Source organism: Rosa chinensis, chromosome 4 (assembly GCF_002994745.2).
Source record: "Rosa chinensis cultivar Old Blush chromosome 4, RchiOBHm-V2, whole genome shotgun sequence".
Lineage (NCBI taxonomy): Eukaryota > Viridiplantae > Streptophyta > Magnoliopsida > Rosales > Rosaceae > Rosa > Rosa chinensis.
The window spans coordinates 56,365,268-56,422,964 of record NC_037091.1 but is presented as its reverse complement, the minus strand read 5'-3'; the positions used below and the strand labels follow the sequence as shown (position 1 = coordinate 56,422,964).

General features: G+C 37.0%; 2 protein-coding genes, 2 long non-coding RNA genes and 1 pseudogene across 6 annotated transcripts; 1 reads left to right on the top strand and 4 right to left on the bottom strand.

Annotated features, from left to right (window-relative positions):
• Window positions 1-8,349: 8,349 nt before the first annotated feature.
• LOC112195775 lies at window positions 8,350-10,729 on the bottom strand. 2 transcript variants are annotated; one of them, XR_005810470.1, is made up of 4 exons: window positions 10,483-10,729; window positions 10,330-10,354; window positions 10,208-10,258; window positions 8,350-8,594 (listed from the first exon to the last, which is right to left on the bottom strand). It is a non-coding gene; the product is annotated as an uncharacterized LOC112195775 (long non-coding RNA). The 2 variants fall into 2 exon arrangements; XR_002934759.2 differs by lacking the exon at window positions 8,350-8,594 and adding an exon at window positions 9,144-9,351.
• Window positions 10,730-31,074: 20,345 nt separating this feature from the next.
• Window positions 31,075-32,911, bottom strand: LOC112195714 (very-long-chain 3-oxoacyl-CoA reductase 1). Its single transcript, XM_024335907.2, has 3 exons — window positions 32,138-32,911; window positions 31,775-31,844; window positions 31,075-31,645 (listed from the first exon to the last, which is right to left on the bottom strand). Exons 1-3 carry the CDS (start codon window positions 32,755-32,757, stop codon window positions 31,364-31,366), a joined length of 972 nt encoding a protein of 323 aa, XP_024191675.1. The 5' UTR covers window positions 32,758-32,911; the 3' UTR covers window positions 31,075-31,363.
• Window positions 32,912-42,553: 9,642 nt separating this feature from the next.
• LOC112199614 lies at window positions 42,554-44,718 on the top strand (annotated as a pseudogene).
• A 4,192-nt stretch (window positions 44,719-48,910) lies between these two features.
• LOC112195920 lies at window positions 48,911-51,574 on the bottom strand. 2 transcript variants are annotated; one of them, XR_002934848.2, is made up of 4 exons: window positions 51,153-51,574; window positions 51,018-51,060; window positions 49,693-49,925; window positions 48,911-49,621 (listed from the first exon to the last, which is right to left on the bottom strand). It is a non-coding gene; the product is annotated as an uncharacterized LOC112195920 (long non-coding RNA). The 2 variants fall into 2 exon arrangements; XR_002934847.2 differs by having other exon boundaries at window positions 48,911-49,925; window positions 51,153-51,564.
• A 2,782-nt stretch (window positions 51,575-54,356) lies between these two features.
• LOC112200459 (very-long-chain 3-oxoacyl-CoA reductase 1) lies at window positions 54,357-56,314 on the bottom strand. The gene is made up of 3 exons (XM_024341490.2): window positions 55,540-56,314; window positions 55,037-55,106; window positions 54,357-54,908 (listed from the first exon to the last, which is right to left on the bottom strand). The coding sequence occupies exons 1-3, from the start codon at window positions 56,157-56,159 to the stop codon at window positions 54,636-54,638; spliced, it is 963 nt and encodes a 320-aa protein (XP_024197258.1). The 5' UTR covers window positions 56,160-56,314; the 3' UTR covers window positions 54,357-54,635.
• Between the last annotated feature and the right edge of the window lie 1,383 nt (window positions 56,315-57,697).

Sequence of the window (57,697 nt, the reverse complement as noted above, 5' to 3'; positions counted from 1 at the left end):
CCTGTAAATTTGTATTTATTGTCAAGAACTTAATTTAGTGATTATCGGACGATTTCGGGGCTCGTGGATAGAGCGGAAGTGTTTCGGGCGAATAATTATTCACGAAGTGTCATTTTTAGGGGGGGGGGACGCAAGGGTTGACTTTTTATTCGTTGGGTATATCTGAAAACTTTCTTCACGAAAGTCGTAGAGCGTGTCGATACGAGTTCGTGGGGCGCAAGAGTTGACTTTTTATTCGTTGGGTATATCTAAAAACTTTCTTCACGAAAGTCGTAGAGCGTGTCGATACGAGTTCGTGGACATGTGGAACGCTAAAATCGGAGTTCGTATGAAGAAGTTATGAAGGAATGAAAATTTGGGGATTTTCTATAAATATGAGAAAAATCTGGATTATTTCATAAATCCCAAATTTTCCCTTTTTAATGTTTTCCTCCCCATAACTCTCTCTGTTCTCTCTCCTCCGCACGACCCGACCCGAGGCGATACCCGGGTCCCGACCCGACTTAATCTTCTCCGTCCGACGCCCACCGGCGACTCCACCACAGGTGTTGGACTCAGACTAGCGTCGCTGTTCACTGTCTGATGCTCGCCGTCTACAACAATTGCCGGAAGTAGCAGATCGGAGTGCCCAAAGTTGGAGCTTTCGGGATCCGACCAGTTCTTCCATATTCTGGCGTCATCTGGGCCGATCTATCTCGGCTTTGGAATCTACTCTTCCTCCTAATCATCCTCATATAAGCCTTGCATCACGATTTGGGGTGTAGAGAGCTAGATCAAGGTTTGACTTTTTTTGACGGTCCACAACGAGTCTTGAATCTGATCAAAGGGCCGAGATTAATCCAATTTCCAAGTTTGATCTAGGACGATCTAGACCGAATCTCGCTTAGCTCCAAGTATGAAAGTTGATCACCTCTTCATTTTGAACAAGTTTGTGGTTGACGACGTTTGCATCGGAGGTGGTTATCCCGTCGTTGACCGCCGTCATTGACCATCCGCTGACCCGCCGCTTGTGGTGGAGCGTGGCAGCGCGTCTGGCCTTATTTTTGTATTCTGTTTTCATATTATTCATATACGCATCAATACGGTAGTTTTGATATATTATAAGGTTATTTTGGAGAAAGTTTATGCATGCTAGGGTTTCGGTTTTATGCGTTCTCTTCAGTTTGCAATCCACGAGGATCCCACCGTTAGATCTTTGTATAATTTTGATAGGATGATCCCAAGGGTGATCCGTGAGAATCCGACCATTGGATCGTTGTTTAAGTGTGTTATGAATCAATTGCTAAGTTAGAATCGTATTTTGTTTAGGTGATTGACGGTTTTGGTTGGGTAGACGGTTGTGATTGTGATTTTGGGCTGTATTGAAGACGCAGCTGGATTTGAGGTGAGTAAACCTCACGGTGTTTCGGTCGATAAATTAGTTATGTTTTAATTTTAGTATATTTAATTGTTAGCATGAAAAATCGTATTTATCGAAACAAATAATTTGTTTTAAAATATATGAACTTGATCGACAACGGTTCATGAGTAAGTTAAAACAATGTTTTGATATAAAATGATTTTCGAGAAGTACAATTTATAAAACTATAGTTGATATTAATGGTCATTCCTTCGTGAATGACTACGTATATATATATTTACGTGAAATCTATATATTATATGGCGTGACATTGTGATATGAGTGAATTTTGATTTATTTAGAATATCGTTTTGAATTGTTGCTTATTGTGTTGAATGAGTAGTTGAGTTCAGTGAGGTGTTGAGTCACAAAGTGACAGGTTACGATTTAGTTAGAGCTCTAGTCTGTCTGCCAATCTACTTCTTGGGGAATAAATTTGAGTTATTGTGTGCCCTTGAGTACAATATACTTCTTGGGGAATAACTTTAAGTTATTGTGTGCCCTTGGGTATATTTGTTTAAAAGAGAGTGTTGGTGTCCTTTCTTTTGTCGTCCATGTGGGACTTGATTTCGAATGAATTGTGGAGGTGACATTGGTTGCTTTAATTTGATTTTGGGTTGAAAAATGATTAAACTGAGATTGTTTGTTTTAATGTAATCTCCTGAACTAAGTTACATGCAGGGATTACTGCCTTTTGAATTATTGTTTGTTTTAATGTAATCTCCTGAACTAAGTTACATGCAGAGATTACTGCCTTTTGAATTATTATTTGTTTTAATGTAATCTCCTGAACTAAGTTACATGCAGGGATTACTGCCTTTTGAATTGTTGTTTGTTTTAATGTAATTTCCTGAACTAAACTTTACGCAGGAATTGCTACGATTTGAATTGTGTGATTGTATGTTTGGTTGTGTTTTGTGGAGTTAAATGTTGTTGCTTTAATTTATCTCACGAATTGAGAAATTATAAGCATGAATGACGTGAGTCATTTTAATTGAGTTTACTCATACGAGCTTAAAAAGCTTACCAGGTTTGTTGTTTGCAATCCATGTGCACTATTCTATGATGTAGCGGTTATTCCTGCAGGTGAGGACCACCAGGGTTGAGTACGAGGGTATGGAGCACAGCAGTGTTAGGTTCATAACCTATTTTGTTAGCGTACTGCTGTTTTTGGTATGCTCCTTGTGAGCGTGTACATTTGTATATTAGATCTCTCGAGTTTTGTATACACTTGTTGATGTGATATTCGACTTAAGTGATCAAATCTTTATTAACTTGTAGTTATTACTCTGAATTATCTGAAAAAGTTTCCTGTAACTTTAAGAGTTGGTTTAATTATTGCGTTTCGGATTCGAATATCTTTATTCGAAATTCGGGGCGTGACAGCGGTAGCCGGTGACCGGAATCCGGTGACCAATGCTGGAATCCTGCTACCGGTGATCGGAATCCGGCGAGCTTTTGCCGGATTCCGGTGGCCGGTGATCGGAATCCGGCGAAGTCTCCCATGGTTTCTCTCTCTCCCTCTCTCTAAGTAACAAAGGGGTGAGGGTAAAATGGTATTAAAAAATAAATAAAAAACAAAAAAAAAGTCGTAATGGGGTATTAGGGAAGACCGCCTTAGAGTGTTTTGGGTAAAACTCAAAAAAACTTAATGGGGTAAGTGGGAAAAAAATCTCTAAAAATGGTGTAAATGAACAAAAACCCTATCTTTTATTGATACTAGTTAAAGATCTCACGCTTTGCTGCGGGTAGTACTTTGCTGCGGGTAGTATAAACTTATACTATAAATGCATTTAAATCGTATAACAATTGTCAATTGTTTTTTTTTTTTCCTTTCTAACTAAACTAACAACTAACAAAATCAAAGGGAAAGAATTCAAGTAGGCAAAACCAATTCAAAACAAAATAGAAAAGAAACCCAACCAAAATCAGAAAGAAACAACATGTTAAATAATTTCCTTCACTTCTAGATTACTGACTCTATCACATTCCCACTTCACATTCAGTGAAGATGGCAATTCTTTTTAACCGATCCAATCGTTCATACCTGAAAATTTTCAAGTAAGGCGCCATCTTTTCTAAGCTCTTTAAAACCTCTGATAGTGTTTTGCAATCTAGTAGCTCTTCTTAATTGTGTGTAGTCCATGATGGGGAAGCACACGGTTTCTTTGAAATTGTTTCATCACACTGATTGTCCAATCCAACACCAAGGTGAGGAAAAAAAATCTTCTTTTCTGATCAGTGAAGGCAGAGGAAATATTCATCATGGCATTGTTTATGGAATTAGAAAATCATGGATAATTATGAACTTTGTAGTGTTAACTATACATACCAAACTCCAACAATTTTCCGGCCTCCAGACCAAAGATTTGAAAAAGTCTATCAAAGTTTCCTCTTAAAAAAAAAAAAAAAGGTCTATTAAAGTTTTTCTCTCTACGCACGAAGAAGTTGGTCATTTATCATCTCTCTTTCTTTATTTTTTGTTTTTTCTCTAATCTGTTATGATATCAACTTTTTTTGATACCCAACATGTTCATTTTAGTTGTTGAATGTGATTTTTTTTTTTTTTTTCAATTGTGATACTTCGAACCCTAATAGCAATAAAAATGATTTATGAAACCCTAAAACCCAAATATTGTGGTCTATCTCTAAGACCTTGAATAGTGTTGCTATGGCATACTACATTTTATCTTATTAATTAATTATTCTCATTAATTTGAATTTATATTATGGTTAAAAGAAATGTTGAAAAATTGAATTTCAATTTATTGATTATAGATCAAGACATTGACCAATATTGCTACAATATATGTTAATCGGCGAAAACAAAATTGATGAGAATAATTAACCATAAAAATCAAGTGATCTAGGAACTGTGCTACAATGCACAGTTGGAGCATTTCACATGCGCCGAAGGGGTTTATCTTAGGCCTAGGAAGCATTTGGGTTCCCCTTGACAAAGTCAAAAAACCATAAACATCAAGTGATCTATATTGCATATTTATGTTGTTGGGAGATTAGGAATGAGAACAAACTCGCTAGACAGACTAACGATCATTCATTTGAGTCAATTTCTATTAGAAGATACTTGAGCATTGAAGAGACAATGAGTTATTATCTTGTTTTGTGTTAGGGCAGTATTTGTTTTATTTTTTTGTTTTTTGTTTTTATATTTTGCACATGCTAGGAAATCTGTAGAAGTCATTCATAATAAAGTATATAGATTTTTATGAATCAATAAAAGTCTGTTGCTAAAATCAATGGTTTTAAGAAATCCATAATAGTCTATCAACTTTTTAAAGAATCTGTGGACTTTTCAAAAAGTCTGTCATTTAAAAAAAGTCTGCACAAATCCAAATACAATACACCCCCCTTATTTTCTTGATCTTCTACTGTTATCAGTATCATTAGTACAATTAAGAGTGGTACCTCAATGTGTGTTGGGGTTGGGTATTCAATCATTGATTCAAGTAGTTGAGAAGCTACAAAACATTGTTTAGAGCATCTCCAATGGAGTATTCAAAATGCTTATGTCAAATTCAAATTTGAAGGTTGATGTGGCAGTGTTATTTTTGCTACACTCATTCTCCAATGGATTGGTCAAATAATAAGAATATTTTATTTTTTTTAATTGTTTTGATTACTTGTTCAAGAAAAAATAAAAACAATTTGTATTATTTATAAACACATAACATCCTTTCTCTCTCCTCAAGCTCTCCTTCTTCTCGACTTCTCTTCTAGTTTTTCTGTTTTTGTTTTTTTTTTCTGTCTTTTTTACAAGAACAACATCAGATGCCCAAACTTGTAATCAATAGATTCCAAGATTCAAAACCCATGAAAACTAAAACACAACAAGAGTAGATCCAAGCAGCATCGCTGATCAAGCTTTCTGTTTCAATCTCTCTCTCCAAATCAAGCTTCGCCGTTGATATCAATCTGATACTCTGCCACCGTAATTGACCATCATCTTGCTCTCTTTTCGAATTAAAATTGATTTGATACTTTTCCATGAATGAATGATTGTGGTCTGGGATGAATGGTTATGGTCTGGGTAGGAAGAAACAGAGAGAAAAGAAGGAAGGAGGGAGAAGTAAAGAAGATGAAAGAAAGAAATTGACAGTTTCGGGAGATCTGTCAAATTTGACAGAGAGAACTGGAATGTCAAATCCACGTCGGATTTGACAGATCGGTTGAAGCGTTTTTCTTTTTCATTTCTTACTGTTAAAGCTCCACCCTGTCAAATGACAAATCCATTGGAGATGGTCTTAGCTACCCACATACCTGACTTATTTCCACTTGGACAATTGGAACATGATCGAGTGGGATTTCAACTCCAAGATCAACCCAAGCAATCATGGCACTATGCCAAAAAGGCCTTCAGACGACATAAGAAGAATTTTTTGTCGTCTGAGTTTTTCAGACGACATAATTTTTTTTTTCTGTTGTCTGAATATAGACTAAAACCATACTAGTTTAATTTGAAAAAATGGTCAGCATTCAGACAACACATTTATGTAGTTGTAGAAGATAGTGATTTCCTATCTCAAATTTGGAGGGATATCCAAAAGTTGATTAAGTACTTTTCCCTCCTAAATAGCCAAGCCCTAGTTGAGTAGAAAATGTTGTGACATTCAGACAACATTTAAATGTTGACTAAGTGTGGAGCTTGTTTTAAAATTTTCTATTTCTAAGTTATTTTGACTCATGCTCTTTGACATAGAGACCTCGACACTAAAGTCATTCTCTCTCCTTCTCACTCAGTTCGACCACGACTAAACACCACCCCGCACGCTCTCTCCTTCTCACTCAGCCTGACCTAGAACCCGCGAAACTGGAAAACTCAAACACCAGCCTCTCTCCTTCTCACTGTGCTCTCTCAGATCTCGATTCTCACTCTCTCCTTCATCTTCTCACTCTCTCGATTCTTCTTCGTAGTCTCTCCTTCTTCTTTTTAGTCACTACTTCATCTTTCATGTACGGATTAATGGAGCTCTCCAGCAAAAGTTGTTTTCAAATCCGATATTGGTAAGCAATTTAGGGTTTCAATTGTTTTTTAATTTAGGGTTTCGACTAGGTTCAATCTTCGATCGATTTTAGGGTTTTTTCTGCAAATGATTTTTGTTTTGGGGTTTTTTCGACTGGGTTCTTCCATGTTGTCAAACAAGAACTCTTTCTTCTTTCAATTAAAGTTGATTTGTGTTTTGGGGTTTTGAGTTTGGGTATAGTTCTTCCATTTTGTAACACGTTTCTTCTGTTTTGTTGGTGTTGTTAGGGAAACTTGATGCTACAAAAGGATTTGTTGGGAAGGCTCACTGCTCGTAGTGTAGTGCAGAAAAACAGAAGGCTTGTTTGTCTAAATTTCTGGGGAGTCTTTTTCCCCAATCAATTTATGGGTCTTGTTTAATCGAGTTTTGGGATTTGCCCAATCGAAGTATGTGACCTTAATTCCTATACCACTCAGTCATTTGAACAAATTTAAAAGTTCAACCGCTGTACCGAGTCAGGGCCTCCATCATTCGCAAACACATAAATAGAAGAACCTTACTCTTCAAAGCTCACAATCAAGATTGGTCAGAGGAACAACAAAAGCCCTAGAATCATAGTCCTCCACTTTATTGAATAGTAAGTTTCTCTCTATCCCTCTCTCTCAAAACTCTATACCTTCTGATTTGGGAACGATGAATCGCAATTCATTTGGGGTTATCTGATTCAATCTTCTTATTTCTAGGTACAAAGATTCAAGATTTGATTTTGATAATGCCAATCGCCTTTTAAATGATTTTTGGTAATTGGGTCTAAATCTGAGTGAGTTAATTGATTCATTGATTGCAAATTCGTAGGCATTGTTCCAATGGAGAAGGATCAGAAGGTAGCATCTGAAGACCCCAAGGTGGATATGTTCGAGGATGATGACGAGTTTGAAGAGTTCAACATCAATCTAGGTAATTTGGGGACATGTTATTATTAATCATCAATTAAGTGTTGTGGACTTTATTCTGCTTCTTTTGAATTGAATGTAATGTTATACACGATTGGAATTTAGGAGCTGTACCGATATATTGTAGTAAACACTAAATTTAGTCCAGATATCTTCCACCTGAGCTCCCAGTTTAAATATGCATTTTATATCCCTCTGTACATATTGTTTCTAATCAGATTAAGCTCTAATATTGTCGTGTTGCTCTTATCAAAATTAGATTGTTGGTCTAAAATCAATTGTGATAATATAGGTTGCTTGATTTATGCTATACTTCCCCATGAAACTAGCAAGTTTATGACTGAGCCCGTAAGTGTTAAATGTGATGATTTGACTTTGGAGGTATGCAATCCTTATGTTTTTTTTTTCCTCTCTCTATGATGTCTATAATTCTCACCTTTTGAATGGATTATGTGATCAGTTTATTTTTTTAGATTGATTTGCCAAACGACCATGGTCACTCAATTCAACTTGGAACTATGATTTTTTTTTTGGGAGCTTCTGTATAATGAATTTGATTGTAGTGACACCTTCTAACTATGCTTTGTTTTTTGTTGCGAGGATGGTGTGTGTTCTGTGAGACGTTGTGAGAAATTCTAAAACTTTGATGGGCGATCTTAGACCTTCGTCGCTTGAGCCAAACGGTGCTGTTTTGGAGGAGAGGCTGACCTCATCTTCTTCGTCCGTCTTTTCAATTTCAACAAATCAGAGGGACGTTTCCGCCGAGTACTGGCGAAGAGCGGAGGAGGCGATGCAATGTGGCGACCCGGATGGGTATACCACAGTGCTGTAATAGTAAGCCAATAGGAGCTCAATACATCGTAGACCTACCAACTTAATATTACAAGGCCTTTTTGAAAATACAATTTTTAGAAAATAGGAGACCAAGAAAACTTTTAAGAAAGGACTTTAAATCAACAATCCAATACTCAAATTAACAAGTCTGGAAATGCTTAAAAATAAAGTGGGCAAGTGCATTGTGGCGCCTTGGGGCTTACATCATAACTGAAATGAAAGGAGTTCAACAATAACAATAAAACAAGGGGGTGAGGCGCGCTCCCAGGTAGGCGGACCTCACAGGGTTCAACATGGAATGAAAAACGAGTAAATCGATGGAATACCAAAAGGGAAGAACTTCAAGCAACAGGAACGGCAACACACGAACTCGGCCAACGACCAACTTCTAATCCAAATCATCCGGAATGACCTCGTTGTAACCTGAAATGTAGGGGTGAGCATTTCGTCCTCGCTAGCCCAATAGGGGCCGACCCAACCTTAGTTAGGTTTGAAAACTATAAGTAAAACATAGCTACTACAATATAGGTTGCGCGCATTTGTAAAATCAAGTAAACAAATGCAAGCAAAAACAATCATAGTTGTTTCGTTTCAGGAAATCATATGCAGCATGCTTCACACAACTTGGAGCTCCGAGATACTTACCTGCCGGCTAAACTAAATAAATCGGTGACTGACCTGGTTCGTCATCCTTCGAGAACCGGCCAACTACTCTATAGTCTTTAGGGCTACAAGTAGCGAAAGTGTCCATTTCCCGGCTCTGAGTCTCCTATGATTGGTTCACTGTCTGTACTCACCTTTCCTCGACAAACATAGGAGCACAGTCCCCTCCGGAGGTTCACGGTTATCGACACCGTGGGATCCCTAGGAATCTACGCGTCTAGGTCCCATTCACTTTCAGGTCACAAACACAAACATACAAAGGGTACAGTATCTCAACATGCAAGTCTAGCCTCAGTTTTCGCAATCAACAATTATCAGTTCTGAAAACACATGTATCACGAGGCATCGACTAATGAACAACCAAAAATACTTGCAGGCAACATAATATTATACTAGAGCATTTCACATATACCGAAAAACCTCTAATAAGGAAGGGACAGCTCACTCTACCTGGAAAATGCTGGCGTACTCCACACTCTGATGCTTTCCGCTTAAGCTTCCTTAACGATCGTGTTTCCTGAACCATTACTTAATTTGTAAGTAATTATCCAGGTAAACATCATGATCAACCTTAAGTAACCGCGTACACTAAATCCTTTTTATTTCAATGAGACCATTAATTATTTCTTTCAACCTGTACCAATTTGGGAAACTAACTTCTTTCCTAATAAGGAAAACGTCCTTATCGCTCCGCTAAACTTTCGCCAATCCGAGCGACCAAAGTCGAGTCGATCCTCATGTTTTACATGGTCGGTCAACCATGGTCAACTCTCAAAGTTGACTTTTGACTTTGACTTCTGACTTTTGACCAAGTATTCCTTTATTTACCATTATTTATTATTTATTAAAAATAAATAAGTAAATAATTCTTATTTATTAAAAACAAATAAGTAAATAATTATAAATAAAGTTTTACTTTTATTTTTACCCATCTACTTCTCCTTTTTCACCTTTTCACTTTTACCATGACTTTTACCTCCACACTTTCACTTTTACCTTTTACCTCCTTTTTACCGAATTTACCTTTACTTTCACCTTCTTCACTTTTTACCACTTTACCACAGTAAAACCTCATTTAATCCAACTTTTACAATTTTCTTTATTTTCCTTTTCTTCCAAAAACAAATCCATTTCTTTTCTTCTTCCTTTTCTTTTTCTTTTGGCCAAAACTACACAACAATAATCACCAAATCTTCACCCACAAAATTCCAACACTATGAAAATTATGCTAATAAAATCCTACTAATTAAACCATCCTCAAATCTCTATTTTTCACAATTTTTCCAACAACAACAACAACAACAACATCTATTTCCAAAATCAACCAAATAAATTCCAAAAATTCTAGGGTTTGTCCAAAACCCATTCCTTACCCTTTCTTCTTCAAAAATCACGTCCTATTCCTTCTCCTTGGCCTTCTTCACCTACAAATCCGTCCAACATCAACATCTCAACCAAAAAACTCGAAAACAAGGTTGCATGGATAGATCCTTACCAAAAATCCTTGCCAAACCCATAGCCTAGCTTCATGGTTTAAGGAGAAACCGGATTCATGCAAACAAAATCACAAATCCAAATCAAAAACTTAGATTTAGGAAGAAATAGATGTAGATCGGATGAATAGAGGCTAGATTAGGAGGGGTATTACCTTGATTTAAGCTTGGAAAGAAGAAATCACAAAAAGCCCCAATTTAGCTTCGGGTTCTAGGGTTTTTGGAGGGTTGGATGGCCAAATTTCTTGGTTTTGGTTGGAGAAATGGAAAGAGGGAAGGAAGAGAAGAAAATCTGGAAATTTTGGTGAGGATTGGGATTCCGGCGACGGCGGAGACCGGCTGCGGCGGCGATTTCCGGCGACTTCCGGAGAGAGAAGGAAACGGATGAGAGAGAGGGAGAAGTGAGAAAATGAGGAAGAGGCTAGGATTTTTGAGGGAATGTGTTCCTTAAATACCTCTCCCAAATTTAATTGTGAAAAGTCAAATCTGCCCCTCTTTTTGGGCCAATGGGCTTGGGCTGCTCCTATTTCACTTTCCTCTTGATTTTCCTTGAGCCCACTCCGAAAATTACCTCTTCAAACATCCTTATTTCTCCGATACTTCACCGAATCCTTTCGGAAAAATTTTCCAGGCTTGTCCTAAGCCTCAATATTTTAAAAATACTTTTCTAGACCCAAATTGGATTTCTCCAAATTTCTTAATCCTTTAAATGGCTTCAAAGTCTTAACCTAAGCACAAATACTTTTGTACCTCACAAATACGTAATTTCATACGTTAAACGACAAATTAAAATAAACAATAATAAAAAAAAAAATACGGGGGTCTACATGCAAGGGGTTATAGCTCAAATCCAGCCTACTCACGTCTCCGAGCGGAGAAGGAAAGCCGTCATTGATTGCGTCCAGAGGATCATTGGAGCTTATATTGGTTGTGAGGTCAGCATTCATGCCTATACATACCATTCCCCTATATCTGAATTTAAACTTGAATTTAGTGAAAAGCCCTATGTTTTTATGTGAATTGAAGAACTCAGTTTTTGTGTGATGATGAAAATGTGCTTGAATTTTGGCTATAAGTATAGCTTTTTCGCTCCAGAAAGCTTGGACTTTGATTTTGAGTATGTAGCTATCCAGTTGTATGAATTGCAATCAGTTTGCAGCTCATGAGTACATGTAGTTACGTTTTACTTTGAATTGATAGAGTAACTGTGTGATTACTCAACCAACTTAGGGAGTAATCTGTTTAAGAGATTAGTGTGCTTGTAGGTTTGTTCTTGTTCCACATTATGGTTTTTGATTGCAAATTCTGAGATGTCAGAGTTAAGAAAGCAAAGGGGTGGTAACTAGGTGGGGGATATTGATTTCATGTTGGGCTTTGTTTTAGGTGTTCCCGTTTGGATCAGTACCTCTGAAGACGTATCTGCCAAATGGAGATATTGATCTGACTGCTTTTGGTGGTCTAAATATTGAGGAGTCATTGGCCAATGATGTCTGTGCTATTCTTGAAAGGGAAGATCACAATATGGCTGTTGAGTTTATGGTGAAGGACGTGTAGTTAATTCGGGCAAAGGTTTGTAGGTTTTACCCTGTATCATATGAGATATGATTGGTTGAACCTTTATATTCATTACCTAGACCCTCTTACAACCAAACACTCAGTTGACAAAACAAGCTACTTCTCTTCTCTTTCCATTCCGCTCCTACTCTTCTCTTAAGCTCAGAAACACTTCAATATGCTTACTTCACTTTCATCTAAGGTCGAAAATCAGTAGCTACTTTATCTCTATGCCTTGCTTCTCATCATGTTAGGAGGTATGAAGCTATGCATTGTTAAAATCACCTTCTGCACTTTTCCAATTTTTGAATCTCCAGGTGTCATATAAACCTCTTCTAATTTACGTATTACACTATGATAGAAAAAATGGGGGACTCTGAGATTTCAAACCAGTAACCTCTCTATTTTGATCAGTATCAGAAACTTTCTTTTGGTAAGAACACCTACTTTCTGTTAAATCTCTATTCTTAAATCTATTCAAGGTTGTTGTGGAATGCACTTTTGATTATTATCTAGCTATGGTGACTCCATTAGGATGATTAGGACTGGAAAGGGTCAAGTTCAATTACTGCACACCATGTGTTTGAAGTTATGCCTCAAAGACTACTCCCAAGCTGAACCAGTGGGCTATTCCATGATTTTCAAAAAACCTATACTCCTTATTTCACTCTTAGTATTTGACAGCTTAAAATAGACTCTTCAATGATCATTTTAAACTTGGTTTCATGAAAAACAGAGTTAAAATGAGATACTTATGCTATTTTGAAGTTACTGTACTGTTTCAGGATTTCTGTAGAATTTCTGAACCAGTGGGCTATTCCATGATTTTCAAAAAACCTATACTCCTTATTTCACTCTTAGTATTTGACAGCTTAAAATAGACTCTTCAATGATCATTTTGAACTTGGTTTCATGAAAAATGGAGTTAAAATAAGATACTTATGCTATTTTGAACTTACTGCACTGTTTTAGGATTTCTGCAAAATTCAGCAATATTCCTGTCATTTCAGACTCTTATTTGACCATTCATTTGAACTGCGAATAACATGAAATTTTGTAAAATAGTAGCTTTGCATGTCTACTTTAAATCTGGAGAGTTGTGATTAAAATCATTGAAAGAATGATTGTTGGTGAATTTTTCTTTCTTGTTACCAGTTTTCTGAGAAATTTTCAACTTGCAGCATTTGGTACAAGATTAATGATTTGAGAAACTTTTACTCTCTTGTCAGTCCTCAATCTTTAGTATGTTGGACTAAACATGCAAAGCATTCCTTGAGTCTTAAATTTCAGTTCAAAAGGTTTCATCCATGTTCAAAAGTAACTATAAAGCTCTGTTTTCTGTGTATTCTAATCAGTGTCTTCTTTTTAAAATAAGTCTATAAAAGTGTGGCTTCATCTTAATGGAGAAACAACATTGAGACCGATGATGGTTTACATGTTCATAATAGGGTCAAGGGCTTAAGTAGACTGAAGATTGGTCTTTTGGTACTTACTAGGAGTTACACATCAAGGATTCCAGGTAGGGGGTCTTCACTAGTTAGAGCTTTTCTAAAAAATATTTCTATGTTTTTATGCATACACATTGCATTGTTGTTAAGTGGTGACCGGAGAGTGAAGGGAGCAAAACGACTACCTTGGGTTTCGATCCCCTAAACCTCCGGAGGGGCTATACGGACTGGAGGACGTCTAACATCCTTTGAGGTGTGGCGTCACTCCTAGGTGATATGGCATAAACGGCCACTCTCGCTACTTCTTGCTGGCTATTTGTGTACTCACATTCGCAAGTAAGTGATTGGCATTAAGAACGGTCATCGGTTTTTAGGAAAGTGGGTACCCCATTATGCATATGTATCCTTCTATTTCCTATTTTTAAGTTTCTGTCTACTCTTCCTGAGCTTATTACTTCAGTTGGATAAATCCTAATTGCTGTTATCATTGCTTGAATTTTTTTCACCAATTGTAGTCTGAAGCCTCAGATTTCAAACCTCTTTGTAGTCTATTTAGTTTGACTATCTCGAGTTTATTTAACATCAAATTTCACTTGAGTTTATGTAGTTTTTTCATCACCAAAGGTTGAGATACATTGATTCCAAATATCGGGTTTTGCAGCTGCCCAAAAGAAAAAAAGAAAAAAAAACTTAGTTAGTCATCAAACTTCACTTGATTAGTTTTGTTATCTTTAGCCTTGCTCATCTTAAGAAGTTTGAGTATTACTTTGTCAACACTTAAGCTTCGTAAGATTCGCGGCGATGTGACGTCAACCCTTTCGGGGCGTTACAGTAGCACAATCATGTCCATTAAAAATTTCTGTTTCACCGCTAATATGTCCTTTAATTTGCTTTTCCTAAAACCTTTAGGAAATGCACGTGTGTTTATGAGAACATTCTTTGTTTCTATTCAGATTCACTCAATTTTAGTTGTCCTCAGTAAAGTTTGTTGTGTTTTCTGGTGGCAGGTTAAGCTTTTAAAGTGCCTTGTGCAAAATATTGTGGTTGATATATCCTTCAATCAGTTAGGAGGGCTATGTACATTATGCTTTCTTGAGCAGGTAGTCTTCCACTAAAGCTGAGTTTTATTAGTCCAGTTTTGCTACATATGATTGAATGAGTCACCAGAATTGGTTCATGTAAAGGATGCTTTCCTAGGAAGCTCTGGTTTATCAGATGCAACTATTATTATTATTATTATTATTATTATTATTATTATTTTTTTTTTTTTTTTTTTTTCAAGTCTATTATAGCAAGTATAAATATAGACTTTGGTGCTCTTTGCTCGTTTGTGATTTTGGATTTTTTTTTTCTTGATCATCTTCCTGGTACTGTTACCATATAGCTTGATCGCCTCATAGGCAAAGATCATCTCTTTAAACGTAGTATCATACTGATTAAGGCTTGGTGATATAAAATTACCTATTTTTGAGCATTTTTCATGCTCTCCAATGTCTCAATTTTTATGAAAATGATCCAAACTCTTTTGCTCTACAATCCAAATTAAATAGCCTAAGTTTGTCAGATCCTTAAATCTATCAAAATGTGATCTTTTGCTCTCTCTGTTGAATCATGACTTCTTTCTTTTGGGGTCTTATTCTGATAAATATTCTTGGTTCTGCTTCTTTTGCTACTTAGTTATTGGTTGCCACTATTATCATCAATTTTGTCAAGGAACAAGAAGGTGCGTAGTTGTAGACCTGACTTGCATTCTAAGTTCTAATGTAACCTTCTATTTATTTAAATGAATGGTTACATAATGGGAAAATTGGCACATCTCTCTTTACTTTTGCAATTTTAGTTATATTGTGATATTTTGGGACTTCTGGTTTTACTGCTTCCTTTATCAAGTGTTGAAAAAATCGAATATACTTGACATGATTGGCTTCGTAGACCCTGCTCAGATTGGTGTCATTGGCTGTGGAAATCCAACTAAATGAGCTTGTTCTTTGTCAGCTTCTTATTAAAGAGCGAAGCCTAGTTAGATTTTTTGGGTGCCCTATAACTCAGGGTATGAAAGCTTGATTCATGCATATATTTTGTTGGCTGCCTAGATTAATAGATATGGGCCATTTTGAACTGATGCTCATGAATAGGTTTGTGTACATGAGACAATGGTGGATTCATGAAAATTGCAATGAATGATTTTGGATGTGGATATTATGGTTTCATCAATGGGAAATTTTAATTTCTAAAATGCATGCACACCAATTGTAACAGGGGACTAGTAATATGTGTTATCTCAAATTGCAAGCTACAACAAAAGCACACCAAAATGTGTGGTTGCAGCTGCACAAAAACAACACAAAAATCAATTAGAAGTCTATTGTCTTTTTGGCATTGGGACAACATAAAATTGTAGTATAAAAGGCAAAACAACAACATATATAAGTTAGATGAAAGTGTTGGCTAAAGCGTATAACAACAACAAATAAGTGTGATTGGATTTGATCACAGACAAAATAAAACACGTACTATTAGTGGTCCTTTTTTATATTCAGACCACAAATATTTGCCGTCCTAATAACCTCAAACGACAGTAAATTGTCCTTGTAATGAGACTGACATAACAGAAAGAATATGATATCTATTGTCTAAACCATTTCCCAACATCACATACGTATAATTTCAAAACCTTTCACACAACACTTAAATGTCATATAAACCTACCCTAGAATGACACTAAATTATTCTCTGATGTGCTTCACGACCACAGATAATTGTCGTTTAAAGTCAATTAGCACAACATTTAATTGTTGTTGTATGACAGAAGACACTTCATACGAGTCTTCATATTTCTTACTTAAGGACATTTAGACCACACAATTAACCAGAAATATGTCTTGCAAATACGCTTCACACAATAATATTTAAAAAAGACTGTGGTTGTTTTGTTTATCAGACAATACAAAATTGTTGTTTGAATGCTTTTAAAGATACAGATCACAATTTTTCCAAAATGAAAAACTCATCAGACAACACCCCTTTTGAACACTTCTGTCATCTGATACCCCTAAGACACGACACCGTACTAGACGACACATTTTGGTTCGTTCACACGACAGAACTGTTTTGTCGTCTGAAGGCCTTTTTGGCATAGTGTGGCTCCATAGGAAGCTTCAATGATTTTTTCCTGCTTCTGAATGGCTTCGAAGATCTCAATTTTCACCAAAACTTTAATGGATCTGCAAACAAACACGTTGATATTATATTTTTCTTTCCTTGCAAACAGCATCTTCACCATATTAGATATTGACATACCGATTTTTCAACTACTTCAACCATAGAAAATAGAACAATATGACAGACCAGAAAAATATGTACACAAAACCATTACATATTGTCAAAGGAAAATTTGTAATACTAGGATACAATATCAGGTGAATCGATGAGATTAAGGTGATGTCTTCAGAGGGTGAGAAGCATAAGGATTTTGAAGAAATACATTGGCTTGTGTTATATATCAAATGAAAATCTTAGAATGTGGCAGCAAAAGAGAAAATAGGAAAGAGAATTGGATTTTGATCATGTAAGAATAAAGAACAATAGCTTTAGCTTGGTTTTACTTTCGGTGCAATAGTGGTCATATACATTCTCCTTTGACAGGAATTTTCATGCTACAACTATGTTGGGATTCATATGGGAATGACTATGATATAATCATTGTCATACAACTGATCGACCATCCTCGAGATGGCAAGGTCATCAGAAAATTAAGGTCCTTAATTTGGTTTTTAAATTTATACATTGAAATTATATAGACACATTTAAATCCTAACCTGTGTAGAATTGAATGCTATGATAGATTTTGTCATTCGATCAGAGGATGAGTATCAAAAAATATTATAAACAGGGGAATGTTTATAAATTCTTGCTTTATTCATTGCCAGACATTGGCTGAGACATGACATTCACCCAATTCTCCACGGATAGGCAATAACGTCAGGAAAGTTTTACCATCTTCAATTTCTATGTGATTGCTGGATATAGATAGAGCTTCCCAAAACGAATTAAAGAAATAAGATCGAAGCGGCAGAAGAGACAAAAGCGTCACAGCAGAACAGTATAAAAACCCCATGTTTATCTGTTTTGAGGGCAAATTCGGAAAGGAAAAAAAACTGCATCACTGTTCATTGAACAGTGACAATCCCATTTTACTTTTGTATATACTAGAATTATATACTGTCAATAAAAAAAAAAATGAATTAGTTTTGCCATTTACATAAAAAGACATGTTTGCCCCCTTTTTTTTTCCCCTCCAAGTGCTTGCCAGGTCAGCTTTTTAACATAACCATCACAGAAATTTGACGGAGGTATGTCGTTGATAGCAATATAAGACTCCAGGTATTATATTAATAGCTTTGTGAGTCTGGGTATCAAACTGGTTGGTGCACAAGAGTTGAGGGACTGTTGGTGCATTTTTCTCGTTTTCTTTATTAATAGTCTTTATGAAATTATGACTATAGATTTTTGTTTATGATCCCAAAGTTTTCATTCATGTTAGTTCAATACTTCATAAAATGTGGCCATCAGATTTGTACCCTGCTTCATAATTCTTGAGAGCGTATCTAATTGGCGGACCACTTTAGTTATAACTCAAGGATGCAGCTAGAATCTGGCTACGTACTCTTTCTAAATTCCAATCTATAACTAGATTGGTCGTTATCATCGTTTATACTAAAAAATAAGTTAGTTTGTGCACTATTCGGGTATACTTTAGTATACTAGCACAAGATTGGATTTTAGGTTGCGTTTGGGAGAGCTTTTCAGCTCCTATGCTTATAAGCAAAGCTGAATTTGGTGTTTGGTAAACTCTCTAACAGCTTGCTTCTATTGGAAGCCGTGGCTTTTTGAGAGGAAAAGCGGAAGCAGCCTCCTGCCTGCTTCTGGCTTCCAAAAGTCGTGCTGCCACTATAGCGCGAATTAATTAACTTTTCGAAATACCAATGGGTACCCTCATGAATTTGGTGTAATTATACAACCCAACCTCCACCCTTACCGAAGAGACGCCTCTTCTCTTCCTCAACTCTTTGTCTTCTCCGTCAGCTCTTTCTCTCGATGCTCTTAAGACGTCGTTCCTCCATCTTCGCTCTCCCCAGCGGACACCTCGAGTTCTGTAAGAGGTTTTGTTCGTGTTTTTGATTTCATGGGTTTTATTTCATTTCTCTCTGTCCCGAAAACCTGAAATTTTAGGTGGATTGGATTCAATAAAATTTTGGGTTTTGTTTTGTGATGAGAATAGATGAACAAGTGGGATTTGATGAGATGGAAGCTGGAGCCTTTTGTAGCTTTATCTTGTCAAATGTTTTTTTATTTTATAGATTTATGATTGCTGATGGTTCATATGATCATATCCATTTTCTTGTCTGCAAGTTTTATCTAGAATACCCAATTTCCAGTTTCCACACTTCCACTCAAGATCAAGACTTTATAGCTAGATTTGTTGGGTTTGCGATTCTATGTGAGTTGCAAGCTTTGTTTTCGCAGAGTTGAATTCTGGAATTGTATGTTGAAATCTTGCTTAAAGTTTACATCAAATGGATATGTTTTTAGAATAAAAAATCACTATGTTCCATCATAGTTAGCAACTTGTGTATGATCCATTAAAGTTTAGATCAAGTGGATAAGTTTTCATAATCAAAAATCATCTATGATCCATCAAAGTTAGCAACTTGTACGTGTGTGATTTTCTTGCTTGGATTGTCCATGAACTTTGTTGGGTTTTCAATTCCATGTGAATTTTAGGCTTTGATTTTGCGTAATTGAATTTATGAACTTATGTTGGGAAAAGTTTAGCAACTTGATATTGAATGTCTATTGTTTTGTTTGGCATTTTGGTGGTTGGTAAGGTTCATGTGGTCCAGAGACTTGTATATGTTGGTATTGAGTCGAAAATGAGCACTTTATGATAGAACTGTGGAAGTTAAGAATCATTAGTAAGTCATGATGCATTTTGTATTTGAAGTCATATTGTGGAATAACATTGAGCAAGCAACTATATTAGGTGTATATCCAAATGGCCCTAATTTGAATAGGAGCAAAGTAGCTTCATCCAGTGCATATGATTCTGTAGTTTCTCATGATGTCAAACATATATGTCCAATGTGGGGCACTTGGTTCATCACTCAAATTTGGTGCAAAAGTTCGCGTTATAAGTGATAGCCCATCTGCTGTATTGTCACTTTCCAGCATTCTCTGGTGGACTCCTACCTATGCAGTCTCTCGTGATTCTCATCCTTTAACGGTTTATGTGGCTACTTTTATAAGATGTGTTTTAATTCTCTCATTTTTATGTATATGATATGATAGCCACAACTCATTTTTACTATGTCATTTATACGTGATATATATGCTATAGTTGCTAGTGGAAGGATTTGGAAAAAACAGGGAGTGAGGATGATGGGCTTTTGGATCTCAGTTAAGATGATTTTTTTCTAAGTGGAAGCTCTAGTGATGAAGCAAATGCAGATGATGAATGAACAGATAAGAGTACAAGGGAATAGGCTTCCAGTGCTTCTGAGAAAGCAGCATCTGGCATGTCTAGTGACGAGAGATCAGAGACAGATTTCAGCTAGAGCTCTGATGCCTGCCCCTCAGCATCAAGTAGTTCTTGCTCAAGTTCAGTATCTGCTTAATCAAGATTTATTCCTTCATTAAGCAAAAGTTCACCAAAACATGCTGAAATGTCTACATCCAGCAATACATCAAGTAGCAGAAGTGAAATAAAGCTAGATGATATTAATTTTGCCAATTTTGAGCTTTGTTTCCAAAGAGGGAAACCAATGTTACTGGACTCGTGATGATCTTTTATTTTATAGTTTTTAGTTTTGATCCTTGGTTTGAGCTTGATGTAGAAGCACAAGTATTCTGTGCTAGTTATGTATAGCATTAAATAAGAAATGTTACATGCCCCTGGTAGTGGAATGGAGGTGGTTAACTGAAAATACAGAATGTATATGTATTTCTCACAACTAACGAAACTGATCAGTATGTCAACAACTTTAGGAATTAGTCTTAGAAGTGCATTTTTAGGGTTTAGGGTTTAGGAGTATACATCCAATACGACCTGCTATTGAAAGGCTTGTTATAGGGTTTAGGCCGGTGCTTCCGAGTTGGTAGAAAGTTCTATAACTTCCATTATTTCTTCCTCATATTTTTCCGATGAGCTACTCTGTGCGTTACTCCTGGGGCTCTTTCAGCTCCTCAGTCTCCACCATTTGCCTCCAACATCTCGGCCGCTAAGCAACCAAGATTGAATCCTGAGTCCACATGAAGCCCTTAGATCAAGAGATTGCATTTATTCATTATGTAAAGCCACTATTGGCCTGTAAATCATTTGCAGCTTCTTAGCTTGGAACGGTTTCAAGGTTTGATTTCAAAATTTTGAAATCGCATTGTTGAAACCTGCTACAGTAGGTTACCATGCGATTACATGAGGCGGACACCGTCCATTTTAGCCGTGTAAAATAGAGGGCCCAGATGCAGTACCAATTTTAAGGTACTGATACCTTAAGTCATGATAGAACTTTCCTAAAATCAGACTTTTGAAAGGAAAAGCCCATAAACCAATTTAAGAAAGTTTGAATGCTTTGGATAAAACCTTTTGAACATTTGCAGATCAGTATATTAGAATTGAAAAGATGGTCACATCCTATAGTAGGATTCAAAGAAAAGTTCAGTCCTAACCACTTGACAAGCATGCACATATATGCAAAACATACCTGATTGATGAGAGTTTTGCATGAAGCTTGAAGCATTCCATTCTTCTAAGGATCCAAAAGTAGCACTACAAAAAAAAATTGCATCGGCCATGGCGCAATGCCGTCCCAAAAACTTCATTTGCCGTCGCAAATGACTTTTGGCGACGGCAAAGCTTTGGTCGCCAATGTTATTTGCTACAGCAAATGCACCGTCGTAAGAGTATTAGCGGTGGCAAACCTTTTTCCGTTGCAAAATCTTGCGACTAAAAAATGCCATCGCCAATACCATTGGCGACGCCACCAACCGCTACCAAAGTTATTTGCCGTCGCCAAAAGTCATTTGCGACGGCAAAAACACAATCGCAAAAGTGTTATTTATGAATAAAAAAAATCTGGCATGCATAATTTTTTTTTTTTTTTGGGATAAAAGCTATACAAAAAGGAATAAAGCTTATATAGAAAGGAATGTTATATTTTAATTGTTTTCATGAATGTTACAAAAGGAATGAAGCTTCTATGAAAATTTACAAGATAATTAACCTTTACAAGGTAGTGATCTTCCTCTACTTCAAGATTGAAACAGAAGCTGCTCACCAAGGTTGGTTGGATGCTTTAAAGCACTACCTATATGACAAATTTTACATCGAGCCAAAATGTTAAATACAACCTTGAAGAAATATATGAAGTTAGCTAAGTTTAAGTTTAAGAACCAAAACTAACAATCTTCAATTAACAAAGCAGTAGCTAGCTAGAAGCTAATACTACCAAAAGCCTAAACTAGATAAACAAAAGCATAAATGTATCTAGGTATATTTTCAGAAGGCCAAGTGTACAATATCCGAAATGTATTACGTATGTGTCTTCTAGGTTAATGAAAAAATGGCTAATATTTATCACAACTCTCAATCGTTTAAGTGTCATCACTAGAACATAAGTATTCATGATGGATCTGAATGAATAAAAATGGACATTCAAAACATAAAAGTATAAATTTATACAAGTTTTCATGAGACGGAGGAGGATGGGTATTCACATCACTCACCTTTCTTTGATGACCAACTATAGACATGCTTGTTACTGATATTGTCCCAGAGATTCCAAGTAAGAAGTGATTGATCAGAACCAAATGCACCTTCATGGACCTAGAATTAGGGCTGGGATTTGGAACCGTAAAACCAAAGGAACCGCACCGAAAGTCTCGATTCGGTTCGGTTCTACGACATATGTATACACATTTTTTTCGGTTCGGTTCCTAGAGACATATTCTCGGTTCGGTTCCGATCCTTGTTTTTAAAACATCCTTGGAACCGAATTACATATGTCAGTGTATAAGTGGACATTAGTGGTGAGCTTATTTCTGTAAAATAGACCCTTTCTCATGTGATCAGGCCTTCCAAATGCAATCAGAGCCTTCCATCTCATCTCATAATATCCTAACCGTTCAATCAAAACCCTATCTGACTTATCTCTTCGACTCTTCCCGAGTTCCCTCAAACTCTCACTCTCTCAGTCTCTCGAAACACAAACGACGCTCCCTCGTCTCGTCTGTTGCTCGTCCAGTCGTCCACTCGTCCTCGTCGCTTCTATTGCTCGTCCAGTCGTCCTCGGCTCGATTGTAATAGAAGATCGAAACCCAGACGACCTCCCTCGAAACCCAGACGACCTCTCAGTCTCCTTCGATTTGTGTAAGCTTTCATTTTTCTCATTCTACTCTCATCGCTCTGCAATTTCTGATCCGTGAAATCTGACTACTTTTTCCTTCAGTGAACACAGCTGCAACCCGCTCCGCCAGTCCGCCTCTCCGGTCTCCGCCTAGGTATCTCACTATCTCTCTCTCCCTCTCCGAGCTCCGCTCCTCCTCTTCTTCTCTTCTGAGTTTCTGAATTCTAAATTTCTTATTTGTAAAATTGGGTTCGATACTTGGATTTCCATTTAATCTTGTGGGAAATGGGTTCGATTTTGAATGGGTATAGTTGAAATGGGTTCGATTTGACGATTTCCATTTGATATTTTGATCTTGATAGTAATTTTAGGTTTTTAACAAAGATAATGTTGCTAATTAACTGAAAATCACATCAATCAAAATCAAAGATAATGTGGTTGGGATTTTTTGTTTTTAGTATTAGTTTATGATGGAAAGGATAGTTCTGGGTACAATATGGATTGTGAATTCACTCTGTTACTTGGATTCTGATTAATGCAAGTATAATTTTCCAATTGGGTATTCCATGTGTATGGAATTATTGTGAACTGGTTTGTTTTCCAATTTGAATTTATTAGTTTGATTTTTGGTGAATGACTGAATGCCAGTAATTCAATAAGAAAAGCAAACACCTTTCCTCTATTTCGAAGTTCTTGCTCAATAAAAAAATCCCATATACTATGCAGTATGCACTGGTTCTCATGCATTGTGTTGTCACATATATACAATACCATCTCAATAGATTTTGATTGATCGATTTTAACTGATTTGATCTTGATGTTAATTTTAACTGTTGTTGACTGGTCAGATTGCAGGAGGGACTGGTCAGATTGTCAGAGGAATCTTCATGTGTAGTAATGCATATACTAATCAGGTATGTTTTAAACTTTTAATTTGGCCTTGCTTTTTAGTCAATTTGGTGTCCTGTGTTTACAATTTAGCTAATTTGGTCATGTTTATCCAGATTGGCAGGAAATCTTGACCTACTTCGTGGATCTGAGTCGCAGAATTTGTAGGTACAGATTGCTTCTTGACCTACAGATTCCTTCTTGCTTACTGCCTTGGAGTTGGAGATCTAATTCCATGTCCAAAGCATCTGCTAGCTCCTCTGACCTATCCGCTTCCAATTTTGAACCAGCCGCTTCCAACGAAATTGTGGTTGCAAACAACAACCCTGAAACATCTCAACAAGCAGCCAACAACACTGTTCCAACTTCCAGTAAACCAACAAAAGCTTCTACTGCTCGGAGCTCTGTTGCCAAGAGAAGAAGAGGAGAGAAGAAGAAAGGCAAGCAGAGGTCGGATGTCTGGGATCACTTCACGAAGGAGGATCATCCTTTAATTGAGACTGTTGATGGAGTAGAGAAAGTGGTTGGCCATACTAAGAGGGCTCAATGTAAGTACTGTACAACTCATTTAGCATGCAATTCATATGAAAATGGCACATCTTCTCTTAGGAAACACATTGAGATAGTGTGTAAGAAATACCCTGATAGAGTTAATGTAGAATCCGGCCAACAAGTTTTGACTAGTGATGGAAAAAGAGGTCAGAGTAGTTTGGTTAGTGTGAATTGGTCACAAGATAATTGTGTGGAAGCTGCAACTCATATGATAGTTGTCGATGAGCTACCATTCAGTTTTATTCAAAAACCGGGGTTTAATTATTTTTGTAGTGTTGCTGTACCCTTGTTTAAAGTCCCAGGTAGGAAAGCCATAGTCAAAACCTTTCTAGGCATGTATGATGCCAAGAAGGAGGAGTTGAGGAGGGAATTGAAGTCACATTGTGTTTGTTTGACAGCAGACACTTGGACTTCTTGTCAGAATATAAACTACATGGTGATTACTGCCCATTTTATTGATCGGGGATGGCAAATGCACAAAAGAGTGCTTGCTTTTTGTGTGGTTCCAAACCACCAAGGTGTAACCATAGGAAAAATCTTAGAGAAGTGTTTGATTGATTGGTCAATAGAGAAGGTTTTAACAATTTCTGTTGACAATGCCTCTGCCAGCAAGCATGCCATTGATTATGTTAGGAAGAAAATGTGCAATTGGGACATAAAACCAATCTTTGAAGGTAAGTTTATGCATGTGAGATGTTTGGCTCACAGTGTAAACCTAATTGTGAAGAGTGGACTGAATATGATGGAGAGGTCAGTGTCTAGCATAAGGAATGCTGTGAGATATGTTAGAAGTTCGGGTGCTAGGTTAGATGAATTTAAAAGCTGTGTAGAGCAGGAGAAAGTTGAATGCAATAAGATTTGCATCTTAGATGTTCCAACAAGGTGGAATTCCACCTTTCTTATGTTGGACACAGCTTTGGAGTTGAAAAAAGCATTTGATAGATTGAAGGATGAGGAGGATTCAAGGTACAAAAGCTACTTTGATGAAGATGAGGAAGTTGAAGATGATGATGAAACTGAAAATCAGAGTAAAAAGAAGAAAGTGGCTGTAAAAAGGGTAGGGCCACCAAGTGATGCAGATTTGGACAATGCAGCTGTTTTTGTGAAGTTCTTGAAAGTGTTCTACGATGTGACCCTTTATGTTAGTGCTTCACTTACCCCCACTTCACACAAGGCATTCCATGATATTGTTACTATTGAAGCAGAGCTTGAAGATCTCAGTTCTATTGGGGTAGGGCCTGATTCAAGTGAAGCAGACAAAGTCTTGTACGACATGGCAGTCAAGATGAAGGCCAAGTATTCCAAGTATTTTGGGAACTTAGATGACATGAACCAACTCTTCCTAGTTGCTTTGGTCTTAGATCCTAGGTATAAATTGAGAAATATTAGTTGGTTGTGTGAAACAATGTTGAATTTGTGTGATTGGGAGATCAAGAAGAAATGTGATGAAGTAAAGCAGCTTATGGTAGACTTGTGTGACTTGTATGGGCAGTCTAATGGTTCACATGGTGGACCATCCAAGGCTAAGGGTAAAGGTCCAATTACTAGTGACACAGCTACTAGTAAGACTAGAAGTAGAGCAAGGATTCTTAGTGGGAAGAGGGCTGTTATGCAAGAAGACTGGAATAGGCAGCTTGAACAGAATAATGATGTTGTGGTGGGACATGAAGTTGATAGATATTTGCTGGACCCTATAGAAAAACCTGCTGAAAATGATGATTGGAATATTTTGGATTGGTGGAAGCTTAATGGAGGTAAATATCCCAACTTGCAATCATTGGCTAGAGATATATTAGCCATACAAGTGTCTACAGTTGCAAGTGAGTCAAGTTTCAGCACTGGGAAAAGGGTAATAGATCCATACAGAAGCTCTTTAAACCCAAAAACAGTTGAAAAACTGATATGTCTTCAAAATTGGTTGAAGGCTGATGCCATTATGAGGTTGGAGTACATTCCAACTATAGAGGAAATGGAGTCATATGAACAGATTGAAGCTGGTATGTGTTTTTGATGTTTTTAGTTTACTATTTTTGAATATGGTACAAGAAATTAGTTATAAAATCTATGTGATTTACTATTTTGAGTTTTGACATTGTGCAGACCATGAAAAAAAGGATAGAGAGAATGATAAGAAGGGCAAGAACACTATTGCATCTGCATTTGCGTCTGCACCTAGTGGCAGAGTAACCAAGAGTTCTGAGGCTTCGGCTTCAGCTTCAGCCCCTACAACCAAGAAGAAAAGGCAGAAAAAATGATGCAGCTGCATTTTAGTTTTCTGCAAATTCATTTAGTTTTCATTATTTTAGTTTGCTGCAAATTGATGCAGCTGCATTGTTTAAATTGGACTAAGTTTATTCACTTTATTGTTTATTTTTATTTGCTGCATGTGAGACTTTGAGTTTGCAGTTTATGCATGTGAAACTTTGAGTTTGTATTGCCGGAAATGTATATTATTGCAGACTTTGAGTTTGTAGTTGTATTGCTAGAAAGTGCTTGAGTGTTTGTGTTTGATAGTTTGAGAGTTTTGATTGTTTGATAGTTTAATGCTTTCATCACTTTCATGCTTTGACAGTTTGGGAGTTTGCAGGTAATTGTTAATTTGCTATGTTGATGTTGATTGTTGAATATGTATATTGTAGATACTGTTTTGAGTTTGAATGAGTGAATAAATTGTGATATATTGAATCATTTGAATGTATGTATGGAAATCAGGAAAAGTGAAAACTAGAAAGTAGAAACGGCTGAAAAGCAGTGTTTCTATATGGAGAAACCGAGGAACCGAACTTGGAACCGATCCGAGTTTGGAACTGAAAAAACCGAGAATGGAACCGATCTGGATTGGAACCGAAAAACCGAGGAACCGACCCGAGCATGGTCGGTTCGGTTCTACATCGGTTCTTGATACAAAAAACATCAAACCCGAACCGAAAATCAGTTATCGGTTCCGGTTCCGGGTTCAATCCTTGAAATAGCAAAACCGACCCGAGTCTAGCCCTACCTAGAATTATTCAAAAACAGTAAACATTGAATGTAAGAGGCAGATATGAGCCCAAGTATGAAAGTACTTTTATAAGAACAACTACCATATTCAATCCATAGTTAGAACAATGCAATTGTTCAGGTTTAAAGGTGTTTCTCTCGTGCTAATGGTATGTTCAACAACTCATTCATTAAATGGATTGAAAGCCAGTTTAAGTTTATAAACAAACTTCTTCCTAGTGTAAACCAGTTCTTGAAGGGTCTAAGATATTATACACACATACACACACACCCCAATATATGAGATTCGTCAGTGAACATCAGCTTGAAAAAATAACAAGTGTCGAACTAATTAAAGTACCTGCTAAATAGTTTTCATAACGGAATGATAAACACACTCAGAAACCTTAACAATATTTGTGTCAAGCCAAAGAAAAGTTAATTAGCAAGACATTCAAGACACCCTACAACCCAAATATAGGCAACGGTTGAACAAATAGCATGCTAATAAAAGAGAATTGAGTGGCAAGTTGGCTAATCAATCAACACAAGTCTCCTACCAACAAACATTTTAGTGGCTGACCAATAACTTGCAATCCTTTATTGCCAAAAGTTTGTTCTGCTATATGTTCGTCCAATAATGCACCCTAGTATAACAGAAGCAAAAAGCCAAACAATCGAAATTAGCAAACTAGTACAACAAATCATGAATGCATATAACAAGACTAGTATGTTTAGGTCAGTAACAAGATTCTATACAAGGTACACACACACACACACATATATTAAAATGGATGTAGTTTCTATATGATAGTAAAGGGCCAGCAAAACAACACCATGAAACACATAGTATTGAAAACACCTTGGCTGCAATATTTCTGGGCACTACTTTTTAACATAATCATCAGTTTCATGCTATTTTTTAGTCGCACGCCGCTAGAAGTACACATACACTTGCAAGACAGGAACAACCGGGCAACTAAGCAGGTTTTTCAATATTACAGGATATACACAAACTAAATTGGCCACTGCAGTATGAGTAACTATCATTGATATATAGTCAATATTCTTATAATGTATTCAAAATAAATTCAACATGGTAGTATGATTAACAAAGGACATGGATGCTCACCTTAAAAAAAGACATTGCTTGGATGTGTTTGGATTTGAATCCAAGCTGTCGAAAAGAAGCCCAAAGGCTGATAATGAGACATGCCATTTAATGAGGAAAATGATTAAAAGTTTGATTAAATTAATACCACATCATCCGAGCATGATTTTTATAGTGGAAGAACATGTTAAAAACAAGAAGAGACGAATGGAGCCTAGTGCTAGCAGAGTAAGGAGAAGAGACCAAATCCTAGAAGCAACAAAATTTTAGGTAAGCTAGATCACATGTAACATTCAATACTGGTTCTGAAGTAGGATTTTGGAACACTATATGCTCTTATTGTGATGGGAGTTAAAATAACCAGCCAAAAATGGAAAAGAAGTTACAAGGAAATAACTATTATTATTTAATTTCTTAAAACAGAAATAGACATAGTTTTACCTTAGTATCCAGACTCAAAACCTAGAATCAAATTAAAGCCACATAAATTGAATCGCTAAAGAGCTCTACGAGATCTGTAACTTGAAATACAAAATAATTCAAAACCCTAGAATCTAACAGATCTTCAATGAAAACAGAAATTCCAATCAAATAACAAAGAGAAATTTGCAAAAGGAAAACGTAAGGAGCTCGAAGAGGAAGATCGCAGGAGCATAAAGATGGAGGTGCGAGAGTCATGACGACGCCGCATGAGAGGGTACGGATGTAGAAATCTTCATTGATTTTGGGGTACGCATCCAATTTCTGGAGCTTGTTCATCATATTCTCCATCGTTTTGTTCTCTCTGCTACATAAGAATCGATTTTGCATTCTTCTTCTTCTTGATCTATAAACCTAATCAATCTAATTCTCTGAAACCTGATTCAAAATTATTCTGAAACGAGAACTGGATCAGGTAACACAAATTGAAAGAGAGAGGATTCTAAAGCGAGAAGGAGAAAATCGGAATCGAATGATAAAAACTAGATTAAGGAGAGAGAGATCTATAATGCTCTACCTTGACAACTTTCTTCTCCCGAAGCGACTGAATGCTCTTTCTTTAGTTAAGGGCATATTTTAAGTTTATTAGCAACGGTGTTGGTTGCCTAGTAGCCACTGATACATAAATATGCGACGGTGTTAGTCACCTAGTAGCCATTGATATCTAAATATGCGACGGCGTGATACTTCCATCGCATCTCATTTTTATTGCTACCACACCAACAATTGCCGTTGCTAATAATAGACTTTCCACGACGGCAAATCTATGCCATTGCAAAGTAGTGAAGCCATTGCAATTCTTTTTTGTAGTGTAGAAAGTTATTACATGAAAACATGACTCTTGGTTGTTGCGCTTAGGAAATGCCAATCAAATAAACACTGCACTAACATTAATCACCAAAGATTTTATATGTAAATTCTAAAGATTACTAATCGTTCAAGTTCTTCACAGGAAAGAAAAAAAAAGTGCAATGTAACTACATTAAATAATCACATAATTAAGGCAAAAATTCTTTCATGTCTAAATTGGTCATTCCACAAATAAAAAACACAAGCCAGAGTTGAGTTTACCAAACACTTTGCCACTACTTTTGCTAATGACAACACTTATAAAAAGTCAGTTTACTAAACACTCAGCTGCTTTGCTTTTTAGCCACTTATTTTCAAAAATAAGTGTACTTACATAGGCATTTGCAAGCATAATTAGCTATAATGAGCCACGCTCATGCTATCACCAGCGGTACAGACTCCCGCCAAAGGAGTGACCTACGGGAACACAGCCAAGCAGGCTACCGCCTGAGCCCCGGCTTGCCCCCAGATCACCGCTGACGCGCCGTGCCAAGACAGCATCAGAAGCTCCAGAAGTTGGGGACTGAAGCATATCAGTCCCACATCGAAAACATGGAGAAGATCAGCTCTCTCCTCACTTATAAAAGGTTCTCTCCTCTCTCCTCATTAATTACGCATTTAATACTTACCTACTGTTACTTTGTCAACATAAATACATTGACTAACTTAGGCATCGGAGAAGAGAAGACCGCCCAGCGCGGTCTCCCTCTGACGCCCTCTGTATTTCATTTGACAGGTAGCGGGAGCTCTGAGAGTATCATAGGTAGTGGTCCGCCCATCGGACCAGCGTTAACAAAGGTTTAGCTACCGCTGAACTTTAAACATTAACAATAAGCAAAAACCAACTTATTTTAAAAACACAGCCATACCAAATACACCCTTAATGGGTTGTTGCTTGACCCATATTTATTTGGCTTCTAATTGATGCTCTAATATTATATGCATGTGGGGAATGGGAGATTATTGTTATCCCACTTGAATAAATTTTGATACCAGATTCTTGGAGTTTTGATCCAAATTGAGGGGAAACATCATTAATCTCCCAGATTCGTTAAAGAAGGTTTTTCAATCCCTTTTAAGTTCCATTTGTACATATTCATTCCCTTATAAACCGTACGTTTTTATAGATCTTGGTGATTTGACTACAGGTAACCACTAATTAGAAGATTGCATTGAACTAGAGGAAGACAGATGGTGAACTATAATTTAGGCTTAATAGCCAATTTACTACTTTAGGTTTTATTTTTGCCAATTTATTACCATTTCATTAAATTAACTTGTTTTAATCCGTCCATTCCTCCGTCTAAACATTGATTAATTTTGAAAACCTAGAGTAGTAAATGGCTAATTTTGAAAATTTAGAGAAGCAAATCGGTTATTTTTTTAAAAATCTAGAGTAGTAAATTTGATAGAATTGTAGTAAATTGGCTACAACAAAACGAGAAGGGATTCAGAGCTCCGACGTGCACTTATACCAAGTATATTTTTTTGTTATTAAAAAAAAAGTTGACTACAAATATCTATAGCTATGATCACCTAATAAGTGCTCAGTCACTTACACTGCCAGTACATAGAAGAATTTTCGAATGAATTGACATTAAGATGAAACCTAGGTAACAAATTCACAATTATGCCTGAACTTTAAGCTTAAACTCAATTGCAGAAACAAGGACAAAGAAAAAAAAAACAGATAAAAAGGGTTCGATCGAGGCAGGGAATCGAGCAAAATGAAAAGCCCGCAAATCCGACAATTTCAATGCTGCATCAGATACACCTATAGTTGATTGCTCTGTCGTTGCAGTATATTTTTCTTCTGCAACTCATTCAATTGGCCTCTCTTTCTGTTACCAAGGAAATACCGAAAAATGGTGGCGGTCAGGAGAGCATGGGGCAATGCACGGGCTACAAATCCCATCACAGAGTGGCTCCAGTAGGGCGTACAAACATTGTCATAACCAATCCACCGAATGCTTGATTTGCTAAAAGTTTCTGGTGATGGGATGAACAAGGAAGATTCCTTTATCTTCGTAAGTCTTGTCGCGACGAACACAGGAACCTGCATTACGTATATGAATGCAGGTGGATTAGTGATATCCAAATAACCACATTTAATCATTAGCCTAAAGAGGTTGTCAAACGAAAAACAGAGAAGCAGAAAAGGAATAAAATGGGGTGGAATCAAAACCTGACACTGAATGTCAATTCCATGCTGCTTGTATTCCAAACTAATGCATCTTGAGAACAGTTTTAGGTACCTGCATCACTCATATTTGTCAATTAATTAATTATTCATAGCACTCCTAATTATTGTTAAGTCTGACATTATTTCCTTGTAGTGTAAACTTGTAATCAAGTATGCAGTTAAATCGATCGATTGTATATTTGTATATAGGATGGAGGACAAGCAAAGGAGACCAAAAGAAGAGAGGCTAATATACAAACAATATCAGAATGAATTCTAGAGAATAGTTCCAAGCTTTTCCTTGTTCATCCCATAAAAGGAAAAACATGATGATGATCATATGAGATAGATGTTAAGAAGACTCACGCTTTTGTTGTGGCATAAAGAGTGTACAGAGGAAAAGAAGGGGCTATCTCAGTGGAAGCAGAGCCAATGTTAACAATTGCTCCTTTCTTTTTCTTCAGCATTCCCGGAAGCACAGCCTTAGTCATCCAAGTTGCTGCTTCCATGTTCACCTTCATAATGTTCTCCATGAGTTCTGAATCAACCTCATGAAAAAACCTTGGATAAGGGTAGCACATCCCTGCATTATTAACCAAAATGCCAACATCGAGCCCTTTCGTTCCTTCCTCTATGGTTTTAGCTATCTCCTCACCACTCAATTTGGCCAAGTCCATCACAATGCTCTTGATCTCAACTCTCCAACCATGTTTTTCACTTAATTCATTGGAGGTAGCTTCAAGGGTTGAATGGTTTTTATCAACCAAGAAAATGTTGAGACCCTTTGAAGCCATTTCAAAGGCAAGGGCTTTCCCAATTCCTTGAGCGGAGCCAGTGATAATAGCCCATGATCCGTACTCCTTGAGTTTCTTTGAAGGTCTCAGAAACATGACCCATATCCATCTCGCAAAATTGATCAAAGATATACAAACAGAGACCAACCCTATAGTGATTGCTAGGACTATGAAAAATTCTTGTAATTCCATAGCAGATCTGGATCAGTTATCAGCTGCAAAGCAATTAGGTGGGGTTTTTCTCAAAAGAAGCACAAGTTTTTATTTAGATGATGAAGAAGAATCTCAATAAGAAAGGGACCCTTCAGGCCTTCACTATTGCTGGCCGGTGAAAGTAAAGAACAATAGTTGGTAGTTGGGGTGAGAGTAAACGTTTGCACTTTGCAATTAGTTGGGGTAGATCCATAGATGATCATATTGTTACATACTGTGCTATTCTCCGGATTAATTTAGACACACCTGTCCAAACTCTTTCGTATATATAATTACTGTTTTCTAATTTACTCTTCAAAAACCATTCGTATATCCAATCATCGAATAGAGAAAATTAGATATAAACTCAATTCACTATTCACCTTCTTTTTCAAACTTTTCCATTCATTAAAGTTTTAGAATTTGAAAGTCATACCTACTACATTTTTTTAATTGTCACCTGAAAGTCAGGTGTTTTACCCAACTCCTCAAGTTATCATAGGTATAATAGGTATGGTATAGACTATAGACGTATAGTCGAACAAATCTAGATACAAACTAAATTCTCGGAAACATTTCATCGAATATATTGAGTGCACCGCAAAAAAAAAAAAAAAAAGTAGGTAACCAATGAAACTCATAGCATAAAAAAAATATATAAATGAAAACCAGTAGGTATTAAAGATTTAGAACTTGAAAGTCTACCTACTGATAACATCAAATCCATGGCCAACCTTACAAGCACAGTGAAGAGAGAAAGAGACGAAAATGGAAGAACAATCTGGAGCAAAATTCTTGAGAGTGTTTTCAGAAAAATGCAAAGTGTACCCAATTATTACAACAAACCCCTATTTATAGTAATACACCTACTTCACTTATTACAGACTGGAAAATATAGAAAATATCTAAAATCTCTGCGTCACATGCTTGACAGCTGGATGCCACACCATTGGTCAAGCTGACACTTCCATGCTGAGGCAACGTAATAGTTAACACCTCCCCTCAATCTCAGCTGGGGATACCACACTGAGATTGACACAATGTTGTTTGAAGATTGGGCTGTGTAAACCTTTGGTGAAGACATCTGCAGTTTGATGTTCAGTGGGAACATATTGCAGAAGAAGATCTTGTCTCTGTACTCTTTCTCTTACAAAGTGAAAGTCATTATCTAAGTGCTTAATTTTTGAATGGAATACAGGATTGGAGCATAAAGCAAGAGCAGACAAGTTGTCACACTTCAACAGAGGAGGGGCAGGTACTCTTACCTGCAAATCACATAGCACATGCCTTATCCAAGATATCTCTGCTGCCGTGTTTGCAAGAGCTCTATATTCTGCTTCTGTTGAACTTCTTGACACTGAGCCCTGCTTCTTTGACTGCCAGGATATAGGACAATGGTCTAGATACACAATGAAGCCAGTGGTAGATCTCCTGTGGTTAATCTCACCAGCCCAATCAGCATCACAGTAGGCATTAATATATGCCACACTGTCACCATACTTGTAAAACAATCCTTTGCTCAAAGTTCCTTGTAGATATCTTAATATTCTCTTAACAGATGCATAATGAACATCAGTTGGGGCAGACATGAATTGACACACAGTATTGACAGCGTAGGCAATATCAGGCCTAGTGAAGGTTAGATACTGGAGTGCCCCAACAATGCTCCTATAAAGAGTAGGATTCGGTAGAGGAGTACCTTCATTTTTGAGCAACTGAACATGAGGAAGGCAAGGTGACACACATTCCCTACAAGTTTCCAGACCTGCTTTGACTATCAACTCCTTTGCATATTTTTCTTGCGACAGAAAAATACCATTTTTCTTGTATTGCACATTGATGCCAAGGAAGAAAGACAAGGAACCGAGATCTTTCATATCAAACACTTCACTCAACTCGGACACAACCACATTGATTCCTTCAGTATCAGATCCAGTTACCACAATATCATCCACATATAACAATAAGGCAACTACACCTTTTTCACTTTGCTTTATGAATAAGCTAGGATCTGTATGAGAAAAATGAAAGCCTAGAGCTGGAAGAAAGTTAGTAAACTTTTCATTCCAAGCTCTAGGAGCTTGCTTCAAACCATAGAGTGATTTCTTCAACAAGCAAACATAATCAGGATGGATAGAGTCAATAAATCCTTGAGGCTGTTGCATATAAACTTCCTCTCTGAGATCACCATGCAAAAAGGCATTTTTAACATCCAACTGCCGTAATTCCCATTTATTCATAGCAGCAAGAGCAATCACAAGTCTAACTGTACTGTGTCTCACTACAGGGCTAAAAGTTTCATCATAGTCCAAGCCTTTCTCTTGACTATACCCCTGTGCAACTAATCTAGCTTTGTGCCTAGACACAGTGCCATCAAAATTCCTTTTAATCTTATATATCCATTTACTCCCTACAATGTTCTTACCTTTAGGTAATGGAACCAGAACCCAGGTACCTTGCTTCCGAAGCGCATCCATCTCCTCATTCATTGCCAAGTCCCAGTCAGGTGTACCAACTGCAGCTCTAAAGGACTTGGGCTCTATAGACTCGTGGATATCCAAAACAGAAGTAAAGCCACTAAAAAAGGCTAATTCATCAAGTAGATTCTGTTGAACCACACAGGAGAAGGCACAAAAGTCTGGAAATAATTTGTTCTTTACAATCTCATTCTTTGCTCTTGTCAGCATAGAGTGATTGTTATATGCCTGAGCATGATCTTCAACAAATTGCAACTCTTGAGGTAGGACTACACTAGCATTATTACTATCACTGTAGCTGGAGGAAATATCATCATTAATTGAATGGGAACCACCACTATCACTTCCACCATCTTCACTTAACACATTCACGTTTCCACCATCCACATTACTATTCACATCAGCATTCACATCACTATTCACAGCAGCATGCACATCACTATTCACAGCAGCATTCACACCACTATTCACAGCACTCACATTACTATTTACAGCAGCATGAGTCATCTCCCCCCCATCAGCCAAGGTAGGGGACCGTGCAGAAGGCTGAGAGGACTGGGCAAAAGGAAGCACCACATGCAATTGAGCTGGAGGAAGGACGGAAAGCAGATGTGATGGAAGAGAAGGAGAGCTGGCAGAGGGGGATGGCCTAGCAGGACTAGGGATAGATGGTGTTGGAGTAGAGGTTGACACAAGAGAAGCAACTGAAAAGGGGAACTGAGTCTCATCATGGATAACGTGTCTGCATAGCCAAAGTTTATTTTGCTCGATGCTGTAACAAAAAACACCTTTGTAACCAAGAGCATAGCCAAGAAAAACACATGTAGTTGTTCTAGGATCAAGTTTGTCATGGGAATATGGTCTAAGATAAGGATAACATGCTGAGCCAAAGATTTTGAGGGAGTGGATATCAGGTACAGATCCAAACAACTCAAAGTAAGGAGAATGCATGTTGAGAGATTTACAAGGCATTCTATTGATAAGAAAGGCTGCATGAGCAACAGCATGAAACCAAAATCGTTTAGGCAAGCTTGCTGCCATCATCAAAGTGATGCAAGTCTCTACAACATGTCGATTCTTCCTCTCAGCAACCCCATTTTGCTGAGGAGTGTGAGGACAAGTAATAAAGTGCAAAATCCCTTTGGTGTCTAGGAAATTCCTAAAAGCTTTGCTATTATACTCCCCACCTCCATCAGTTTGCAAGGATTGAATAGAACAATGAAACAGTGTTTGCACAAAGTTGAAGAACTTGACAAATGTGGAGAAAACATCTGATTTATTAATGAGAGGAAAAATCCATACAAACTTGGTATTATCATCAATGTAGGTGACATAGTACTTAAAGCCTTCCAAAGACAAACAAGGAGCAGCACCCCATACATCAGAATGAACTTTCTGAAATGGAACAACTGACCTAGAGACTGATTCAGTAAAAGGTAACCTATGCATCTTTCCACTAAGACAGGAAGAACAAATATGAGGACTAGAATCATTGCTAAACTGCACTTGAGAAAGTGATAGCATTTTAGCAGCAACATCAGAAGTAGGATGACCAAGTCTTTGATGCCAGAGAGAGGACTTGATAGCTGAACCAACAAAGGCAGTATGTGTATGTTGAGAGATAGAAGGAAATCTTGGACTTTTGAACAGAAACAGTCCTTCACCATTATTCTTTCCCTTGTATAACAGGTCCTTTGTTGCTTTGTCCTGTACACAAATGTCAATATCATCCATAATTATGTAGCAATGATTGTCTTTGCACAGTTTATTGAAGGACAGAAGGTTCACAGCAAGACCAGGCACATGTAAAACATTTTTAAGTCTAAAAGAGTGCTTGTCAGGTGTAATATCAGTAGAACCAATATGCTTTATATTCAAACCTGCACCATTGCCAATTGTGATGGAGTTGTGAGACTCATAGGGACGAGCAATGGTGAGATTCCTGAGATCAGAGGTCATGTGATGAGTTGCACCAGTGTCTCCAATCCAAATCTCACTATGTTGTGTTCCAGATGTGCTAGCACCAGAAGATTGTGCTGTCATAGCAGTCAAGGTAGCTGGAGGTTCAGCACCTTGATAGGCATAGTTGCTCCTGTGATGGCAATCCAGTGCTGCATGACCCTTTAGGCCACAAATTTGGCAAATTACCACAGACTGAGATGGATGATTAGGTGGAACATTACTTCTGTAAAAGCAATTAACTGCAGTGTGACCCTTTTTTCCACAAATCTGACACTCAGGTGAGGAACCAATATTGTTTCTATATTCACCATTGTTACCCTTGTAATCAGGAGAAGCAGGATTTTGGAAGCATTTGCTTGCAATGTGGCCTTTCTTGTGACAATAATCACACTCAGTATTTTGATAGCAGTTGCTAGCATTGTGACCTCTTTTACCACATATCTGACATTCAACACTGTTGTAACTCCTGAAACTTCCTCCAGTTTGATCATTCTCAGAAATGAGTTGCTTGCTAGTACTCCAATCAGCATGTCTTCCATTATTGTTATTCCACACACCTTTGCCTTTATCACTGCTAAATGATCTAGTGGAACCTTTATTTCTGTCATCAGCATTGAACCTGAATCCATTTCCTCGAGCTGCCATTGCAGTCATAGATCCTGTAGAGATGAACTGTGCTTCAATATCTCTTTCAGCAGCTAAAAGTTGAGCCCTGAAGTCCTTAAGTGAAATGGAGCTGTCACGAGCACGAATGACAGTCTTTATCATTGAGTACTCATCAGGCAAACCATTCAAGGTGACCACCACAATATCCTCATCTGCTATAGCCACTCCAACAGACTGCAACTGATCTCTGGCATGCTTAATACGAAGTAGGTACTTGTCAATTGAGTCAGCACCCTTCTTGATGGTCTGCAGGTCAGTTTTGAGCTGAATAATGTTGGCTCTTGAGACAGTAGAAAACCTTTCTTGCAAAGCTAGCCAGGCTTCACGAGATGAGCTACATCCAACAAAGATTTCCATGATATCATCATCAAGAGTGGCCATTAACAGACCAAGTAAGGCCTTGTCAGTCCTCTTCCATTGCTTATAAGCTTGAGTGATCTCATTAGTCACAGTCCCATCCTCAGTAAGAGCAAGACGAGGGGGACATGGATAGGTTCCATCAAAGAAGCCAAAAAGATCATTTCCTTCGAGAACGGACTGGAATTGAAAGCTCCACTTCACAAAATTTGTTTCACTCAAGCGAACAGTAATCATACTCAGCAGGGAGTTAACATCAGATTGTGTAATAGTCATGATGGCTGATAATGAGTCTACAGATTATCAAACTCTTTGATTAACCAAATATTGTCAAACTCGTATCTACTGCAGTATAATCTCACAAGAAACCAAGCTATAAACCTCGTTTTATCACAAATCTCACAATATCATATTCATCATAGTCTCACAAGCAATCAGGTTATCAATCTTGTCTTATCACAGATCTAACAATATTATACTCATCACAGCATGATTTTCCTTCAACAAATCTCTTTATCATCTCAGTTATATCTCAATCACTATCAATTTTACCAGATCCATATATCTCAAGGATTCAACATCATAGAATTAGTATAAATCTCACAAGAGAACGGAGATCCAAATCACAAGTCACAGATTGATATGAAAAGTTTAGATGAAGTCAAATCGCAGCACAACAAACCATTTCACAAGTGAAAACAAGTAATCGAAGTCAGAATCAAAACCTCAGAAGCAGAAAGCAAAGATCTAGGGTTTGGTTGAAGTACACAGTGAGCTTGACGAAGACGAAGAGCGAGCTGCATTAACAAGGAGTATCAGTAAGAGAAGCTCAGGATCAAGAGCCATAGCTTTGATACCATGATAACATCAAATCCATGGCCAACCTTACAAGCACAGTGAAGAGAGAAAGAGACGAAAATGGAAGAACAATCTGGAGCAAAATTCTTGAGAGTGTTTTCAGAAAAATGCAAAGTGTACCCAATTATTACAACAAACCCCTATTTATAGTAATACACCTACTTCACTTATTACAGACTGGAAAATATAGAAAATATCTAAAATCTCTGCGTCACATGCTTGACAGCTGGATGCCACACCATTGGTCAAGCTGACACTTCCATGCTGAGGCAACGTAATAGTTAACACCTACAACATACTTTTTTTTAATCGTCACCTGAAAGTTAGTTGTTTTACTAACTCCTCGAGTTAGCATAGTTATAATAGATATGATATATACGCATAGTCGAACAAACCTCTTTGGTAGGTATGTAACTAATAAAAACTATTATATGAATTGAATTCTTAGTAACATTTCATCGAATATATCGAGTATACCACAAAACAAAAAACCATAAACACTGTTCTCTACAATCTCAATCACATCAACATTTACTATTGATAGCAAGAATCAAATAACTTAACTATGTGGAAGAAGGTTTGTGAACCCAAAAAAAAAAAATATATGCAAATCCCTCTTCATATTTGGTTCATTTAAAGAAGCAATCAACCCATATCCTATGTGGTGATCCAGGACCACATAATAGTTATGTATAACTGTAGTGTTTGCTCAATAAATAATTATTTTTTAATTTTGGCCATATTGAATAATTTTGAATGTTGAGGATTTTTTGTACTATAATTTAGCAGACTCATTATTATCATTGATTGTTTTTACAATTGAAAATAAACTTTACAACATTAAGAAGTTTCTTTCTAACATCAAGGTAATTTAAACACACAATTTCTTTTTGAATGAATAAAATCTAAAAATTTATTGTACTAGGGACAATGAGTACAACCGTAAATGACGTTCATCCAATATTGAACTACACAATTTCAAATTTGTTTTTACCATAGAAATATAAACTTTATATTTGCGAACCTAATATAAAGAACATGATGACACTTCATTCATCATCTCGACTTGCACTTTGCTATATTCAAAAATCTCCCCACTAGCTACTAGCTAGTGTCTTGCATGTTGTGATTCCTTCATTGCAAACAATTGCAAAGTACCTTCATAGACCTATTTCAAAGGTAAAACTCTATTAGAATTTACATACATATATCCGGAATATATTATCTAAAGGACTAAATACTTGTTACTCCCTATACTTTTCTCCATAAAACAGTTTAGTCCAAAATTTTAAAATTAAACAAGTTAGTCCTTATTCTTTCAAATTCTCACACAACAGGTCCTAAAATGACTATTATACCCGTCACTTTTTTTTTGCCTCTCTCTGCTGTTTTTTATTTTTTCTGTCTCTCTGTCTCTCTGTCTCTGTCTGTCTGTCTGTCTCTCTCTCTCTCTCTCTCTCTGTCTCTCTGTCTCTCTCTCTCTCTGTCTCTCTCTCTCTCTGTCTCTGTCTCTCTGTCTCTGTCTCTGTCTCTGTCTCTGTCTCTCTCTCTCTCTCTCTCTCTCTCTCTCTCTCTCTCTCTCCACCCCTAATCTCTGAGCGGTGGCCTCTACATCCTTGAGCACCACCTCCACTTTTATCTCCACTACCATCTAGATCACCCAAACCGCCACCAAACTGAAATTTCTCACCAAACCCACCTTGAATTTCTTCAAGACCAAAAGCTTGAACACGTACCAAACCCACCACCAACCTCAGCCCCTCCGCCATTTCCACCACCCCAAAACTCACACCTCCACCATCAGGCCCACCCAGGTCACTTCCACCACCACCCACTTCACCAAAAAGCTTGGCAATTTCATCACCAACACTCATTCATTCCACCACCGCCATTTTCCACTGCCAAACCACTCGTCACCACCAATACCCAGATTCCCATTACCTAAAATTTCATCACTTTTTCCTCCAATTCTCTTCTTCTCTTGAATCAAATCATGGATCTGGCCTCAGAAAAACTTCAATTGCTCTCAATTTTTCCCTAATTTTCGCTCTCTCCTTGACAATCCTAGCCCACTCTCCTCGAACCGGCTCAGCCACGGCAGGTTCGGCTTGGTGTACAAGGCCACGCTCCCCTCAGGCCAATCCCTTGCTGTGAAAGTGATGGACTCTGAGGCTTCTCCACTGACCGTCGTGGCTAGAAACTGTTTCTGGTCATACAAGCTCATACTAAAACGGAGCTTTCAGGAGGCTTGCTGGACCGATGATTCACGGCGACGTGAAGCCCAGCAATGTGTTACTGGAATCAGATTTCAATGCTAAGATTGGGGATTTTGGGCTTGCGAGATTGGAAACAGAGGGCGAGTTGGATCAGGGAGATCAAGTGGTGGTGGTGGAGGAAGAAGATGAGGGAGAGACAGAGAAAAAAAAGATTCTTGAAGTGTTTGTGGTCGTTGGGGATGATAATGTTTCGATCTTGGAAGAGGAGAGCATGAGTTTAAGTGTGGTGACTAGTGGATTGGAAGATGGCCGGTCGTCGAATGAGTTTGAGATAATTTAGAGAGAAAGAGAGAGAGAAGCAGAAAAATAAATTAAAAAAGAGAGAAAAATTTAAAAAAAAAATTGAGGGGTATAATAGTCATTTTAGGACCTGTTGTGTGAGAATTTGAGAGAATAAGGACTAACATGTTTAATTTTTAAATTTTCGACTAAACTGTTTTATGGAGCAAAATAGAGGGAGTAACAAGTATTTAGTCTTTATCTAAATTATAGGTATATTAATTGTCAATACTATAGGTTATGGAAAGAAACAAACTATGATATAGAGTCACACAAGTAATTTAAAATTACAAAAACAGACCCCGTCTAAATCATAGGTATGACATATTAAAGCAATCTAAGTATTAGATAATTAAAAACAACAGTTCTATATATTTTGAAGGAATGAAACTAAGTTTTGTACCAGATTCATAGGTACGTGGAAACTTCTTATTGCTAAAAATCCACCCAATTAAAGCTTTATACAAAACTAAGGGGGGTATATTCAATTAGGAATCTATGGGATTGTTTTGTAATTTAAGAATCATTTAGAATCTCGTGGTATTTAATTAAGATTTTTAAAAATCTTTTAAAATCTTGTGGTATTCAATCCAGATTTTAAAAAGTCTTTTAAAATCTGATAGTATTAAAAAATCCAACAATTTTCAAAGATTTTATTAAATGATTGATTGTGTAGGATTCTAAGGTGCTTGGTATAAATACCAAACGCTATCAGAAATCCAATCTCTAGAGGTGAGATTTTGGTTTTTTTTTTCCTCTCATTCTTGAAACGGTAGAAGACGAACTGACCTAACCTCGACCTTTGCGTCAAACTGACCTAAACCTTCCTCGGAGATTACGAGCCTAACCGATTTCTACAAAGAGGTTGGTTCTTCAAGATTCAAATTTGTTGTTTCAATTTACTTGTAATTCATAAAATGAATTGAACTGAAATCTGGATTCGAGGAGATAGAGAGCCTAAACTTTTGGGAATTCAATTTGATATGGCTGAATTTGCACTCAGTAGTTTCTATGCACCTTATTGAGAGGAACCAAACTTACCAGCTTCCTGAAGGACCCTGCAACACCACGTCACCGGTAGCCGACCCGAGCCACCTTCCCAAAGGCCACCATATCTACTTCTTTGTCTCCAATTTCGAATCTTTTGTGCAAACGCTCGAGGTATGCATCCTTTTTCAGATTACCCTTTTGGATTTTGTATGGCTTGGAGTTTCATTTGATGTTTATTACTGTTTGATTTCATCTGTTTGGCCTCAACAAGAGTTGTAGTTTGTGTAGTTCACTGAGACCATAAGATAGGCAAAGATCCTTAAAAGATTAAAAAGATTTAAATTTTTTTGTTAAAGTGTCACAAAAAACCATGGCCAATGTCAGACCTTGTCCCAAATTATACTGATTAGTTTGTATCTTGGACATGAACAATTCTGTGTAATAAAATTGCAACTCTGGATCCTTAAGCCAGGAGCATCACAGACCAATCCATGCGCTGCTTAGGTACCATTCTATACTCAAGTGAAGTGAATTTATAAACCTATTATTGGCTATCAAAGGTCAATTGGATTCTTTGATCTAAACATTTCTCAGAGTTATCACTGCCTCCATATCAAATAACTGCAACTGTTTTATGGAAATGTGAGATTCCTTAGCTTCCCAGGGACTCTATATTATTTCACACATGATATGGTTGACTAATGACTCATAGTTTAGCTCAACATTCATAGCTGACCACTTGAATTTTGTATCTAATTGTTGCTGTTTAATTGTTTATGGTTGGAATTTTTGAAAGCATAGTTGGAAAGTTCATGTACCCCCTAAATTTTTACATCCAAACACCCAGATTAATTCATCTTTCAGATTGTTTCTCCCATATAGCTAGATAACTGCAAATAACAGTTTCCGACAAATTTGGTTATGTGGGTCAACCATGGTTCAAAACTGTGGCAAGTCGTTCATTAATCTAATCTTTCTTCTTCTATTCAACGAGAGTTGTCTGAGTCGGAATATGCTTGTGCAGGAGAAGGGAATCCAGTCTTTTCAGGTCATTTCCTAATGGCAAGGAGCATGTCTTTTTCTTTGATCAAGATAGTAAGCTTTTCTAATTCCAATGATTGTATGATGTTGGTTTCAAGGTTGAAACCTATATAATATAGCCATAATTTAAATTGATGCTCTTTATTTGAGGGGTGTTAGAATTTTGTATGTGTGCAGGCATTGTATATAAATAATGCCAACATGATCTGATGTGATTAGTTGAGAAGTTAAACACATTGCTGGATTGTATATCTGATTCTCAAGATGAATTGTCGTTCAGTAGATTTATTTGGAATGTAAACTTATTAGCTTGAAGGTGTATTGTAGGAAGAACAAGCTAACTTCCAACTTTTCCATAGTTGAATGAAGTAGATGGATATAAGGAGTTGCATAAAAGTTGTGGGCATTGAAAATGATAAGTCTTTCCTTCATGAAATTAGTCCTCCTTCCTTTTACTTGCACAAGAGTTGGAAGTCAGCATCCATTTCTTCCTTCATTCTAATGAGTTGCATATCCAATCCAACTTTGTGCATCATTGGAGCCGCCATAAAGATTTATAAATAATGGACTTTGTCAGTGTTTCTCTCATCACCCAGCCATACTATTATTAAGGGAAGTCCTTGTCTATTTTCATATGGGGAAGAGTACAACATCTTTGTTGTTGAAGATACTTTAATGTGCAGGCAATGGTTTGGAGGTTGCAAGTCAGTAAGCTCCATGGCAGCATAGAGGGTTGCTCGAAATGGTAAAGGAGATTTATATGAAGCAAACAATCAGTACACTTTCGTAGACAATAAGTTGCAAACCTTCATATATGCAGTTTGTAGTGATTCAGGTGTCATTGCATCTATGATGTTAAATATGTACACCTGTGTATGCTTTGCTAATCAGTTGATAGCCATCATAGACAAAATTTGTAGCATGTGTCTCTCAATTTGTTGTGACGACAAATTATATATGAACTCATGGCTAGAGAAGAGAACATTGTGTTTCCCTACTTTGTATAAAACTTAATTGGTCGAATGCATTGCCTTATGCAATCTGTTTGCTTTCTAGCTTGATCGGCTTAATTTTGATCATCACAGGTAAACTGAGCTAACTATATTGGCGATAAATCTAGTAACATGACTGCCCAGCTGGTTCTCAACTCTAGAGAATATGAGGGTTTTTTTTTTTTTTTTTCCAAATAATGGTTGGAAGTTGGCACTTATTACAAGTAGAGAGCTCTGGTATATAAGTAGTTGAGGACGAACCTAATATTTTTACTTACCAAAAAACACTTTTCTCTTCAGTTTTCACGTTCTCATGTAAGTAAGCTAGTCACAAGTAAGCCATTTGCAGAAAGCTTTTGATTCTATAATACTGATTCAAAAATGAGTCAGGAACAGCCAAGAAGGCCTTTGGAGGACATGAGCCTGTCAAATACGGCGACTTTATTTTGGTTTTTATTATATAATTGTTGTTAGGACAATCCATGGACTAATCTTGCTAATACAATACATTAAAATCTATTCAAATCTATATGGAATTAAAACAATCCATAGATTCTACAAAATCTACAAGAATCCACGGATTATAATAAGTCAGGCAAAATCATTTAAACTCTGGATTTAATACACCCCCCTAAGAGATTAACGAAGATATTATACTAAATAAATTTGATGAATAGGTAATTTGAATTAAGAATAGGTACATGTGAAAGAGAGTCTCTAACCCATAATTAAGAAAATGATGAAATTTATCTCATGAATAGGTCGTTTGAAATCATAGGCAACTTTGTGAAAGGTCTCCACCCAAAGAAAAAATGACGAATGAATTCACTAGATCCTATTTATATAGGAAAAAATATACCAAAAGTTCATTATTATATGATAGGATTAAATTCAGTTTACTCCCCTGAACTTTAGGCCTAAAATCAGATTGGTCTCTCTTTCTGAAAATCGATTACGGTGGTCCCTATACTCTCAAATGACATCATCCGAGTCCAAAATCTGAATTTGGCTCGAAACATGACGTTAGCTCCTGAGTTGGAGCCGACATGGGGGCCCACAATGAGGGCAAAATGAACATTTTAAATTTTTCTAATTTTTTCCCTCTTTTTTTAAAATTTTTTTTCTCTATATTCTCTCTCTCTTTCCCCGATCTGCTCTCTCTCTCTCTCTCTCTCTCTCTCTCTCTCTCTCTCTGTGAAGCGGCCATGGAAGTAAATAGAGCTTCCAAGCGACCTCTGGGCATCCGCACCAGCGGCCAATCCCAGATCCAGCTCCAGAGCACCCGCTCTGTCGGGTCACTAACAACTTCCTCACTAGCTCTGAGTCAGACCAGAAAAGACCCAGACCCATTGATTATTCTGACGACAACGACGTCGTCTCCCCCGAAACCTCCATGTCCGCCGCCTCCTTCACCGACACCTCCGTCTTCCAAGAACTCCTTAAGCAATTCCTCTGTCTTCTCTCACTCTCCTCCTCCTCTCTTTCTCCTCCGCCGCCTCTCCGTCCACTCCTTCGACGACTCATCGTCTGCGACCAAACCAGACGAATTGATCGAAAATGGTAGCGTTTCGGCCCCTGAGGCTAAAATTGATGCCGAAAGTGCAAAGCTACGACGGACAAGAACTATCTGAGCGGCGAGTTTCAGTTTCAGGAGGTGAGCCTCTGGAAGAGCTTCGTCGTCAAGCTTCGGATGCTCATTGCTTATCCTTGGGAGAGGGTCAAGAAAGGAAGTGTCTTGACCATGACATTGCGCTGCGAGGTTTTGATCCATTCTCACATTTTGCTTTTGATTTTGTGTATTTACAGTGTTCGGTGTTGAATTTGAAAGAGCTGTGATTTTTGGTTTTCCAGATAGCTGATAAGTTAAAGAGCTGATTCTCTAGTGGATTATCGCTGCCTCAAATTTGTGAGAATTTTGTGAAAGCAGCATATGATCCTCGAATTGCTGGTTGGGGTATAGTGGAAGATGTTGTGAATTGTGATTATGGGTTTCGAACTTCAATTTGTGTTTGAAGATGTGCATTTGAGCTTATATGGATTGTGATTATGGGTTTGTAATACTACTAGGCAGGTGATCACTCTGTGACATTTGGTTTTCTTTGTAATATGATATCAATGTTGTGTTTAGATGTGGAAATTGAGTGATACAGTTATGGGAATTGATAAGACTTCTTTGACGATGGTTGGTTTTTGATGGGTTCGGAAGAAGGAGGAGGAGGAGGAGGAGGAGGAAAGGGCAATGGAGGTTTAGAAGAAAACGAAGACATCTTCTTCTTCTTCTTTTTTTTTTTTTTTTTTGTTTTAAAAATCATTTTATTGTGAAAATGTCCATTTTGCTCTTCTTGTGGGTTGAAAAAAGGGAAAAGTGGGCCCCCATGTCGGCTCCAACTCAGCAGTTGACATCATGTTTCGAGCCAAATTCAGATTTTGGACTCGGGTGATATCATTTGAGAGTATAGGGACCATCGTAATCGATTTTCAGAAAGAGGGACCAATCTGATTTTAGGCCTAAAGTTCAGGGGAGTAAACTGAATTTAATCCTATATGATAATAATGAGATTTCTGTAAACATCTAAAATTAAGGACTAATAAAAACCTAAAATTAAGGTAATACCAACGATGACGTCAATCAGGCTCCATAACACTTGCTAGATGATTTTGACTTATTAGTGGCAACTTATGTAATATTGAAAAAAAATGAGGATATAATGTATCCTAGTTGACATATTTTGGGTATATATTGAAAACAAAATATAGGTGGATTTTTCCTACTATTTCTTATGAAAATTGGGTGTATAATGAATATCCCCATACTAAAGAGGTATTGGGAAAAACCAAGAAAATTAGATATAAACCCAATATTCTAAAGAGGTATTGGGAAAAACTCATACATATTTTCTTATCAATCTACACCCAATCCATGTAGGCAAACCTTCCTTGTAGAGTGTTGATGTATAATTAATATTTTTTCATGTTGTCCTATATGCTTGATTTCCCTTGAGGTTACCCTTAGGGTACGTAGTTCCACGTAGGCAAAACCTTCCTTTGTAGAGTGTTGATGTATAATTAATATTTTTTTCATATTTTCCTATATGCCTGATTTACCCTTAGGGTAGTGAAAAATAATATGAAATGATAAGTGATTATTAATTTTAGCATTTACTCTTTGAACATGTAACTAATAAATGACATAAGTATGAAGTATCTTTTTTTGAAGGTAGTATGAGGTATCTAAAACTAAATACCTTTTGACAAGGCCGGTATTGAAAAAAAACACATATTAGAAAACAACTTACCTAATAGCCATGACATTAGATAACATATCTCTAGAACAAATAACCAATAAATGACATAGGTATGAGGTATCTAAAACTATATACCTTTTGACAAGGTATTGAAAAAAAAAATCATGGTATAAAACAACTTATCTCATAGCCATGACATTAGATAACATACCTGTACGTAGAACATATAACCAATAAATGACATAGGTATGAGGCATCTAAAACTTTATACCTTTTGACAAGGTATTGAAAAAAACTCATGGCATAAAACAACTTACCTCATACCCATGAACATCGCTAAATGTCATACATTTGGAATCAATAACCAATGAAACTCATAGTACAAAGAAAAAACCAGTAGACATTAAAGTTTTAGAATTTGAAAGTCATACCTACTAAATTTTTTTTAATTGTCACTTGAAAGTTAGGTGTTTTACCCAACTCCTCAAGTTATCATGGGTATAATAGGTATGGTATAGACTATAGACGTGTAGTCGAACAAATCTAGATACAAACTAAATCCTCGACAACATTTCATCGAATATATTAAGTGCACCGCAAAAAAAAAAAAAAAAAAAGTAGGTAACCAATGAAACTCATAGCATAAAAAAAATAAAAATGAAAACCAGTAGGTATTAAAGTTTTATAACTTGAAAGTCTACCTACAACATATTTTTTTTTTAATCGTCACCTGAAAGTTAGGTGTTTTACTAACTCCTTGAGTTAGCATAGTTATAATAGGTATGGTATATATGCATAGTCGAACAAACCTCTTTGGTAGTTATGCAACTAATAAAAACTATTATATGAACTGAATTCTTAATAACAATTCATTGAATATATAGAGTGTTGAGATAAAAAAAATATAATAAATAAATAATTATAAACAATGAACTTATGAGGCCAAAGAAGAGCAAAATTCCGTAATGACGTGCCACACTTTGCTGGTGGCTTTCTTTATTATACAAGACAAGATAAAGTTCCAGCCAAATAATGAAAAAATAAAGAATAGGAGTAGCAGGAGAACGTCTCAATCAAAGATAAGGACAGTTTATCTGCAAGAGCCTTGAAGAAAGGAGACTCTAGCTATTTCATTCCGTGTGGAAGTCAACAACATCCACGTTAAACTCTCCATCAGTCCACTATATAAAGCTAGCAATAGTGACACGGGGAGGGGATAGAAAAAGAAGAAGAGAGCGGAGGCCCTGCTGCAAGCAAGAAGAACTCAACAGCGTGCTTTTATCACAAAGGTTGAGACTCCCTCTCTTCCATGATCTTCACTTTCTTTTGTGTTCACAGGTTTGTCAGGATGTCATGAAAAAGGAAAAACATGCCGGAGCAGCGTCTCCGATGACCATGCCGGGCAGCGTCCCGATGAACCATGCCGGGCAGCGTCCCGATGAACCATGCCGGGCAGCGTCCCGATGACCATGCCGGGCAGCGTCCCGATGACCATGCCGGGCAGCGTCCCGATGACCATGCCGGGCAGCGTCCCGATGACTCATGCCGGGCAGCGTCCCGATGAATATACCGGAGCAACGTCTCTGATGGTCTACAAACAGAACAATCCCTCAAAATTAAAAAGTACCTGCCTTTTGAAACACCAGCACGAGCAATCTCCCTTCCTCCCTTCCTCTCTTTTTCAAACCACCATACCACATAGCCTGTCTCCAAATTCCATGCTTGCTTCCCAAGAGCACCAACTCAGATAACACCCGAAAAAAATAAACAAAGTCTAAATAGTCAGACTCACCCTCAAATTGAAACTCTGGAGTCTGGACTGCAGTTGCTGTCCTTGCCTTTATACGTGCACAACAGGGTTTAACAAATTCAAAATCCTTAAAGTTGCAGCAATGGGAGTTGACAAAGCACAAAGAAGTTGTTTTTGGTGCAAAGAAACTAAAAGAGAAGGGCGGAAGACCGTTGAAATCAAAAGTCTGGAACTCTGAAATTTATGACACCACAGCTTCTGTACTTGTTTTGTACCTGCATAAAAATAATAATAAGGTCTTGTCAAGTTAACAAAGGCCTTGAAATCGCAGCACTTGGTAATACAAATGAAAGGCAGCGTCTTCATTGAAGATATGAGATCAAATCGATTACAGAAGTTACCAAAGTACAAAGCAAAAGATACAAAAGAAAAGAAAGCGATAATGATGTTCTGGTGGCATTTGCAGAGGAGAGAGTTCCATCAAATTGCACAAGTATAACGAGACTAACAAAAGCAAGTGACAAGCATGTGTTTGTGGGTGCAGCGTCTCAAGATGCAGAATAAAGAGAAAAAAAAGAAAAGTTGAAAGCCTAGTACACAAGACAATTTGACCCTATTTGTCAAAGATGTTTTGAAGTGCAGGGGATATGTTAAAGCCACTTTCAACTTATTCCAAAAGGCTGCAGCGAGTTCTGATGCAAGTAAACGAAGTGGTGCCGACATGAAAACTGAAGAAGTCTTTGGCGGTGGCATCTTTGTGTCTAGCATGAAATCTTGATCTAAATGGGCCAACATCATCAAAACCATTCCAGAGATTGACAGAAGCACAAAGCAATATATATATATATATATATATATATATATATATATATATATATATAAAGAAAGAAGAAGAGGAATGAATGTTATGGTAGTGTTGCAGACTAAGAGATTAAATTAATTAAGTTATGCATAAGACAAAAGAAGCTTAATTAACAAGGTGCCCAAGTGTTGGTCAATAAAGCAATTCCAGAACTTCACAAAAGCACAAAGCAATATATAAAACAAAAAGTGTGTTCTGGTAATATTGCAGACCATGTGGGGAGGTTTAATTAAGCTATGCACAATTCAAAAAGCTTAATTAACAATGATATGAGACAACCAAGTTACAAACTTGGTGAGGTGCCGTCATAGAAAAAAGAAGAATAGTCTGGCATTGGTTTTATAATCAAGATTGAAGAGTCAAAGAAAGCTTGACGGTGGCTCCAGTTTGAGCATGCAGGTTTCAATCAATTGAAATCAATGTAAATAAGACAATTGCAGAAATTGACAAAAGCAAAAAACAAAAAGAAAGAGAAGAAAGTGAGTATTCTGATGACAAAACCTACTCTCAATGTCAGCAATAGTCTATGTGTGTCTTCCTTATAGCACCTGCGGGAAAGAAAAAAAAAGAGGAAAAGGAAGAGAATTAATTGAAGCTCGTCAGTGGAAACAAAGGATTTCTCTTTGGCTCAGACACGTACCTGGAGTCAGAGACAGGAGCCTCGCCTTCAATGCAAACAACGCACTTTTGCCTTGTTTGAACTCACCGCGATCAAATTTCAACACCAGAAAACAACATTCAAAGCCCAGAGTCACCGATGAAGAGAATCAAGAAGAAAATTTCAGTTTTGTTGTACACAGATCAAACCAAGGAGTAAAATAAAGAACAAAATCCTCACCCAATTTGTGTGCAGAAATCTCAATTGCAGGCTCTGAAATCCTTTCTGGATAAGAATATAGTTGCGGCCCATCTTCAATTCCATGGCCAAATTGATTGCTGTCTCCAAATCCAACCCTGATTCGACTTGGCAAAAATGATGAAACAAGCTCGTGTTCATCGGTTTTTGTTGGACAGTGGAAATGGAAGTAAAGCAGCTGTGAGAAAAAGAAAACAAAAAGAATAAGTGAAAAAAATAGCAGCAGAGCATGTGTGAGGCTTTGGGCCTCTAAGAAGTCTTTGTTGGGTGTCCATATCAAAATTCGATGCCCAAAATAAAAGCTTGAAGCATGCCTCCGAATTCTATACAAGAATAATTGAGGCTCGGAGTCCACTCGTCACATTGAAAGTCCTCGTATTAAATTTGGGGCCAAGAAAGCTTCACAGATCGAGGAACATGACTCGCGAGGATACAAAAGAAGCCCATGATCAAATTTGGGCCCGTTGGAAGAATTCGGGAAAGCATGACGCTATGGGTTCCATTTCCGAATACCCAAGCTTTGGTTTCGTAAAAAATGCTCCGGAACCTAAAAAATATCCTTTTGGTACAAAACCAAGAAAAAAAAAACTCCCAAATTTCCAAAAAAATATGAACTACAATGGTTTGATCCCTTCACAGGGTATGTAGGCAATCTGGATTTAAATCTGGATGCAACCACAACGTAAACCGAATCCCTGGTTCTTTTAAAACCAAATTCACCCAAACACCTAACCAGAATTATTTCGATAGGTCATCCACCTGTTGAAACTCTAAAGCCATGAAAACTTGAACTACGAGTGGCTTGATCCCTTCCGGGGTACGTAGGCAACCTGTAAAACAACCCAGGTGCAGCCGCAATTGTTCACAAACACACACATCTCCATATGTTAACTTTGTACTTGGAATCAAAGGGTTTTCCCTTAAAGTGAGGGATTGTAATTAAGAGATTATTGTTTATCTTGAATGGGTCGAACCTGACATAATAAAAGCTCTCTTTTGTCAAATAAGATAGAGCGAAATTGTGTTGGGTATATTATTTTACAATTTTTGCTCAACATAGAGTACAAGACAAAAAAAAAAAAAAAACATAAACACTGTTCTCTACAATCTCAATCACATCAATATTTACTATTGATAGCAAGAATCAAATAACTTAACTATGTGGAAGAAGGTTTGTGAACCCAAAAAAAATATATATGCAAATGTCTCTTCATATTTGGTTCATTTAAAGAAGCAATCAACCCATTTGAATTTAAAAAAAAATAGACCACATTGCATGATTCTAGCAATATTGATGACAATATAAAAGTTAAGGATTACAAAACCTACAATTAAAATAATAATGCAAAGAGCTTTAATCATGGAATACATAACGTTATTTTTTTGTCAACAGGTAGATTAGCGTGGGTTAATAATTTTCTTCAATGTTGAAGGAAAAAAAGGTTGTATTATTTATCTTACAGAATTACTTTTGGGTGTAAATTGAAAAGAAATAACGGATGAGTTTTATCTAACATTCTTATAAAAATTGGGCCTATAATGAATTGCCCTTAAAAAAAAAAAAAGACATATGAGGGCAGAGGGAAGACATAAACCTCACCTCAGAAAAGCAAGAAAAACAAAATACAAAAAAGTGAACCGCATTTCTACAAACCTGTCTTACATAAATCTTATCCTAAACAAGCTAGAAAAATGACAATGGTGTTCACCTGGTCAATTGCTGACCAAAAAATTTATGCTCAATTACCCTTAGATTTACAAGGGTGGAAAACAAAACACCTCAACTTAATAATAATTCTCTCTATCATTAGATTTACATCCAAGGATGATTGAGCATTATTTTCTTGGTGATCAATAACTGACTAGGTGAGCACTTTCAAGAAAAATGAATACAAAAGAGTGAAGCTCATCTCTATAAACCTGTTGTAGATACCACCATTAGTATGAAGAAACAACTATGTCACCAAAATATGTAACACCTTCTTTGGGGGGCCCACAAACCATGGTGGGACCCAACAACAATATGCATCCGGTAGCCCGATGTCCAAGCTACGCCGTAGTAGTCGGAAGTGCTCAAGAGTTTGCCGGGAAGCCAACTTCCCAACCATGACAACTTGCATGCACAACATACTTTGAAGACTAGAAGTGGAACTCTTTGTCCCACATTGAAGAAAATGTAAAGAAGAGTGGCTCCCTTCCTCATAAAAGGGACCACTTCTCCCACTTAAACATCACTCCATTACAACTCTTGTAATTCATGTGGGGACGCAAGGCCCAAATTATATATATAGTGCAATATTAAAGTGGACGTAGTCTCCCGCTGAGGCGGGAAACGAACTACTATACATCATGTCACCATATTTCTTGTAGTGTACCCAGTATTATTTGTTTTATTAAGATTGGTATCCATAGTACACAAGGTAGGAAAACATGTTGGCTGAGACAATGCAAAGTATGTAATTTGATGAATGCCACATTATATTTTGATTGTTCTGAGATTATTGAGGAAAAATGCACTTATGATCAAAGATTTGAGAACTTATTATTGTACTTCCATGTTGTAATGACAATGTATTGTGAACATTAATACGAATGGTAGCACAATTGAAATGCTATTAAATAATGAACTATAGCATTCAAGCAAATTAACGCTATGGATTGTCTAAGCATAGCGGTTCACTAAATGCTATGGAAAGTTTAATAATAGTGTTTTTAAAGTGCTATTGAAGCCTATACGTACAGTAGCGCTTCTACAACGCTATAGATGTTGAACTTTTCATAGCGTTGGCCGAAACGCTATAATAGACCCTAGATCTATTATAGCTTCGGCAAACATAGCGTTTACTAAAATGCTATGGTATCCTACAATAGCGTTTTTTGAGCGCTATAAATGAAAGTTTATGGTGTAGTGGTGGAAATCAATGAGTTTCTTTATTACCCTGAAAATGTATAGAAAATTAGAAAGAATGAATCTCTTTAGCAGAATAGTAGGAAGATTTACTTTCTCTCACCTTTTTCCATCACCTTGTACTTGAAACTAATGAATTACAGGAATAATAAATAATAACATATGGGAAACTTTGGAGGAATATAAGGTACTCATTTCCTCAATAATAGCACTGGCCAAATGATCAAATCAAAGACAACCCTTTTGTAGGCTGGAATAGACAGTGAAAAGTTCCAAATACTAATACAACCTCAGAGAGGTCCTGAGCACAACATGATCGATCAAATACTTATACATGCATCTCACAGTACATTTTCTGGTTAATTACTGCATCTTTTTACTGTGACGCACTCCTTCATTTGGCCGCTCTTTCTGATCCCTCTGCAGATCCAAAACGTGATGGCATTAACTAATGCATCAGGAGCTGCATGTACTATGGACCACTCCACTGAATGCAACCAGTAGGGATTACATAGATGCTCATAACCAATACATCGAATGCTTGCTTTCGTGAATCTCTCCAGTGTTGCCACTACCAAGGGAACCGACTTCTTCAAATCCTCTGTCATCTTCGTCGCCACGAAATGAGGCACCTACGAGCATTATTGGTTCAAGCATATTGAACTATCAATGACGACCAATAGGATTAATATCTCCAGAAAGCAAAGAACAAATTTTAAGAACAAGAATATGTTTTAAACCAAAGTGTAGGAGTAAAAACCTGACACTGAATATCAATTCCATGCTGCTTGTATTCCAAATTAATGCATCTTGCGAAAATTTTAATGTACCTGTATCATACGTTTATAAGTTTATAACTCATTAGGGAAGGGGGGGGGGGTATGTGTGCGGGGGTGTGCGTGTGTGTGTGCATACACAAGTGCTCTGGAGTCTAGAGTATGTGTACAGTTCGGTTCACTGTGTATTATGATTTATAAAGCTAATCATTTTTCTAAACTCTTAGGTTCAATTATCCATAAATTAGTTAGCTTCCTATGACTAAATGTCTTTCTTAAATTTCAAATATCATTTTTGTCCCATTACAAAACAATATAATAAGAATCTTGGTTTATCCTTTCACTGAAAATTCAATGAAGGGATAATTCCCACCACAAATTCCCTCAAATAGAATCCATCTTTCACATTGATAGTCCAAACTCCAAATTCAACATCAGAAAGAAAAGTAAATACGAAGAATTTAGTGTTTTAACTTAAATAACTCACAATTTGGTAGCAGCATATAGTGTGTAGAGGGGCAGAGAAGGGTGCTTGGAGGAAGCAGAGCCGATATTGACAATTGCTCCTTTCTTCTTCTTGAGCATTCCTGGAAGCACTGCCCTAGTCACCCAAGTTGGGGCTTCCATGTTCACCTTTAACATGTTCTCCATCAGCTCCGAATCAACCTCATGAAAGAACCTTGCAAAAGGGTAAGACATCCCTGCATTATTAATCAAAATGCCAACATCAAGACCTTTGATTCCTTCCTTTATGGTCCTAGCTATTTCCTTCCCACTAGCTTTGGACAAGTCGACGACAATGCTCTTAATTTCCACTTGTTTATGACTGTATTTCTCGCGGATTTCATTGGAGGTAGCTTCGAGCTTCAAAGGGTTTCGACCAACCAAGACGATGTTGAGACCCTTCGAAGCCAGTTCAAAGGCAAGGGCTTTGCCAATTCCATCAGTGGAGCCAGTGATGATTGCCCAAGATCCATACTCCTTGAGATTCTTGGGGGATCTCAGAAACATGACCCACACCCATCTCAAAAAATTGACCAAAGCTTTACAAACAGAGATGAAGCCTAGACAACTTGCTGTGACGATGAAAGCTTCTTGCAATTCCATTGCCAATATTATTGAATCAGTTATCAGCTGCAAAGCAATTCGGTAAGTAGGGTCTGTTTCTCAAAAGAGAATTGACTAGCTACAAGTATATCTTCTTTTTTTTGGTGCAATGAAGTTCAAGCAAGTTTTCACTGTGAATAACAAGTGAACTGAAGTAGAAGATTTTTCACTAAAAGAAGCATGTTGGCACGTAGAAAAGGACTTCTTCATCATGTATGTAATTAAGACACCACCGATTATTAGTTGAGAAAATTAAGAAGAGGGCCGGACTTCTTTATCGTGTATGATAATTAAGAGACCACCGATTGTCAGTTGAGAAAAGTAAGGAGTACGTAGTTAGTAGTTGTAGGGACTAAGAGCATCTCCAACAGTGATAGCTATCTTGATAGCTAAAAGTAGCTAAAATTGGAATATAGCTAGTTGAATATTGAGTTATGCTCCAGCAAATACCTAAATCTCAAGTTAAATTTAACTTTTAGTTAAATTCTCTCTCCTCTCTAGCTAAATATAGCTAGGTCTTTTAGCTAAAGCTAAATTTAGCTTTTGTTTAGCTAGTCTGCTGGAGATCAAACTTAGTCTAAAACTAGTTAAATTTCAAATTTTTTTTGAAATAAGTATTCTGTTGGAGATGCTCTAAGGATCGAGAGTATATCTCTAATCAATAGGTGTTTTAAAATTTTAACACCGGTTAATAAAAGTAAAAATAGATGAATCACATTTTAGTGTACCACTTATAACCCACTTTATGTGACAATATATGTGACATAAAGTAGACTTTAGGTGGTACACCAAAACGTGATACACTTAGCATCATATGCGGTAGAAAGACTTGGGAGGTAATACATAGATATGATAATTTGACCATTCGTTAACCGAAAAACTAAAAGATGTTCGATTTGGTTCGGTTTAAATCTAGTTTTATATATTTTTGCTTCGACGCAAGGTAAAATGTCGTAATTAAGTCATGAATCTGTGTATTGTATCTTACTAGCAGAGAGCTCACACCCCATATAAGTGGGAGAAAAGTAAATAAAATTTGGAAAATAGTCAGTAGTTTTTGTGAAGAATGTGTTAAATTTTTTTCTTATTTTTTCTTTGGGTGCGGCTATTGACACCTTACTATTTTCTTTGTTCACCCTACTTGCTCATTACACCCTACGTTTTAATTTCAATTATTAAATTTACTTATCTAACCCATTTTCTTTCCAGAAATATCCTTATATAACATATCCAATTAAAAAAGAATTTTTTTTTTAACGAAATCTCTCATTAAATTTTTTTTTATCACATCAACAACTAGTTGTTTTTGTGAGTCGAACTTACAACCTTCCACTCACAATCTCTAATTTAATTTGTATTAATAAAAGTTATAATATATTAAAGTTTTCTGATAAAATCATAATCTGATTTACTTTTATTTTTCTAATTTTTTTCTTTCAGTTTCAATGTTTGTCTATTTCAATCTGTGTCAAAAGATTAGTAAGTTAACAACTATGACAAATGAAGAAGAGATTGATTTTTTTTCCGTGTTTTCTATT

Coding starts and splice junctions, on each gene's coding strand:
- LOC112195714 (XM_024335907.2), bottom strand. CDS start 32,757: ATGGAATTACAAGAATTTTTCATAGTCCTAGCAATCACTATAGGGTTG. Junction 31,845..32,137: donor CTTTATGCCACAACAAAAGC/GTGAGTCTTCTT, acceptor TGAGTGATGCAG/GTACCTAAAACTGTTCTCAA. Junction 31,646..31,774: donor GAATTGACATTCAGTGTCAG/GTTTTGATTCCA, acceptor TACGTAATGCAG/GTTCCTGTGTTCGTCGCGAC.
- LOC112200459 (XM_024341490.2), bottom strand. CDS start 56,159: ATGGAATTGCAAGAAGCTTTCATCGTCACAGCAAGTTGTCTAGGCTTC. Junction 55,107..55,539: donor CTATATGCTGCTACCAAATT/GTGAGTTATTTA, acceptor CGTATGATACAG/GTACATTAAAATTTTCGCAA. Junction 54,909..55,036: donor GAATTGATATTCAGTGTCAG/GTTTTTACTCCT, acceptor TAATGCTCGTAG/GTGCCTCATTTCGTGGCGAC.